Below are 72089 nucleotides of genomic sequence, written 5' to 3'. Positions count from 1 at the left end.
GGACACACGGTGAGTGTGGCAGAGTCAGGAGTCAGACCTGAGCCAACTTCCCGTGCTTACCGTGAGGAGCCGAGGATGGAACCAGAGCCAGTCGGAGGGGAATTGGAGGTGAGCAAGGGGAGTGAAACAGAGACAGTGAAGGAGTTAATGGGGAGATTGGAGGAGAGAGTTATGTGGGAGGTGCTGTGTTGGTGAATGAGGCACAACATCCGCCCGACGGAGCGTGTCGGGGATTTGATGTCACCTGAGTCAGCTCTCCATACTCGTCCTGAGGTGCGTGCTAGCCGTCTGGTGAAGACTGTGCCAGCCCCACACACCAGGCCTCCTGTGCGCCTCCCTAGCCCTGCACGTCCTGTGCCAGCTCAGCGCACTAGCTCTCCTGTGGCAGCCCCTCGCACCAGTCCTCCGGTGCCGGCACCACGTACCAGGCCTCCTGTTCCTACTCCCCGCACTCGCCCAGAGGTGCGTGTTCCCAGTCCGGTACCACCAGTTCCGGCACCACGCACCAGGCCTACTGTGCACCTCCAGAGTCCAGTATGCCCTGTTCCTGCTCCCCGCACTCGCCCAGAGGTGCGTGTTCCCAGTCCGGTACCACCAGTTCCGGCACCACGCACCAGGCCTACTGTGCGCCTCCATGGTCCAGTATGCCCTGCTGCTGCTCCCCGCACTCGCCCAGAGGTGCGTGTTCCCAGTCCGGTACCACCAGTTCCGGCACCACGCACCAGGCCTACTGTGCGCCTCCAGGGTCCAGTATGCCCTGTTCCTGCTCCCCGCACTCGCCCAGAGGTGCGTGTTCCCAGTCCGGTACCACCAGTTCCGGCACCACGCACCAGGCCTACTGTGCGCCTCAGCAGGCCAGAGCTGCCCGTCTGTCCAGCGCCGCCTGAGCCGCCCGTCTGTCCAGCGGCGCCTGAGCCGCCCGTCTGTCCAGCGCCGCCTGAGCCGCCCGCCTGTCCAGCGCCACCTGAGCCGCCCGTCTGTCCTGAGCCGCTAGAGCCGCCCGTCTGTCCTGAGCCGCCTGAGCCGCCCGTCTGTCCTGAGCCGCTAGAGCCGCTCGTCTGTCCTGAGCCGCTAGAGCCGCCCGTCTGTCCTGAGCCGCTAGAGCCGCCCGTCTGTCCTGAGCCGCTAGAGCCGCCCGTCTGTCCTGAGCCGCTAGAGCCGCCCGTCAGTCAGGAGCCGCCAGAGCCGCCCGCCAGTCAGGAGCCGCCAGAGCCGCCCGCCAGTCAGGAGCCGCCAAAGCCGCCCGCCAGTCAGGACAGAGCCGCCCGCCAGTCAGGAGCCGCAAGAGACGCCCGCCAGTCAGGAGCCGCCAGAGACGCCCGCCAGTCAGGAGCCGCCAGAGACGCCCGCCAGTCAGGAGCCGCCAGAGCCGCCCGCCAGTCAGGAGCTGCCAGAGCCGCCCGCCAGGCATGAGCTACCTCTCGGTCCAGAGCTGCCCCTCAGTCCGGAGCTGTCCCTCAGTCCGGAGTTGCCCTCAGTCCGGAGCTGCCCCTCAGTCCGGAGCTGCCCCTCAGTCCGGAGCTGCCCCTCAGGCATGAGCTACCCCTCAGTCCTGAGCTGCCCCTCAGTCCAGAGCTGTCCCTCAGTCCGGAGTTGCCCTCAGTCCGGAGCTGCCCCTCAGTCCGGAGCTGCCCCTCAGTCCGGAGCTGCCCCTCAGGCATGAGCTACCCCTCAGTCCTGAGCTGCCCCTCAGTCCAGAGCTGTCCCTCAGTCCGGAGTTGCCCTCATTCCGGAGCTGCCCCTCAGTCCGGAGCTGCCCATCAGTCCGGAGCTACCCCTCAGTCCTGAGCTACCTCTCAGTCCTGAGCTGCCCCTCAGTCCTGAGCTGCCCCTCAGTCCGGAGGAGTTTTTTCAGTCCAGAGGAGTCCTTCAGTCCAGAGGCATCCTTCAGTCCAGAGGCGTCCATCAGTCCAGAGGCGCTCCTCAGTCCAGTGGGGCCCTTTATTAGGGTTCCCAGGCCAAGGTCGGCGGCGAGGGTCGCCGCTCAAAGGACGTCACTGATGCGGACAAAGACAATGGTGGAGTGGGGTCCACGTCCAGCGCCAGAGCCGCCACCGCGGACAGATGCCCAACCAGACCCTCCCCTATAGGTTCAGGTTTTGCGGCCGGAATCCACACCTTGGGGGGTGGGGTACTGTCACGTTCTGACCTTAGTTTCTTTGTTTTGTCTTTTGTTTTAGTTGGTCAGGGCGTGAGTTGGGTGGGTAATCTATGTTTTCTATTTCTGTGTTGGTTTTCTGTGTTTGGCCTGATATGGTTCTCAATCAGAGGCAGCTGTCAATCGTTGTCCCTGATTGGGAACCATATTTAGGTAGCCTGTTTTCTGTTGGGTTTTGTGGGTGGTTGTCTTCAGTCTTTGTGTGTCTGCACCAGATAGAACTGTTTCGGTTTTCACTTTTGTTGTTTTGTATTTTGAAGTGTTCTGTTTTTTGATTTTTATTAACTTAAGATGAACACTAACCACGCTGCGCTTTGGTCCTCTCCTTCCACCGACGAAAGCAGTTACATTTATAAATTAATTTGATTGAAAATTTGATTGATATAACAATATGCCTTTTACATTAATTGCAAGACCTTTCATTTTGTACATGGTGCATTTTGTGTTCACTCCTTAAAACTAAAATGAATATCACATTTTCCTTTTGATGATTGTGGGACCTACCCACTGCAGACACTTGAATAAAGGTGTAAGGTTCTGCTTTTCTTTTCTTAGTCAACCTTGTGTTCTTTTTCTTTGTGTTCTGGAACGTAGCTCTGTCTTTCATTTGTTTTCATTGATTTCACCTGTGTTCGTTTCTCACCTGGTCTCATCAGCTCCCTATTTAGTTCAGTTCTTTCAGTTCTTTCTTTCGTATGATTGTAAGATATTGTTTGTTTTGGACTGCCTACCTGTGTTTGACCATTGCCTGCGACCACGATTCCTGCCTTCTGCGAAGGCCTAATAAACATCTGCCGTGCTCTGCGCGTGAATCTACACCTTTTCTCCCTGAGTATTCATTACAAAAGGTACATTTAAGATTTTCTGAAAAGAATAGGTGCGCAAACCTTGATGCTTTCTGAAAATTGCCCTGCAAAATCTGACAGGTAAATGATCTATAGTTGAAGTTGGAAGTTTACATACACTTATGTTGGAGTCATTAAAACTTGTTTTTCGACCACTACACACATTTCTTTTTAACTATAGTTTTGGCAAGTTGATTAGGACATCTACTTTGCTCATGACACAAGTCATTTTTCCAACAATTGTTTACAGATTATTTCACTTGTAATTCACTGTATCACAATTCCAGTGGTTCAGAAGTTTACATACACTAAGTTGACTGTGCCTTTAAACAGCTTGGAAAATTGTAGAAAATTATGTCATGGCTTTAGAAGCTTCTGATAGGCTAATTATCATCATTTGAGTCAATTGGAGGTGTACCTATGGATGTTTTTAAAGGCCTACCTTCAAACTCACTGCCTCTTTGCTTGACATCATGGGAAAATCAAAAGAAATTAGCCAAGACCTCAGGAAAAAAATTAGACCTCCATAAGTCTGGTTCATCCTTGGGAGCAATTTCCAAACGCCTAACGTGCACATGTTACAGAATGACGCCTCACCAAAGGGAAGCATCAGGGAGTGTTTTTTTGTTGTTTTTGTGTTGGAGGTGATATCGTGTCCGGGTGTCCGAACCGGAGGGGTTCCCATGCCTCAGCTGCCTCAACAGGCTGCCATGCCTCAGCGGGTTCAATAGGCTCCCATATATCAGCTGGCTCAATAGGCTCCCATGCCTCAGCTGGTGAACAGGTTCCCGTGCCTCGACCGAGGCAACCGGGGAGGTCTCAGCTGGCTCAACAGGCTCTAACGCCTCAGCTGGTTCATCAGGTTTCTGTGCCTCAGCGGAGGCGACCGGTCCGCTCCGGATCCCCGGGATTATCCATTTGGTTGGCGTCCTGCGGCTGGAACCGGACGCACCGGGGAGGGGGTAATGTCACATATGCTCTATCTCCGGCGCTCTTAGTCGCCATGCCCCCGCGCCTCAGCCAGATCGACAGGTTTCTGCGCCTTAGCAGAGATGACTGCTCTGCTCCTTTTGGTCAGCGTCCTGCGTCGGGGAGGGGGTAATGTCACGTGTGCTCCCTCTTCCGGCCTCTAGGTCACCAGGCTGCTCGATATTGGCGCACACCTGTCACAATTGTTAAGCGCATAATGACACTCACCTGGACTCCATCACCTCCTTGATTACCTATATCTGTCACTCCCTTTGGTTCCTACCCCAGGGATCATTGTTTCTGTTTCATGTCTGTGCGTTATTCGTGTTTCTTGTGATGTTTCGATGATTCATTAAATGTATTCACTACCTGAACTTGCTTCCCGACTCCCAGCGCACACACTACAATGGCCTTATTTCTATAACAGCATATGGGATGACTGTCATTCATATTCCATTCACCCAGCTCAATTTAAAATTGATAGGTTTTGGCTACTACATGATACTACATTTATTCCTATACCCATCATGAGGTTACTACAGCATAGCCAACGAATGAAAGTTTATAGCGTAGGTGCACAGATCGAGAAAGTTTATAACGTAGGTGCACAGATTGAGAGACAAATTGGAGTAATCAAAGTGACAGACAATGACAAATTCAATACCGCCTTGCAAACACTGCATCTAGCTGATCTAAAGTGTAATCATTAGTGAAATAGTTTAAAACAAGAGATCAGGTATGTTTATTCAATTTTTTTTCTCCATTTTGATTCTGTTAAAGAAATGTAGAAACAGAATTGGCAGCATGAATACACCCCTGATCACCGGCACACACAGTTCACTTTCATAGCAGCCACATACAAACAGTATCCTCAATTTGCTATTTATTAAAATATTTTTTACATTTAAATTTAAAACATACATTCTACCTGGAGACTACTATCATTGCATTCCGTCATATAGCAGACACTCCCATCCAGAGTGACCCATAGGAGCAACCAGGATCAAGCGCACGCCCAAGGGCACATCGACAGATCTCCCACCAAGTCAAATTGTGGACCCGAACTAGCGACCTCTCGGCCACCGGCCCAAAATCACAACCGTCAGGCCACCAACCATCCAACCCTCAGTTTCCCTCAACCCATCCCACCTATCTCTGCTGGCCATCCTCTTTGGATTTCTACCTGACATATACAGTATCTTTCAACTATGCTGTGATGTTTAACAAAACATTTGAATCTATCTAATCAAATATAATACACAGATTGCGAGTTGTAGATAAATACATTTACTAAGAGTATTAATATACTAGCAATTGACTGACCAGGCCTCTCCAAATCTCCCAACAATACAATTTCTAGGGTCAATTTTCAATTCATGTTTTGCTTTTTCAGCCATTGTGGACTTCAGTGCACAACACAACAGCTGTCTGTGAACAGGTGAAAATAACTTTCCAAACCTTCATACCACAACCGCTACACACATCCTACATCATTGTCACCAGATTAGCTAACGTCATAGTCAACATAGCTATTAGAACTAACGCGTTAGTAAACCTGCTACAATCACGCAGTACAGTGTACAGCAAGCAGTTCAGCATTTACATCAGTGGGCCTCGGCCAAAATAAATAAATAAAACTGAAAGCTTAACTTGACTTGGAATAGTTCCAGTGATGGATCGCTTTAGCCAGCTAGCTAACATGAACACATTCCTATCTGTTTGAACTGGGTGTTTGAGTAGGCTAAATTAAGTCAAAGTGAGAAAAAAATATATATATATAGCTCGCTCAATCTCTTTCTCTCTCTCGCTTCTCCTTAATTTTTTGAAGAAATACATTTTTCAAAACTGTTCAACTATTGTCTTTCTCTCTCCTACTCACCACATTGTATGCACTGCAGTGCTAGCTAGTAGTAGCTTATGCTTTCAAATCATAACAGATCAAATCAAATGTTATTGGTCACATACACGTGTTAAGCAGATGTTATTGTTGGTGTAGCGAAATGCTCTCAGTACTAGACTATTTCTCTGATATTTTGATTGGGTGGACAACATTTCAGCTCATGCTGCAAGAGCTCTGATAGGTTGGAAGTCATCATAATTAATTACGATATAAGTCTATGGAAGGGGATGAGAACCATGAGCCTGCTAGGTTTTGTATTGAAGTCAATGTACCCAGAGGAGGACGGAAAACAGCTGTCCTCCGACTACACCATAGTGCTATTCCAGAGAGTGCTGTTGAGGCAACTGTAGACCTTCATTGCAAAACAGTGTGTTTTAATCAGTTTTATGGTGACATTCATATATTTAGTATAGTTTTAACTAAAAAGGAAAACTTTAATGTTTTACTATTTACATTTTTAGGAAAGTCACTGAGTAGTTAATCTAACTGCATTGTTCGATTTACAATAGGCTTTATAGCGAAAGCATGCCATGCAATTGTTTGAGGATGGCACCCCACATCAAAATATTTTTCAACCAGCACAGGTTTCATAAATTCAAAAATAGCGATTAAATATTCACTTACTTTTTGAAACTCTTCCTCTGATTTGATCTCCAAAGGGTCCCAGCTACAACATGTAGTGTTGTTTTGTTAGAGAAAATCCTTCTTTATATCCCAAAAAGTCAGTTTTAGTTGGTGCCATCGATTTGAGTAATCCACTCGTTCAACATTTACATTACATTTAAGTCATTTAGCAGACGCTCTTATCCAGAGCGACTTCAACATGCAGAGAAAGGAATCCAAAAAGCTAGAGATAAACATTGTTAAAACAAGTCAAAATATGTTTCAATGTAATCCACAGGTACCCTAAAATGTAATTAAACTATAATATTTCATACAGAAATGAGTATGTTCAATTGGAAAGCGATATAAGCAGGTGCGCGTCCACTTCATCGCGTGCACAGACTGTTTTCCAACTCTGTGTATCGTATCATAACTCAGAATTCTTGCTCGTTTTGGAAGAAACAAGCCTAAAACCTTGAACAAAGACTGTTGACATCTAGTGGAAGCCATAGGAATTGCAATCAGGGAGCTGGATTTAACTTTTTCCCTATACGTTCTAATGGAAGTGCATGGGCTTTCCCCAAAAAAATTCTGGTTTGTTTTTCTTTGGATTATCTCCTACCATATCTATTGTGTTATAGTCTACTACATTATTTTAACATTTCTACAAACTTCAGAGTGTCTTCTTTCCAATGGTACCAAGTATATGCATATCTGGGCCTGAGTAACATGCAGTTTACCTTGGGCACGTCAGTCAGGCGGAAATTCAGAAAAAAGGACCCTAGCCCTAACAAGGTAGGATGGTCTTCCCTTCTGGGGAGACTCAACTGAATAGTCAACTCCAAAATAGTCAATTCCTCAACTCCTTGACTGCCGAGAGTCGGAGTCAACTCCAAAAATCCTGGAGTCGTTTAAAGAAAAATAGCCTTGGCAGCGAGGCTGACATAGGCTACTGATTAGCCTTGAATATGATGGTTAGTAGAGATTGTCAGACGGCTCCAAAGGCATTGCTAATCAATTACCCAGTTCAATAGGGTGGTGAACACACTCTGACATTGCAGCTGTAGCAAACAATTGCTCATTTTGGTCCGTTAGGTCATTTGACATGGTCATAGGTTGGTTGTTCTTTACTCAGATCACCACCTCCATACTTATAACTTTGGTGAACTGTAAACCTTAAATGGTAAATAAAAATGCTGTAAATCAATAATAACAGAACATCAGTGATAGCAGATCATGTAGCCAAAATCAACAGTCCCCGTTTAATAGATTGAAAAGATATAGCCATTGGGTTGTTATGTGATCCATTTCTCTGTTCAACTTTTTCAAACATGATTAATAGGTTTATGTTTTACCACCATCTTGTGGAGAAAGAGACAGGGGAACAATGTCAGTATTAAAAGAGCAGTATGGAACTGGTACATAGAGGTCTCCATCAAACGTTAGGAGGACCTTGAACAAGGATACACCGAGAATTAATCACTTAGCTGGGTAGTATTCATAAATCTGGTACAAAGACTATAATAGTTGAATTTAGACAGTGAATGGGTGTGTCCATAATATAATTTCTCCCTTCATTGAATACGTGGAGGCATTGGCTAGTGGCCTTTCCACCATATTCCTTTCAAATCAGTGAAGGGAAGTGAACAAGTGCACACTTTGGGAGGAAGGAGAGATAAGTATGTAATATAATTGTAACATAGCCCTTGTAAACGACCACAGGAAGTGATATCAGATTGGAGGAGCAGTTAGTGACAGTGTTTCACCTCACATCATTTCTGCTCCAACTAAACACAATTATCTTCAAGTTCAATAGAAGACATCTCAGAATCATCATAGAAATGTCTCTAGGCTCTGTGGTCATTCTTTACTCACTTTGTTGAAGTACTGTATATTTTCTTCTTACAATGCACCCTAGTCGTGGAGCAACTGGAAATGACTGGCAGAAAACAGTGTCTCTGTCTGAATTTAAGTCTATGATTGATGCATAGATTGTGGACACATGTAATTGCTTTTAAGTTTTGCTAATATATTTTTGTCTTAGTGTGTTGTTGTCAATTGTCATTGCGGTGTCAGTGGCAGATATCATGGATTAGGACAAGCTGTCTCCTTCAGCTGCAAAGACAATGATCAGTGTACAACGCATGTCTACTGGTACCAGAAGGAGGGAGAACCTTTTACCTTGATTCTTGAGCTGCGAAATAATCAAGCTGTGAATTAATGAAAAAGGTGTTTTGCACGACAGGAAGTGACATTGTCAGAGGAACTGTTTGAGACGACACACTCCAGCTGGTTTCTCACCTCTCATCTTCATAATCGACTGTATGATCCAAACCATACTTCAGTATAATCTGTTAAATCAGTCTGATGTTCAGTGTTATATGTAACGTGTAGCTTTTCATTTCCCCAATTCTTAAGCACATATTCACTGAACATGGACTGTGGTATAATAATATTCTCTCTTGTTCTGGGTAAGTGATTCATCCAACCTTCATCCAACCTGTATCCATATATTTGAATGTAGTAACTCTACTGTGAGTTATTTGGTGATCCCCTTCTGTTTTACAGTGGCTGCTTCAGGACAGCGGCTGCAACAGGACCAGATATCAAAGACTAGGAGCAAGACACAGAGTGTCTCCTTCAGCTGCAAAGTTACTGGTCGGTGTACGGGTAACACAGTCCACTGGTACCAGAAGGGAGAGGGTGAACCCTTTACTTGGATTCTATACTTTGATTTCGATGACAATTCTGTCAGCGGTGCTACCACTCATCTTCAGAGAGCAGATTTCTCCGTTTGGAGGGAGTCTGACTCCATTGAGCTGAAGATCCTGTCAGTTAAAGTGTCCCATTCTGCCACCTACTTCTGTGCCTGCTGGGACTCGTCAACCCACAGTGAGAACTGATCCACACAGCCTGTACAAAAACTCTGTGGTTTTAATCAGGCTTTGTATTCATGAAAAGGTTTCTATTCCAGAGTAAGTGACATAATAAGAGGTGAGAGTGTAGTGTCTTCTTCAAATCCAAAGTGAAATGCAATTATAAAAGGAATTATAAATAAATAATAAGCAAGATGTCTTGCCAATGAGCAAACAGTGTCTAAACTGCATCTTCTTGATGTGTCCTGTATACATACATTGTGTGCAGAGGTTGGACAGAGGTTTGTGTGCTTTTTAGGTATATATGGGTATAACGGTCTGAATAACTTGTTTACATAAATATTCAGATCGTTTGCTATGAGACTAAAAATTGAGCTCAGGTGCATCCTGTTTCCATTTATCATCCTTGAGATGCTTCTACAACTTGATTGGAGTCCACCTGTGCTAAATTCAATTGACTGGACATGATTTGGAAAGGCACACCCCTGTCTATGTAAGATCCCACAGTTGACAGTGCATGTCAGAGCAAAAAACTAAGCCATGATGTCGGAGAAATTGTCTGTAGAGCTCTGAGACAGGATTGTGTTGAGGCACAGGTCTGGGGAAGGGTACCAAAAATTGTCTGCAGATTTGAACGTCCCCAAGAACACAGTGGCCTTCATCATTCTATTGTGACATTATTTATATACATGCGGAAGCCTCTGTTGTGAAACCATTGGATTCAGTTTTCCATTCAGCAATATGTTTTATTACTGGGGAAGGTTTTAGAACTCATCATTGTATTCTTTACAAACATGTGGGATGGACCTCTCTGTCAGTAAGAAGAGAGCTGCACTCTCTTTTAATAATTTACAATGCAGTTTTGCAACCCTTTGGTCTCCACAGAATTGGGAAAATCTGCTTTTAGTTTTTTTGCTCCTTATGTCGAACAAAATGCAGAATTCCTTGCAATTAGATATTCTGTGGCCTTTCAGGCAAATAAAATGATTGATTGGAGACTTTTACGTTACAGAATGCGATTGCTTTTCTTAAATATATTTAATGTTGTGTTATGTGTTTTATTGTTGTGTTATGTATTCGGTTTTATTTGTAAAGGTATACAGGGCTCTCATGTAAAATAGTTTTACCTCAGTGTGACTCCCTGTTTAAATAAAGGTTAATTCAATTCTTAAATGGAAGAAGTTTGGAGCCATCAAGTCAATGTTCTTGAGTGGCCCAGCAAGAGCCCGGACTTGAAGCCGATCGAACATCTCTGGAGAGACCTGAAAATAGCTATGCAACGACGCTCCTCATCCAACTTCACAGTGCTTGAGAGGATCTGCAAAGAAGAAACTCCCCAAATACAGGTGTGCCAAGCTTGTAGAATCATACTCAAGAGGACTTTAAGCTGTAATCGCTCCCAATGGTGCTTCAACAAAGTACTGACTAAAGGGACTGAATACTTATGTAAATGTGATATTTTTTAAAACATTTTCAAAAATTTCTAAACTTGTTTTTGCTTTGTCATTATTGGGTATTGTGTGTAGATTGATGAGGGTAAAAACTATTTATTCAATTTTAGAATAAGAATGTAACGTAACAAAATCTGAAAAAAGTCAAGGGGTCTGAATACTTTCCGAATACACTGTATACATCTGTTGGTCACAGATACCTTTTAAAAAACTGGAGGTGCGTGGATCAGTAAACCAGTCAGTATCTGGTGTGACCACCATTTGCATCATGCAGCGTGACACATCTCCTTCGCATAGAGTTGATCAGGCTGTTAATTGTGGAATGTTGTCCCACTCCTCTTGAACGGCTGTGTTAAGTTCCTGGATATTGGAGGAACTGGAACACGCGGCCGTACAGGTCATTCCAGAGCATCCCAAACATGCTCAATGGGTGACATGTCTGGTGAGTATGCGGGCCATGGAGTAACTGAGACATTTTCAGCTTCCAGGAATTGGGTACAGATCATTGCTGCAATGTGGGGTGGCAGGTAGCCTAGTGGTTAGTGCGTTGGGCCAGTAGCCAAAAGGTTGCTAGATCGAATCTGTGAGCTGACAAGGTAAAAATCTGTCTTTCTGCACATGAACAAGGCAGTTAAGCCACTGTTCCCTGGAAGGCTGTCTTCGTAAATAAGTATGTGTTCTTAATTAACTGACTTAACCAGTTTAAAAATAAAAGAAATTGGAGAAGAAAAATAAACAGGCGGTGATGGTGGTGTATGAATGGCACGACAATGGGCATCAGGATCTTGTCATGGTATCTCTGTGCATTCAAATTGCCATCGATAAAATGCAATTATGTTGGTTGTCTGTAGCTTATGCCTGCCCATAACATAGCCTCACCGCCACCATTGGGCACTCTGTTCACAACGTTAACATCAGCAAACAACTCGCCCACAGGACACCATACACTCTGTCTAACATCTGCCCGGTAGAGTTGAAACTGGGATTCATCCGTAAAGAGCACACTTCTCCAGCCTGCCAGTGCCCATAGAAGGTTAACATTTGCCCACTGAAGTCAGTTTCGTCACCGAACTGCAGTCAGGTCATGACCCTGGTGAGGACAACGATCACGCAGATGCGATTCCCTGAGTTTCTAACAATTTTTGCAGAAATTATTCTCTTGTTATAACCCAGTTTCTTTAGCTGTCTGGGTGGCTCATTTGGTAGAGCATGTTGCTTGCAATGCCAGGGTTGTGAGTATGAGTCCCACAGGGGACAAGTACAGAAATGTATGCACAACCCTTCTGTGAGTCGCTCTGGATAAGAGTGCCTGCTAAATGACTAAAATGTAAAAAATGACAATGTCTGCAGTTGTTAGGCCGGTTGACATACCGCCAAATTCTCTAAAAGAATGTTAGATTTGGCTTATGGTAGATAAATTATCATTCAATTCTCTGGCAACAGCTCTGGTGGACAATGCTGCATTCAGCATGCCAAATGCAGGCTGCCTCAAAACTTGTGGCGTTGTGTAACAAAACTGCACATTTTAGAGTGGCATTTTATTGTCCCAAGCACAAGGTACAACTGTGTCATGATCATGCTGTTTAATTCAACTTCTTCAAATCAAATCAAATGTTATTAGTCACAAATACAACACGTGTAGACCTTACAGTGAAATGCTTACTTACAAGCCAACAATGAAGTTTTAAGAAAAAATTACAATAATTAGAAATAAAAGTAACAAGTAATTAAAGAGCAGCAGTAAAATTACAATAGTGAGACTATGTACAGAGGGCCTTCCTCTGACACCACCTGGTATAGAGGTCCTGGATGGCAGGAGGCTTGGCCCCAGTGATGTACAGGGCCGTATGCACTACCCTCTGTAGTGCCTTGCGGTCGGAGGCCGAGCAGTTGACATACCAGGCAGTGATATAACCAGTCAGGATGCACTTGATGGTGCAGCTGTAGAACCTTCTGAGGATCTGAGGACCCATGCCAAATATTTTCAGTCTCCTGAGGGAGAATAGGTTTTGTCATGCCCTCTTCACAACTGTCTTGGTGTGCTTGGAACATGTTAGTTTGATGGTGATGTGGACACCAAGGAACTTGAAGCTCTCAACCTGCTCCACTACAGCCCTGTCGAATGGGGGGCCTGCTTGGTCCTCTTTTTCCTGTAGTCCACAATCTTCTCCTTTGTATTGATCACGTTGAGGGAGAAGTTGTTGTCCTGGCACCATATGGCCAGGTCTCTGACCTCCTCCCTATAGGCTGCCTCATCGTTGTCGGTGATCAGGCCTACCACTGTTGTGTCATTGGCAAATTTAATGATAGTGTTGGAGTCGTGCCTGGCCTTGCAGTCATGAGTGAACAGGGAGAACAGGAGGGGGCTGAGCACGCAGCCCTGAGGGTTGAGGATAAGTGTTTTGGATGTGTTGTTACCTACCCTTACCACCTGGGGGCGGCCCGTCAGGAAGTCCAGGATCCAGTTACACAGGGAGGTGTTTAGTCCCAGGGTCCTTAGCTTATTGATAAGCTTTGAGGGTACTACGCTGAGCTGTAGTCAATAAATAGCATTCTCACATTGGTGTTCCTATTGTCCAGGTGGGAAAGGGCAGTGCAGAGTGCAATAGAGATTGCATGATCTGTGGATTTGTTAGGGTGGTATGTAAATTGAAGTGGGTCTAGGGTTTCTGGGATGATGGTGTTGATGTGAGCCATGACCAGCCTTTCAAAGCACTTCATGGCTACAGACGTGAGTGCTACGGGTCGGTAGTAATTTAGGCAAGTTACTTTAGTGTTCTTGGGCACAGGCACTATGGTGGTCTGCTTTAAACATGTTGGTATTACAGACTCGGACAGGAAAAGATGAAAATGTCAGTGAAGACACTTGCTAGTAGGTCAGCGCATGCTCGCAGTACACGTCCTGGTAATCCATCTGGCCCTGCAGCCTTGTGAATATTGACTTGTTTAAAGGTGTTACTCACATCGGCTGCGGAGAGAGTGATCACACAGTCTTCCGGAACAGCTGGTGCTCTTATGCATGTTTCATTGTTATTTGCCTCGAAGCAAGCATACAAGTAGTTTAGCTCGTCTGGTAGGGAGCAGCTCTCGGCTGGGCTTCTCTTTGTAGTCTGTAATGGTTTACAAGCTCTGCCACATCCAACGATTGTAAGAGCCGGTGTAGTACGATTCGATCATAGTCCTGTATTGAGGCTTTGCCTGTTTGATGGTTCATCAGAGAGCATAGCGGGATTTCATATAAGCTTCCAGGTTAGAGTCCCGCTCTTTGAAAGCGGCAGCTCTAGCCTTTAGCCCAGTGCGGATGCTGCCTGTAATCAATGGCTTCTGGTTGGGGTATGTACGTAAGGTCACTGTGGGGACAACTCCATCGATGCACTTATTGATGAAGCCAATGACTGATGTGGTGTACTGATGCCATCGGAGGAATCCCAAAACATATTCCAGTCTGTGCTAGCAAAACAGTTCTGTAGCTTAGCACCTGCTTCTTCTGAACACTTTGTTATTGATCAAGTCACTGGTGCCTCCTGCTTTCATTTTTAGCTTGAATGCAGGAATCAGGAGGATATAATTATGGTCAGATTTGCCAAATGGAGGGTGAGGGAGAGCTTTGTATGCATCTGTGTGTCGACTGTAGGTGGTCCAGAGTTATTTTCTCAGAAGGCAGCCCGCCCTTCGGCCCCTCTTTTCTGCCTCCTCTTCATGGGGATCAGGGCCTGTTCCCGAGGAAGCAGTATATCCTTTGTGTCGGGCTCGTCAGATTCGTGAAAGGAAAAAAAATATTCTGCAGGTCCATGGTGAGAAATTGCAGTCCTGATGTCTAGAAGTTATTTTCGGTCATAAGAGACGGTAGTGGAAACATTATGTACAAAATAAGTAAAAGAATAAGTTACAAACAAACACAATCGACTGGGGGCACGTAAAACGTCTGCCTTCTACTCCGGCGCCATCTTGGTGTATCAATAGTAACCCTTTGCAGGGGAGTTTTGTAGACATGTCTTTGTATTGTGTTTTGAGAATCTGAAGAGAAGAGAATGAGGTGGTTGTGTCATTACTGTTGTAGTCTTGATTTTATACCTTTCAGTGTCCCTTGCTGGTTTCTGTTCACAATCTTGTTGTGCTCCATAACTGCAAGGTGTGTCTGCTCCCTCATGCTGGTGTACAGAAAATGCCCCCACTTTGGAGTATTTTCCAGCAGGGCACTGTGGAAGGACTTTAAGGTAAAAAGAGAAGAGGGGTAGACTAAATTGATTACATGGTATGTGACGTACTCTGTGGTCCTCAGGCTACCTCTAGCCACCTCAGTCAAAGATAGAAATAGGCGAAAATGATTGACACCTTGTATACCAAAAGAAATCTATATCTTTTTTTTACCTTTATTTAACTAGGCAAGTCAGTTAAGAACAAATTCTTGCTTAGAATGACAGCCTACCAGTGACCAGTGGGTTATCTGCCTTGTTCATGGGTAGAACAACAGATGTTTACCTTGTTTGCTCAGGGATTTGATCCAGCAACCATTCGGTTACTGGCCCAACGCTCTAACCACTAGGCTAAATGCCACCCCTTAGCTGATGGCTTTCGGAGTTCAATACCGGACTGTAACGTTAACTAGCTAGCTAACTTACCCAGCTAGTCCAGCTAGGCTAGCAAGCCAGCTAATCTTAGGTTACCTCTAATTGAGAATCATTAGAGGTAAAAAAAAAAGAAGGACTGTATTGATGGTAAATTCCCTTTTTATAGTAGCTGAGCTTACGGTCTGTCATCCTTCAATAGAGCCCTAAACAGGAAAGACTAGGAAGGAAAGAGTGACTCCTTCAACTGCAAAGTTGTCAGCCAGTGTAGGGCTAAAATCTTCAACTGGTACTATAAAAGATAATGTAGGTGACAGAGATAACGGAAGAAAATTAAAGCTGTTTTTTTACACATATCCAGTTGTCTCTGATCTGCAAGGAGGAATAACAGAGCACCATCTTATTGGAATGAAATGCAGGTCAAGAATCTCTTGTTTCTGACACTGTAAAACCTTATTAGTTATCATTACTCAAAAGTTTTGTGGAATCCCGCTGCACTAGTTAGTATACTAGAGTACAGTTACTTACAACGTTAGAGCTGACTTTACTCAAACTATAAGTGTCACATGATCCCAAATAGACCACAATTTAAAGTTGATTAAACACAAAACGTTTTAGTAAGTAGAGAAACCATTTAAGTATATTGTACTCAACATTGTTTGCTAAATGAAGTAGTAGTGTACCACACCCTGGAACAATTTTTGTCCACTAATGGTAATTTCAGAGTTACATAAACATAATATTTTGAGCTAAATCTACTAAAATATTTAGAGATTGTAAAAGTATATTTTGAGTACAGAATACTTCAAAGATGTCTGTCCATTTTCTTGCTTTTTTCCCCCTACAATAACTTTAGTTGTAAGGTTCTGTTTGTACTCAAAACCTTAAAACCATGGTAACTTGACACTTAATCATGTGAAACGCGCATGACCAGGAAATGTATCTCTGCCAGTAGCATGACTCATTCCCCTCTTATTCAGTCCCACAACACAGTAGAAGCCTCATTCAAGTTTCTATAGCTGGTTTACATCTAGTGGAAGCCGTAGGAAGTGCAAACAGATCCATATCCTACTGTGTTTTCAAAAGGCGATGAGTTGAAAATCGACCAACCTTAGATTTCTCACTTCCTGTTTGGATTTCTTCTCAGGTTTTTGCCTGCCATATGAGTTCTGTTATACTCACAGACATAAGTCAAACATTTTTAGAAACTTCAGAGTGTTTTCTATCCAATACTACTAATGCATATATTAGCAACTATGACTGAGGAGCAGGCCGTTAACTCTGGGCACCTCTGTGCACCTTTCATCCAAGCTACTCAATACTGCCCCTGCAGCCATAAGAAGTTAACTTGGTTCAATCGTGACACTGTGAATTAAATTAAGAATCCAAACTGTGTAACTTTAGCACAACTTACCATCCCAAATAATATTACTATATTATACATGTTAATATCACTTGATTAATAACTTAAATCATTCATGTTGCATCACTCCAATTAATTACTTTAGTTACTCTATTCTTTGGAGTGCATTCAACAAATACAATCAATATTTTCAAGTTTGCATACAACTTCAATTGAGTAAAAGAACTTCTCTGGGATATGAGGGACGGTAGCGTCCCACTTGGCCAAAAGCCAGAAAAAATGTAGCGCGCCAAATTCAAATATATTACTATAAAAATCAATCTTTCATGAAATCACACATAAAGACACGAAATTAAAGCTACACATGTTGTGAATCCAGCCAACATGTCTGATTTAAAAAAGGATTTACGTCGAAAGCACACCAAACGATTATGTTAGCTCAGTACATAGCCACAGAAAAACACAGCCATTTTCCCAGCCAAAGATAGTAGTCACAAAAAAGCAGAAATAGAGATAAAATTAATCACTAACCTTTGATGATCTTCATCAGATGACACTCATAGGACATCATGTTACACAATACATTTATGTTTTGTTCGATAATGTGCATATTTATATCCGATAATCTCGGTTTACATTGGCGCCATGTTCAGAAATGCCTCCAAAATATCCGGAGAAATTGCAGAGAGCCACGTCAAATAACAGAAATACTCATCATAAACTTTGATGAAAGATACATGTTTAACATAGAATTAAAGATAGACTTGTTCTTAATGCAACCGCTGTGTCAGATTTCAAAAAAACTTTACGGAAAAAGCACACCGTGCAATAATCTGAGACGGCGCTCAGATATAACAACATTTCTCCGCCATGTTGGAGTCAACAGAAATACGAAATTACATCATAAATATTCCCTTAGCTTTAATGATCTTCATCAGAATGCACTCCCAGGAATCCTAGTTCCACAATAAATAATTGTTTTGTTCAATAATGTCCATTACTTATGTCTAAGTAGCTTCTTTTGCTAGCATGTTTAGTGCACATGTCCAAACGCTCTCGCAGATGCAAGCGAATTCGGACGAAAACGAAAACATTGCAACATTCCCCATCAACAACTTAACTATTAATTTAAAGATAAGCCCAGTATAATGTTCCTTCTCCAATTAACACGTTCAACTGATGTGGTAGCTTTCATTAATTTAAAAGCTGTGCTGAAGGATATAAAATCGAAATAACGAGGTCGTGATGTGCCGACATCCATTTCACAGTCTAACAACTTGACTACATTTAACTGTTTAAAACCTCTACAGGATCGGTCGGTCCCCCGCGGGATGGTTGAGCTAACGTAGGCTAATGCGATTAGCATGAGGTTGTAAGTAACAAGAAAATTTCCCAGGACATAGACATATCTGATATTGGCAGAAAGCTTAAATTCTTGTTAATCTAACTACACTGTCCAATTTACAGTAGCCATTGGCTAGTGGCCTTTTCACCATATTTCTTTCAAATCAGTGAAGGGAAGTGAACAAGTGCACACTTTGGGAGGAAGGAGAGATAAGTAGATACTATAATTGTAACATAGCCCTTGTAAACGACCAAAGGAAGTGACATCAGATTGGAGGAGCAGTTAGTGACAGTGTTTCACCTCACATCATCTCTGCTCCAACTAAACACAATTATCTTCAAGTTCAATAGAAGACATCTCAGAATCATCATAGAAATGTCTCTAGGCTCTGTGGTCATTCTTTACTCACTTTATTGAAGAACTGTATATTTTCTTCTTACAATGCACCCTAGTCGTGGAGCAACTGGAAATGACTGGCAGAAAACAGTGTCTCTGTCTGAATTTAAGTCTATGATTGATGCATAGATTGTGGACAAATGTAATAGCTTTTAAGTTTTGCTAATATATTTTTCTCTTAGTGTGTTGTTGTTGTCAATTGTCATTGCAGTGTCAGTGGCAGGGCAGAAATTGGACCAGGAGATATCATGGATTAGGACAGAGCGAGAGGCTGTCTCCTTCAGCTGCAAAGACAATGATCAGTGTACAACGTATGTCTACTGGTACCAGAAGGAGGAGGGAGAACATTTTACCTTGATTCTTGAGCTGCGGAAGAATCAAGCTGTGAATTAATGAAAAAGAAAGTGTTTTGCACGACAGGAAGTGACATTGTCAGAGGAACTGTTTGAGACGACACACTCCAGCTGGTTTCTCACCTCTCATCTTCATAATCGACTGTATGATCCAAACCATACTTCAGTAAAGATCTGTTAAATCAGTCTGATGTTCAGTGTTATATGTAACGTGTAGCTTTTCATTTCCCCAATTCTTAAGCACATATTCACTGAACATGGACTGTGGTATAATAATATTCTCTCTTGTTCTGGGTAAGTGGTTTATCCAACCGGTATCCATATATTTGAATGTAGTAACTCTTCTGTGAATTTTTTAGTGATCCACTTCTGTTTTACAGTGGCTGCTTCAGGACAGCGGCTGCAACAGAAAAAGATTTCAAAGACTATGAGAGAGAATAAGAGTGTCTCATTCGGCTGCAAAGTTACTGGTTCGTGTTATGGTAACCTGGTCCACTGGTACCAGAAGAGAGAGGGTGAACCATTTACTTGGATTCTATACTTTAATTCTGTTGACAATTCTGTCAAGCTTTCTACCACTCATCCTCAGATAGCAGATTTCTCCGTTTGGAGGGAGTCTGATTCTGACTCCATTGAGCTGAAGATCAAGTTCGTTAAAGTGTCCCATTCTGCCACCTACTTCTGTGCCTGCTGGTTCTCGGGAACCCACAGTGAGATCTGATCCACACAGCCTGTACAAAAACTCTGTGGTTTTAGTCAAGCTTTGTATTCATGAAAAGGTTTCTATACCACAGTAGGTGACATAATAAGAGGTTAGAGTGTAGTGTCAAATCCAAAGTGAAATGCAGTTATAAAAGGAATTTTAAAAAAATATACAAGATGTCTTGCCAATGAGCAAACAGTGTCTAAACTGCATATTCTTGATGTGTCCTGTATACGTACATTGTGTGCAGAGGTTGGACAGAGGTTAGTGTGCTTTTTAGGTATATATGGGTATAACGGTCAGAATAACTTATTTACATAAATATTCAGATCGTTTGCTATGAGACTCAAAATTGAGCTCAGGTGCATCCAAGTTTCCATTTATCATCCTTGAGATGATTCTACAACTTGATTGGAGTCCACCTGTGCAGAATTCAATTGAATGGACATGATATGGAAAGGCACACCCCTGTCTATATAAGATCCCACAGTTGACAGTGCATGTCAGAGCAAAAAACTAAGCCATGATGTCGGAGAAAATGTCTGTAGAGCTCTGACACAGGATTGTGTTGAGGCACAGATCTGGGGAAGGGTACCAAAAATTGTCTGCAGCATTGAACATCCCAAAGAACACAGTGGCCTTCATCAGTCTATCGTGACATTATTTATATGCATGCAGAAGCCTCTGTTTTGAAACCATTGGATTCAGTATCCATTCAGCAATACGTTTTATTACTGGGGACGGTTTTAGAACTCACCATTGTATTCTTTACAAACATGTGGGATGGACCTCTCTGTCTGTAGGAAGAGAGCTACACAACCTTTTAATGATTTACAATGCCGTTTTGCAACCCTTTGGTCTCCACAGAATTGGGAAAATCTGCTTTTAGTTTTTTTGCTCCTTGTGTCGAACAAAATGCAGAATTCCTTGCAATTAGATATTCTGGGGCCTTTCAGGCAAATAAAATGATTGATTGGAGACTTTTACGTTACAGAATGCGATTGCTTTTCTTAATAAATATATTTAATGTTGTGTTATGTGTTTTATTATAGTGTTTTGCAGGGCTGTTGTGTTATGTATTTGGTTTTATTTGTAAAGGTATACAGGGCTCTCATGTAAAATAGTTTTACCTCAGTGTGACTCCCTGTTTAAATAAAGGTTAATTCAATTCTTAAATGGAAGAAGTTTGGAGCCATCAAGTCAATGTTCTTGAGTGGCCCAGCAAGAGCCCGGACTTGAACCCGATCGAACATCTCTGGAGAGACCTGAAAGTAGCTGTGCAACGACGCTTCCCATCCAACTTCACAGTGCTTGAGAGGATCTGCAAAGAAGAAACTCCCCAAATACAGGTGTGCCAAGCTTGTAGAATCATACCCAAGAGGACTTTAAGCTGTAATCGCTGCCAATGGTGCTTCAACAAAGTACTGACTAAAGGGTCTGAATACTTATGTAAATGTGATATTTAAAAAAAAAAATGTTTTTGCCTTGTCATTATTGGGTATTGTGTGTAGATTGATGAGGGAAAAAACTATTTATTCAATTTTAGAATAAGAATGTAACGTAACAAAATCTGAAAAAGTCAAGGGGTCTGGATACTTTCCGAATACACTGTATACATCTGTTGGTCACAGATACCTTTTAAAAAACTGGAGGTGCGTGGATCAGTAAACCAGTCAGTATCTGGTATGACCACCATTTACCTCATGCAGCGTGACACATCTCACAGGTCATTCCAGAGCATCCCAAACATGCTCAATGGGTGACATGTCTGGTGAGTATGCGGGCCATGGAATAACTGAGACATTTTCAGCTTGAAGGAATTGGGTACAGATCCCTGCTGAAACGTGGGGTGGCAGGTAGCCTAGTGGTTAGTGCGTTGGGCCAGTAGCTGAATGGTTGCTGGATCAAATCCGTGAGCTGACAAGGTAAAAATCTAAAAATCTGTCTTTCTGCACATGAACAAGGCAGTTAAGCCACTGTTCCCTGGAAGGCTGTCTTCATAAATAAGTATGTGTTCTTAATTAACTGACTTGCCCAGTTAAAAAAAAAAATAATTGGAGAAAAAAAACACACAAAAAACAAACAGGTGGTGATGGTGGTGTATGAATGGCATGACAATGGGCATCAGATTCTTGTCACAGTATCTCTGTGCATTCAAATTGCCTTCGATAAATGCAATTATGTTGGCTGTCTGTAGCTTATGCCTGCCCATAACATAACCTCACCGCCACAATGGGGCACTCTGTTCAGAGCGTTGACATCAGCAAACAGCTCACCCACAGAACACCATAAACTCTGTCTGCCATCTGCCCGGTACAGTTGAAACTGGGATTAATCCGTGAAGAGCACACTTCTCTAGCCTGCCAGTGCCAGGGTTGTGAGTATGAGTCCCACGGGGGACAAGTACAGAAATGTATGCACGACCCTTCTGTGAGTCGCTCTGGATAAGAGTGCCTGCTAAATGACTAAATGTAAAAAATGACAATGTCTGCAGTTGAGAGGCCAGTTGACATACTGCCAAATTCTCTAAAAGAATGTTCTATTTGGCTTATGGTAGATAAATGATCATTCAATTCTCTGGCAACAGCTCTGGTGGACATTCCTGCAGTCAGCATGCCAAATGCAGGCTGCCTAAAAACTTGTGGAATTGTGTTGTGTGACAAAACTGCACATTTTAGAGTGGCCTTTTATTGTCCCAAGCACAGGGTACAACTGTGCCATGATCATGCTGTTTAATCAGCTTCTTCAAATCAAATGTTATTAGTCACGAATACAACATCTGTAGACCTTACAGTGAAATGCTTACCTACGAGCCCCTAACCAACAATGCAGTTAAAAAAAATAAAAGTAACAAGAAATTAACGAGCAGCAGTATAATAACAATAGCGAGAATATGTACAGAGGGGTACCAGTACAGAGTTAATGTGAGGGGGCACCAGTTAGTTGAGGTAATATGTATATGTAGGTGGAGTTGTTAAAGTGACAATGCATAGATGATAACAACAGAGAGTAGCAGCGGTGTAAAAGAGGGGGGACCTAGACTTGGCACTCCAGTACAGCTTTTCGTGCGGTAGCAGAGAGAACAGTCTATGACTATGGTGGAGAGAGTCTTTGACAATTTTTAGGGCCTTCCTCTGACACCACCTGGATGGCAGGAGGCTTGGCCACAGTGATGTACAGGGCCGTACGCGGTACCCTCTGTAGTGCCTTGCGGTCGGAGACCGAGCAGTTGACATACCAGGCAGTGATGCAACCAGTCAGGATGCTCTCGATGGTGCAGCTGTAGAACCTTCTGAGGACCCATGCCAAATCGTTTCAGTCTCCTGAGGGGGAATAGGTTTTGTCATGCCCTCTTCACAACTGTCTTGGTGTCCTTGGACCATGTTAGTTTGATGGTGATGTGGACACCAAGGAACTTGAAGCTCTTAACCTGCTCCACTACAGCCCCGTCGATGAGAATGGGGGGCCTGCGTGGTCCTCTTTTTCCTGTAGTCCACAATCTTCTCCTTTGTCTCGATCACGTTGAGGGAGAGGTTGTTGTCCTGGCACCACACGGCCAGGTCTCTGACCTTCTCCCTATAGGCTGCCTCGTCGTTGTCGGTGATCAGGCCTACCACTGTTGTTCCATAGAAAAACTTAATGATGGTGTTGGAGTTGTGCCTGGCCTTGCAGTCATGAGTGAACAGAGGGAACAGGAGGGGGCTGAGCACGCACCCCTGAGGGGCCCCTGTGTTGAGGATAAGTGTGGTGGATGTGTTGTTACCTACCCTTACTTCCTGGGGACGGCCCGTCAGGAAGTCCAGGATCCATTTGCAGAGGGAGGTGTTTAGTCCCAGTGTCCTTAGCTTATTGATAAGCTTTGAGGGCACTATGGTGTTGAACGCTGAGCTGTAGTCAATGAATAGCATTCTCACATTGGTGTTCCTTTTGTCCAGGTGGAAAAGGGCAGTGCGGAGTGCAATAGAGATTGCATCATCTGTGGATTTGTTAGGGCGGTATGCAAATTGAAGTGGGTCATGGTTTCTGGGATGATGGTGTTGATGTGAGCCATGACCAGCCTTTCAAAGCACTTCAGATGTGAGTGCTACGGGTCGGTAGTAATTTAGGCAAGTTACCTTAGTTTTCTTGTGCACAGGCACTATGGTGGTCTGCTTCAAACATGTTGGTATTACAGACTCGGACAGGGAGAGGTTGAAAATGTCAGTGAAGACACTTGCCAGTTGGTCAGCGCATGCTCGCAGTACACGTCCTGGTAATCTGTCAGGCCCTGCGGCCTTGTGAATGTTGACCTGTGTAAAGGTGTTACTCACATCGGCTGCGGAGAGAGTGATCACACAGTCTTCCGGAACAGCTGGTGCTCTTATGCATGTTTCAGTGTTATTTGCATCGAAGCATGCATAGAAGTAGTTTAACTCGTCTGGAAGGGGGCAGCTCTCGGCTGGGCTTCTCTTAGTAATCTGTAATGGTTTACCAGCCCTGCCAAATCCGACGAGTGTCAGAGCCGGTGTAGTACGATTAATGTATAGAGGCTTTGCCTGTTGGATGGTTCGTTGGAGGGCATAGAGGGATTTCATATAAGCTTCCGGGTTAGAGTCCCGCTCTTTGAAAGCGGCAGCTCTAGCCTTTAGCCCAGTGCGGATGCTGCCTGTAATCCATGGCTTCTGGTTGGGCTATGTACGTACGGTCACTGTGGGGACAACTTCATCGATGCACTTATTGATGAAGCCAATGACTGATGTGGTGTACTGATGCCATCGGAGGAATTCCGGAACATATTCCAGTCTGTGCTAGCAAAACAGTCATGTCGCTTAGCATCTGCATCTTCTGACCACGTTGTTCTTGATCTAGTCACTGGTGCTTCCTGCTTTAATTTTAGCTTGTATGCAGGAATCAGGAGGATATAATTATGGTCAGATTTGCCAAATGGAGGGTGAGGGAGAGCATTGTGTGCGTCTGTGTGTCGACTGCAGGTGGTCCAGAATTATGTTTCCTCTGGTTGCACATATAACATGTTGATAGAAATTTGGTTAAATAGATTTAGGTTTTCCTCGCATTAAAGTCCCCGGCTACTAGGAGCGCCGCCTCTGGGTGAGTGTTTTCTTGTTTTCTTATGGCGGAATATAGCTCATACAATGCTGTCTTAGTCCCAGCCTCTGACTGTGGTGGTATGTAAACATCTACGAAGAATACAGATGAAAACTCTCTCGGTAGGTAGGTCTACAGCTTATCATGAGATAATTTACCTCAGGTGAGCAATAGCTCAAGACTTCCTTAGATATCGTTTACCAGCTGTTATTTACAGCTCAGAAGGCAGCCCGCTCTTCGGCCCCTCTTTTCTTCCTCCTCTTCATGTAGATCATGGGGATCGGGGCCTGTTCCCGAGGAAGCAGTATATCCTTTGTGTCGGGCTCGTCAGATTCGTGAAAGGAAAAAAGAAATTCTGCAGGTCCATGGTGAAAAATTGCGGTCCTGATGTCTAGAAGTTATTTTCAGTCATAAGAGATGGTAGTGGAAACATTATGTACAAAATAAGTAAAAACAATAAGTTACAAACAAACACAATCGACTGGGGGCACGTAAAACGTCTGCCTTCTACTCCGGCGCCATCTTGGTGTATCAATATTAACCCTTTGCAGGGGAATTTTGTAGACATGTCTTTGTATTGTGTTTTGAGAATCTGAAGAGAAGAGAATGAGGTGGTTGTGTCATTACTGTTGTAGTCTTGATTTTATACCTTTCAGTGTCCCTTGCTGGTTTCTGTCCACAATCTTGTTGTGCTCCATAACTGCAAGGTGTGTCCGCTCCCTCATGCTGGTGTACAGAAAATGCCCCCACTTTGGGGTATTTTCCAGCAGGGCACTGTGGAAGGACTTTAACCTCTCTGCGCTACGGATCCCTTTAGCGGGATCATTTTCCTAAACAACCTCTGAATTGCAGGGCGCAAAATATTACAAAAAATATTTATAATCATGCAATCACAGGTGAAATATACCAAAACACAGCTTAGCTTGTTGTTAATCCACCTATTGTGTCAGATTTTGAAAATATGCTTTACAGCGAAAGCAATCCAAGCTTTTGTGAGTGTATCAATCAATGCTAGAACAGCTATCCCCAAATTAGCATGGTCACGAAAGTCAGAAAAGCAATAAAATGAATCGCTTACCTTTGATAATGTTCGGATGTTTGCACTCACGAGACTACCGGTTACACAATAAATGTTATTTTTGTTCGATAAATATTACTTTTATAACAAAAAAACGCCATTTGGGTTGCGCGTTATGTTCAGAAAACTACAGCCTCGTTCCGTTCGACGAAATTTCCAAAAAATATCTGTAATGTTCGTAGAAACATGTCAAATGTTTTTTATAATCAATCCTCAGGTTGTTTTTAACCTGTTTGGGATAGGGGGCAGCATTTTCACTTTTGGATGAAATGGTGCCCAAATTGAACGGCCTCCTACTCTGTCCCAGATGATACTATATGCATATTATTATTACTATTGGATATAAAACACTCTGACGTTTCTAAAACTGTTTGAATGATGTCTGTGAGTATAACAGAACTCATATGGCAGGCAAAAACCTGAGAAAAAATCCAAACAGGAAGTGAGAAATCTGAGGTTGGTCGATTTTCAACTTATCGCCTATTGAAAACACAGTAGGATATGGATCTGTTTGCACTTCCTACGGCTTCCACTAGATGTCAACCAGCTATAGAAACTTGAATGAGGCTTCTACTGTCTTGTGGGACTGAATAAGAGGGGAATGAGTCATGCTACTGGCAGAGAGACATTTCCTGGTCACGCACATTTCACATGATTAAGTGTCAAGTTACCATGGTTTTAAGGTTTTGAGTACAAACAGAACCTTACAACTAAAGTTATTGTAGGGGAAAAAAGCAAGGAAATGGACAGACATCTTTGAAGTATTCTGTACTCAAAATATACTTTTACAATCTCTAAATATTTTAGTAGATTTAGCTCAAAATATTATGTTTATGTAACTCTGAAATTACCATTAGTGGACAAAAATGATTTACGGGTGTGGTACATTACTAATCTACCTCATTTAGCAAACAATGTTGAGTACAATGTACTTAAAAGGTTTCTCTACTTACTAAAACGTTTTGTGTTTAATCAACTTTAAATTGTGGCCTGTTTGGGATCATGTGACACTTATAGTTTGAGTAAAGTCAGCTCTAACGTTGTAAGTAACTGTACTCTAGTATACTAGTGCAGCGGGATTCCACAAAACTTTTGAGTAATGACTAATAAGGTTTTACAGTGTCAGAAACAAGAGAGTCTTGACCTGCATTTCATTCCAATAAGATGGCGCTCTGTTATTCCTCCTTGCAGATCAGAGACAACTGGGTATGTGTAAAAAAACAGCTTTCATTTTCTTCCGTTGTCTCTGTCACCTACATGATCTTTTATAGTACCAGTTGAAGATTTTAGCCCTACACTGGCTGACAACTTTGCAGTTGAAAGAGTCACTCTTTCCTTCCTAGTCTTTCCTGTGTAGGGCTCTATTGAAGGATGACAGACCGTAAGCTACTATAAAAAGGGAATGTACCATCAATACAGTCCATTTATTTTTACCTCTAATGATTCTCAATTAGAAGTAACCAAAGATTAGCTAGCTTGCTAGCCTAGCTGGACTAGCTGGGTAAGTTAGCTAGCTAGTTAACATTACAGTCCAGTATTGAACTCCGAAAGCCATCAGCTAAGGGGTGGCATGTAGCCTAGTGGTTAGAGTGTTGGGCCAGTAACCGAAAGGTTGCTGGATCAAATCCCTGAGCGGACAAGGTAAACATCTGTTGTTCTACCCATGAACAAGGCAGATAACTCACTGGTAGGCTGTCATTCTAAATAAGAATTTGTTCTTAACTGACTTGCCTGGTTAAATATATAGCTTTCTTTTGGTATACACGCTGTCAATCATTTTCGCCTATTTTCTATCTTTGACTGAAATAAGCTAAGGTAATGGTAACAGTCCGTTACTTAAAATACAATTGTTGATACAACTAACTCACTCTCTGTTTGTGTGTTGGTAGCAATGATGAATGTGTAAAAATAGTCTATGGTTGGTTAGTTGTTCTCAACCAGTCTCAGTTAGCTAGCAATCTTGCTGCCAATTTAGTGACGCTAGTTAGCTAACAGCAAGCTGACAATATTGAAATGTCCATGTATGGTATGTTTAGCTAGCCAGGCTAAATTGTGTTTTGTTGTGTATTTTGTTTTGGTGGGACAGAACCTGATTCCACCAACATGCACTTCCAACCCCCTTGTTATTCTCCTACATTCAATTCACATTTCCACAAACTTCAAAGTGTTTCCTTTCAAATGGTACCAAGAATATACATATCCTTGCTTCAGGTACTGAGCTACAGGCAGTTAGATTTGGGTATGTCATTTCTGGCGAAAATTGAGGGGGCTATCCTTAAGAAAACAGAACATCAGTGATAGCAGATAGTCAAGCCAAAACCAACAGTTTCCATGCAGAAGACTGAAAAGATATAGCCACTTATGTTAACCATTTCTCTACTCAACTTTTTCAAACATGGTTTGTAGGCTTCTGTTTTAGCATAATCTTGTGGAGAAAGACACAGGGGAGCAATGTCAGTATTAAATGAGCAGTATGGGATTGGAACATAGAGGTCTACAGTACATAAAATGTTAGGAGGTCATTGAACAAGGATACACAAAGAATGTATCACTTAGCTGACTAGTATTGATAAATCTGGTACAAAGAATATAATGGTTGAATTTAGACAGTGAATGGGTGTTCACTACTTTCCACAAGCATTGAATAGTGATGAGACATGAGACACACTGGTCAAGATGAGACACCCTGGTCATGGAACAATTGGAAATGACTGGAGGAAAATAATGTCTCTGTCTGAATTTAAGTCTATGATTAATGCAAAGATTGTGGACACATAATTGCTTTCAAATTTTGCTCATGTATTTTTTTCTGAGTGTATTGTTGTTGACAATTGTCATTGCAGTCTCAGTGGCAGGGCAGATATTGTACCAGGATATATCATGGACTAGGACAGATGGAGAGGCTGTCTCCTACAGCTACAAAGACAATGATCAGTGTACAAAGTATGTCCATTGGTACCAGACGAAGGAGGGAGAATCTTTTATCCCAATTCTTGAGCTGTGAATGAATCGGCTGTGAATTAATGAAAAATATAGTGTTTTGCACCACAGGATGTGACATAATCAGAGGATCTGTTTGAGACGACACACCCCAGCTGTTTCTTCACATCTCATCTTCATAATCGACTATATGATCCAAACCATACTTCTGTAAAGATTTGTGGAATCAATTTGATTTTCAGTTCTTAATTTCTTATTCTTATTCATATTGTTCAATGTTATATAGAACACGTCACTTTTGATTTTCCCAATTCTTAAGCACATATTCACTGAACATGGACTGTGGAATAATAATATTCTCTCTTTTTCTGGGTAAGTGATTCATCCAACCTCCATCCAACTGGTATCTAATATTTGAATGGAATAATTCTACTGTGAGTTATTTGGTGATCCCCTTCTGTTTTACAGTGGCTGCTTCAGGACAACGGCTGCAACAGGACCAGATTTTAAAGACTAGGAAAGAGAAACAGACTGTCTCCTTCAGCTGCAAAGTTACTGGTTCGTGTTGGGGTAACACAGTCCACTGGTACCAGAAGGGAGAGGGTGAACCCTTCTCTCGGATTTTATACAATGTTATTAATTCCAATTCTTTCACCCGTGATAACACTCATCCTCAGACAGCAGATTTCTCTGCCGTGGGTAAGTCTGACTCCAGTGAGCTGAAGATCCAGTCAGTTAAAGTGTCCCATTCTGCCACCTACTACTGTGCCTGCTGGGACTCGTCAACCCACAGTGAGAACTGATCCACACAGCCTGTACAAAAACTCTGTGGTTTTAATGAAGCTTTGAATTCATGAAAAGGTTTCTGCACCACAGGAAGTTACATAATCAGAGGTTAGATTGTCTTCTTCTTCAAGTCCAAAGCGAAATGCTATTCTAAAAGGAATGATAAATACATAGTTGAGATGTCTTGCCAATGAGCAAACAATGTCTAAGTTGCATCTTCCTGGTGTGTCCTGTTTTCGGACGTCGTGTGCAGAGCTAGGGCAGAGGTTTGTGTGCAATTTGGGTATGTTGTGAATATAGAATGGCTAAAGGGTGTTCTTATTCATGGTGGAAGCAGAGTTGAAACGCCCAGTGATAGGTTGGCCCTGGCTGACGATACACATGGATTTGCGATATTGATTGTATTTCAGGTACTTAACACAGATACTAAGCAGAATCTATCGCTCATCAAAAACGGATTTGCTTTGATCAACCAACTGACATTAAACAAATACACATTTATCCCCCCACCCCCTCCCCTTAACACCTACACAACCTGCTTAATTAAGTACATACAGTACCAGTCAAAAGTTTGGACACCTATTCATTCAAGGGTTTTTCTTTATTTTTACTTTTTCTACATTGTAGAAAAGGAATCGCCCATGCTTAGGTATTTTCAATGCTAGTCTGACCAATCAGATTCCTCGCTTCAAGATTGCTTCGATCACGTGGACTGGGATGTGTTCCGGGTAGCCTCAGACAATAACATTTATGTATATGCTGACTCGGTGAGCGAGTTTATAAGGAAGTGTATAGGAGATGTTGTACCCACTGTGACTAAAACCTTCCCTAACCAGAAACCGTGGATTGATGGCAGCATTAACCAAAACTGAAAGCACATTCCACTGCATTTAATCATGGTAAGGCGACTGGAAACATGGCCGAATACAAACAGTGTAGTTATTCCCTCTGTAAGGTAATCAAACAAGCAAAGCTTCAGTATAGAGACAAAGTGGAGTCGCAAAACAACGGCTCAAACATGAGATGTATGTGGCAGGGTCTACAGACAATCACGGATTATAAAAGAAAACCAGCACCGTCGTGGACATCAACGTCTGCTCCCAGACAAATTAAACAACTTCTTTGCACACTTTGAGGACAATACAGTGCCACCGACACGGCCCGCTACCAAAGACTGTTGACTCTCCTTCTCCATGGCCGACGTGAGTAAAACATTTAAACGTGTTAACCCTCACAAGGCTGCCGCCCCAGACGGCATCCCTAGAGCCCTCAGCCCTCAGAGCATGCGCAGACCAACTGGCTTGTGTGTTTACGGACATATTCAATTGGAAGACACCAATCAATGACCTCATTGTGCACCAATGGTAGGACCGGTCTATCGTTGATTGACTGTATTTTGGCCCAATGACCACTGATCATCTTGAAATCTAGCTTGGAAGATAGCCAATGAGCTGAGGTAAACGGCAATATGTAATGGTTATACGTTTGAAGACCAGCCTTTGTCGTAAACTCTGGCGTAAAAGTGGTTAATTCGCCATTGCAAATCCTACTTGACGGAGCCACGAGTGTAACGCATAGCAGTACATATTCAATAGCATTTTCAACAAGTTTATATATTTAAATTATGGCAAATAAATCAGGAAAAGCTAAAACAAAGTCTAGAGTCTGTGAACACCACAACCAGTGGTGTTCACCTGCCCAGATTTCTCTCTGCAGGCATGAATGTGCCTCAGGGCAAAAAGGGCACAGTAGGGAGACGTCGTTGTGCGCTTTGTCACAGGAAATTCCCCATCACCTGCACCACCTGTTCAGTAAGCCTCTGCTTTACAGCAGAAAGAGACTGCTATGGGCCATAGCACCAGCAGCACAATATTGTGTAGAGGACTGAGGGTCTTCACAATATTCTAAATAGAAAATGTGTAAATAGTTACCCTTGTTATTTGTTTGTTTATTATTTTAAAATATATATATTTCTTTTTTTTCATACACCCCCCGGGTGTTAGAATAGCATTTATGTATTTTGTTTATAGTTCTTTCCTTCAAAATGTATCACTGTACCAATTCGGCATATAACTTAATCCGGCATAGCCAAAGACATGACACACTCTAGACCCAAACTGTTACAAACCTATATCCATCCTGCCCTGCCTTTCTAAAGTCTTTGAAAGCCAAACAACAAAGAGATCACCGACCATTTCGAATGCCACCGTACCATCTCCGCTATGCAATCCGGTTTCCGAGCTGGTCACAGTTGCACCTCAGCCACGCTCAAGGTCCTTGACAATATCACAACCGCCATCGATAAAAGACAGTACTGTGCAGCAGTCTTCATCAACCTGGCCAAGGCTTTCGACTCTGTCAATCACCGTATTCTTATCGGCAGACTCAACAACCTTGGTTTCTCTAATGACTGCCTCGCCTGGTTCACAAACTCTTTCTCAGAAATAGTTCAGTATGTCAAATCGGAGGGTTGTCCGGATCTCTGGCAGTCACCATGGGGTGCCACAGGGTTCAATTCGACACTTTTATCCGTGTATATCAATGATGTTGCTCTTGCTGCGGGTGATTCTGTGATCCACCTCTACGCAGGCAACACCATTCTGTATACATCTGGCCCTTCTTTGGACACTGTGTTAACAAACCTCCAAACGACCTTCATTGCCATACAACACTCCTTCCATGGCCTCCAACTGCTCTTGAATGCTAGTAAAACGAAATGCATGCTCTTCAACCGATCGCTGCCCGCACCCACCAGCCCGACTAGCATCACTACTCTGGACGGTTCTGACTTAGAATATGTGGACAACTACAAATACCTAGGTGTCTGGCTAGACTGTAAACTTTCCAGACTCACATTACGCATCTCCAATCCAAAATTAAATCTAGAATCGGCTTCCTATTTCGCAAAAAAAGCCTCCTTCACTCATGCTGCCAAACATACCCTCGTAAAAATGACTATCCTACCGATCCTTGACTTCGGCGATGTCATTTACAAAATAGCCTCCAACACTCTACTCAGCAAATTGGATGCAGTCTATCACAGTGCCATCTGTTTTGTCACCAAAGCACCATAATCTACCCACCACTGCGACCTGTATGCTCTCGTTGGCTGGTCGTCTCTACATATTTGTCGCCAAATCCACTTGCTCCAGGTCATCTGGAGCAAGTGGAGGTAAAGCTCTGCCTTATTTTAGCTCACTGATCTCCATAGCAACACCCACCTGTAGCAATTGCTCCAGCAGGTATATTTCACTGGTCATCCCCAAAGCCAACACCCCCTTTGGCCACCTTTTCATTCCAGTTCTCTGCTGCCAATGATTGAAACAAATTGCAAAATTCACTGAAGTTGGAGACTCATATCTTCCTCACTAACTTTAAGCATCATCTGTCAGAGCAGCTTACCGGTCGCTGCAGCTGTACACAGCCCATCTGTAAATAGCCCATCCAACCAACTACCTACCTCATCCCCATATATGTTTTTGTTTTCCTGCTCTTTTCCACACCAGTATTTCTACTTGCACATCCTCCTCTGCACATCTATCACTCCAGTGTTAATTGCAAAATTGTAAATACTTTGCCACTATGGCCTATTTATTGCCTTACCTCCTTACTTCATTTGCACACACTGTACACAGATTTTTCTATTGTGTTCTTGACTGTACGTTTGTTTATCCCATGTGTGTTGTTGTTTTTGTCACACTGCTTTGCTTTATCTTGGCCAGGTCGCAGCTGTAAATGAGAACTTGTTCTCAACTGGCCTACCTGGTTAAATAAAGTTGAAATATAAAATAATAATAATAAATAGATCTGTAAAAAAAAATATTAAAGCTCAAGAGTTATGCTTAGATATGCAGAGAAACATTTACATATTTTGTATTAACAATTAAAAATGCTAAATTATCCAATTTAAAGATGGGGGGGACTAGCTACCACAGGAAAAAAACACCAACCCCCCACCACCCCCCATCCCCCACATCCACCCCCCCAGGCTACCCTCACAGTGCAGACTACTTTTTGAGAAGGGAATTTTCACTGTGTAGGCTCGAATTTGGCTCTGGCACGACACTTTATGTGACAGGTAAGATATCCATTCCTCTGATTTTCAACAGGTAAACAAAGCAGTAGTCCTTAATAATTCATATTTAATCTATAGCTCTAATCACTATCCAAAATCATTTCGATAACATCTGCAGTATTGCTCCGCAAATATGCACTATTCATGATTAATCCATGTTAGGAACAAAATATTAAGTATTTGAAAGTTATTAGTCTGTACAATAGATAATTCTGATTTTCAAGGAAGCCATACGAACATTTTACAGTATATTGCATGTCCCTACTCTTAGAGATATACACCCTCAGTTAAATTAGTGATATAAATGTCAAGTAATTTGACATAGAGCAAAAATTTTGAACTGTTTACTTAACTAAGAGTCTTACGTTTTAAATGACATTGAAAGTTATGATTTACATTGAAATAAGATATTCCATAAAGGATAGTTGTTATGGAGAAAAATGTAATTAATTGTTCACTTGAATATAGACAGAACAGCTGGATATAGAACAAATGGTGTGGGACATCACGATTCATCTTGTGTGTGATGTCCCTTTAAAGAAGTCTGTAAATGTTATTATATCTCTTGAAAATCAGACGGCACTCAACGAAAACCCAAAGTGACGGTGTACCCAGCGTCCAACCCTGAGTCGAATGGGAAGACCACCCTGCTATGTCTGGCGAGAGACATGTTTCCAGACTTGGTCAAGATCTCATGGAAGATTGAGGATGGAATAACGGAGGTGCCCAAAGCAGAGGGGGAACAGCTGGAAAAGAGGGAGGAAGGACAGACGACCAGTATGATCATCATTGATAAAGAGAATACGTACAGGAACAAATACATCTGTTCTGTGGAGCATGAATTGGGCACTCAACATGTTGACATCCCAAAAGGTAAAGCCAGTCATTGAAATAGTTTTACATTAGTATGCAGGCCTATTATGTTTTTTTTATACATCATTATTCATTTAATATTTATGTACTATATTTATATGAGTAGGTTATCATGGATTCAACCATGTAAAAATGACATGTCCCTTTAAAGAAGTCTGTAAATGTTATTATATCTCTTGAAAATCAGACGGCACTCAACGAAAACCCAAAGTGACGGTGTACCCAGCGTCCAACCCTGAGTCGAATGGGAAGACCACCCTGCTATGTCTGGCGAGAGACATGTTAGGAAAAAAATATTAAAAAGAAAGAACATAAAAATGTGACATAAAATTGGCCATTGCATAGGAATGTTGTGTAGTTATTAGTTTTGCAAGTTAAAACAAAACACCTTAATTAGCGTAACAATTATCCCTGACAGTAGCCTACATAATATTCTGAAAGCATATTCTTTAATATAATCTTTTTCCATCTCATTCTCAAATAAACCAACAGAAGATACTCCAACCACCATGTCTTCACCAACCTGCCCGTTCAGAAATGACATGCAGGAGTATGTCGAAGGTAAAATGAATGTATATTTCATGCAGGGTTGGGGTCAATTCAAAACAAAAATAAAAAATAGGGAAAAAATAAAAATACGAGTGGTTGGATAAATGAACGGATTTAGACAGGTATTAAATCCGATTGCGTTTTGTCGACATTCCACCTTCTGACGAACGTATTCACGGTAAACGCTGTTTATGGCTGCTCAATTTGAAATTACCTTTAATTAAGGGCGCTTTCACATATCCTCTTATGATCCAGATCCAGGAGCGTTTAGTAGCCTACCCTGATCCGCGCTATAAAGCATGTGTGAAACACAAACTAACCCGGGTTGAAACGAATCCTGGACCAGCGTGAGTAGTGGGTCCAAGATCCAGGACCAGAGTACCAGGAATTGTGACGTGGCAGAGCGAGTCGAATGGAACATTATTACCTGTTGCACTCGCCAAGGTCATGTAAAATGTTCGTATTGTTAAAACTTCCTAAGTGGAGTATAGCCGACAAAACGCGATCGGATAGATAATCTGATCATGGTTTATAGGCAAAGTGCCTAGATGCCATCCAGTGCCGAGATGCCATCCACGGTAAATGTAGCATATGTCGGCTTAATAGGAACATGTGTTTTTAAACGGCAATGAATGTAACCTGCATTCAAATTGAATCCCGGCCTTACTCTTTTCTCTTCTCCAGATTCCTTCCAGTCAACGTTTAGTCTGAACCTGGCCTCTGTGGTTTACACAGTGATGATAGTGAAGAGCATGGTGTACTGCTGTGGGCTCGCTCTCCTGCTGCACAACAGGAACCTGGGAAGAGGACCCAGCACCTGAAGACCTCTATGAGGAAAATCATTTATGCGCTTTTTTACATTGATACAATGTTGTTGTTTTTTTACATTGATACAGCTTGCATGACATTTTCCTTGCCTAACACAGCCTGCTCAAATTAACCAAGTTGCTCAAAATAACCATATTATTTCAGATGCGGATGGATTTAATAATCGCTGCCTTTGTGAACAAAAAGTTGCAACAACAATGGTTCTGTAAATGATTGTAAAAAACATTTTTACAGTTCCGTGCTGTTTTCTATGAATAAAGGTTACTTAAAACCCCCAAAACATTGCATCTCTTTACTATAAAATAATCTATTCATATTTGGGAAAATGTTATTTAATTGAATCTCATCAGAAGCGGAAAAATAAGATCATAAATTCACCAATTATCTGTTTTCAACTTGTTTGCGTCAGTGTGCATGTTCCCGGCGCAGATGTTGAGCCTAGACTTAATAGTGGTGGGATAATATGGTTAATGTTTCTTTGGTTTTCTAAGTACATGTGAAACGGTAGTTACTGGAAACAAGATATAGCTAACTGCATAACCACAGCTCGAGTGTGTGATGAGTTGGTTATCCAAAGCTGCTGGATGATTCATTTTGCCTTGATCTGTTTTTACCTCTAGTTGTGGGTTCGGCTCCTGCCATCAAATTGAAGAATATGACAGCGATGGCAGACGAGTCCGTAATGGTAGTTTATGGTTCTTGCATTTGTAGAATTAGAGATCTATGGCAAAACGAACGTTTTATACTTTTGTTTATGTGTACGTTTTACCTTGAAACAATCAAATTAAATTAAATCAAGGTTGGAGTGTTTCATTTGTTTTTAACATATATTTTGCAAGGAAATTAACATTGTTATCAAGAGAAGTATTTTCAATGTTATTGTCATGTTATTACCATGTATTCTGTGCTTCAATGTAAAGTGCTACCGAAATGTCTTATTAATTGTTATATTTTCTCTACATCGAAACTATGAAATAACACATATGGAATCATGTAGTAACCAAAAAAGTGTTAAATAAATCTAAATATATTTTATATTTGAGATTCTTCAAAGTAGCCACCCTTTGCTTTGATGAATTCATTGCACGCACTTGGCATTCTCTCAACCAGCTTCATGAGGTAGTCACCTGGAATGCATTACAGTTAACAGGTGTGCCATGTTAAAAGTTAATTTGTGGAATTTCTTTCCTTAATGCATTTGAGCCAATCAATTGTTTTGTGACAAGGTAGGGGTGATATACAGAAGATGGCCTTTTTTGGTAAAAGACAAATCCATATTATGGCTAGAACATCTCCAATAAGCAGAGAAAAACGACAGTCCATCGTTACTTATTAAGGGAAAGGGGGATACCTCGTCATTTGTACAACTGAAATGTGTCTTCCGCAACACTCTGACCTTTAAGACATGAAGGTCAGTCAATACAGTTTCTTCAAGTGCAGTCGCAAAAACCATCAAGCGCTATGATGAAACTGGCTCTCATGAGGGCCGCCACAGGAAAGGAAGACACAGGGTTAACTCTGCTGCAGAGGATCAGTTCATTAGAGTTAACTGCACCTCAGATTGCAGCACAAATAAATGCTTCAGTAACAGACACATCTCAACATCAACCGTTCCGAGGCGACTGCGTGAATCAGGCTATTCATGTTCGAATCATATTAAACACTATTGTTGCACACAGAGTGAGTCCATGTAACTTATTATGTGACTTGTTAAGCACGTCTTTACTCCTGAACTTATTTATTTATAATCCATTTCAAAATTCAGGCTGTAACACAACAAAATGTGGAAAAAGTCAAGGGGTCTGAATACTTCCCAAAGGCACTGCGCGTTTTGAAACCTTTCCTCATCCTCATTACTTGCATTAAATGCCTCCCTCAAGTGTCACTAAATGTACAGAGTGGTTCAAAATGATTGACACCCTTGATAAGGGGGCCGCAGGTAGCCTAGTGGTTAGAGCGTTGGGCCAGTAACCGTGGAGAGACTATATGGACACCCCTGGCCTGCAAAGCTAGGATTTATGTCACACAGCCAAGTGAACATATCACACAGGGTTGTGACAGCTAAGGAGTGTCGGTATTTTTGTATTGCTGTGTGCTCGATTTTATACCTGTCAGCAATGGGTGTGGCTGAAAAAGCCAAATCCACTCATACTTTTGTATATATATATGTAGTTTTAACCTTTATTTACAATGACGGCCTAGGAACAGTGGATTAACTGCCTTGTTCAGGAGCAGAATGACAGATGTTTACCTTGTCAGCTCGGGGGTTGGATCTAGCTACCTTTCAGGTTACTGTCCCAACGCTCTAACCACTAGGCTACCTGCCGCCCTATCGTATATGTATAAACAAGGATAGGTACCTCCCCAGCAGCTAACGAAACGATTATTCTACTTCACAGCAGCTTCAAGAAGATAGTTAGCCTACTAAAATAGTCTGAGCTTCATGCGTCTTACCCGACAGCATGAGGTTGGTGCCTGAAACGGATCATTGTAATCTACAGTAGGCATAAACCATTACTGTAAAGAAATACAGCATGTTAGAATAATTTTTACAGGAGGCTTCCAATTACAGTTAATAACAGTATGTTTTCATAATGCAGTGCAATCTACAGCCTTAATTCTGTACAACACATGTATGGTATTATACTGTGCACTCTACAGTGTTTTACTGTTGAAATTGCAGAAAAGTATTCAATAAATAAAATGACTGGCTAAAATCCCAGCCTATAAACTTTTATTTTCTCCAGATTCCTTCCAGTCCATGTGCAATCTGAACCTGGGCTCTCTGGCTTACACAGTGATGACAGTGAAGAGCATGGAGTACTGCTGTGGGCTCGCTCTCCTGCTGCACCACAGGAACCTGGGAAGTAGACCCAGCACCAGTGGACACATTCATTGAAAGGGAAAACCACAAGTATGGATATAGTTGTAGTGGGCTGGTAACAACAAGGATTTTAGATCCCATTGAGATCGAAAAATCTTTTTGTCCTACTTTATTTTAGGATGCTAAAGTATTGTGAGCCATATCTTTCCATGTCTTCCATTAACTTCAACTGCCAATTATGACATGAATTGCGGAACTTTAAATTGTGTATATTGTGTTTCCCTCCTTAAAATGTACAATCACATTTTACTTTTGATGATTGTGGGAGCCACTCGCTGCAGACACTTGAAAGAAGGTTCAGTTAAGGTTTTTGTACGTTTGTAAGTCGCTCTCGATAAGAGCGTCTGCTAAATGACTTAAATGTAAATGTAAATGTTTTCTGAAAAATAAGGAGAGCAAATATTGAAGGTAGATCCTTATGATTTAAATTTAGACTGTTTTATGAAAGCTGCCCTGCAATAGGCCTATCTGTCACAGCGGTAGATCATTTTCACTAAATCCGTCTTTGATTTACACAAAAATATTTTCAAAATATTAATGTGACCTATAACTTATTAAATATGTAGTCTCATTATTTCTAAATATGCATCATTATCCAAAATAATATTTAGTAACTTGTCATGTGTGTAATGAAGTGTAATTTATTTAAAGAAATTTGAATTCGTTTTCGAACATAGTATTTAATATCTTAATTCAATTTTTGTATTAATTTACCATGAATAATTGAAAATTCAGATGTTATTTTTGTTATAATTAACTAAATGCTGAGTGCTTATTGAGCAGACGAATGATTGAAATCACGAATTTGTGCTTTTTACATTGATACAATGTTTTTCCTTGCGTAACACAGCCTATGTATTTTCCTTGCTAAAATTAACACAGCCTATGTATTTTCCTTGCTAAAATTAACACAGCCTATGTATTTTCCTTGGTAAAATTAACACAGCCTATGCAGTGTGCAAAGTTTCTCAAATAACCAAATCCTTTCAGATGGGGATCGGTTTAATAATCGCTGCATTCGTGAAAGAAATGTTACAGCAAACTAGGTTCTGCAAAGCAGCATATTGTAAATGTTGTACTGTTCCGTGCTGTTGTTTTACGAGGAAACTGTCACCTTAATAGAAAATAAAGGCTACTTAAACCCCCCCCCCCCCCCACAACGTTGTATTTATTATCTATAAAATAATCTATTGTTATTTTTGAAATTTTTATTTTCAGAAGCGGAACAAGATCATAAGATCCCCCTTTCTCTGTTTTGAAGCTGTTTGCTTCCATTTGTGTTTCGAAGCAGGTGTTGAGCCTACTCACCCAATAGCAGTGCGAAAATGTGGTTAATATGTTTCTTTGGTTTTCTAATGGAAGGTGTAACGTAGTTACTGGAAACAAGACGTAGCTGCATAACCGCAGCTCGATCGTGTGATGAGTTGTTGGTTATTCAAAGGATGATGGATGTTACAATTTATTGTGGGTTAATTTCGACATTTGCATTTGAGTCATTTAGCAGACGCTCTTATCCAGAGCGACTTACAGGAGCAATTGGCGTTAAGTGCCTTGCTCAAGGGCAAATTTATAGATTTTTCACCTAGGGGTGTGTTCGTAAATTCGCTCTGGCTATCTACTCCGATTTCAGAGCATTCTCGTCTGAGTGTGTCAGAGCGCAGAAAACCTGATGCATTTAGGAACGCTCAACACCTGTTGAATATGGCCGGAGTCGGTAAAGATCGACAAAAAAACGTATTTCAATTGTTACCAGCAGCATAGTTAGAGTGGATAACATGAAAACAGCCTAACCAGCTCTGCTAGGGCGAGTACAATGGTCAGAGAGGTATTCTCTCATTAGTGTCTGGAAGTAGCTAGCTAGCAAGCTAGCCAACGTTAGCCAGTTAGCTTGGGTGCTTGACTGCCATTGTGTGGTCAGAACGCTCGGTTCAACTTTACTCTTCGGCCAGAGCGTCTGAACGCTCCGAGAGCGAAACGCTCTGAATTTACGAACGGACAATCTGACAACGCTCTGAATTTACGAACACCCAGTGCGCACACAGAGTGAATTTACGAACGCACCCCTAGTCGGCTCGTGGACATGAATAAGTGACATTTCGGTTACTGGCGCAACACTCTTTTATTCAATCAAATCAGATGTTATTTGTCACATGCGCCGAATACAACAAGTGTAGACTTTACCGTAGCGTGAAATGCTTATTTTCTAGCCCTTTCCCAACAATGCAGTTAAAAAGTAAGATAATTAGCAAATAGATAAAAAGAAAATAGCAGCATTTAGGCATAAGGGATAATCAATGAGGGGGCTATAGCTAGGTTCCCTGGTAAATAATGAATAACCTGGAAGGTATCTTTCACGCCATGCTAACGGAGTGGAACTAACCTTCCACAGAGTTGCCTTATTTTCCAGAGAACGCCTAAATCCCCGAGTTCATAATCCTGTTCATATCATGGCTATAATGTACACATTTGCCGGTAGAAATGTGTTTAAAATCCACTGAAATAGCTAGAAAGTGTAATAGATAGCTACAGTATTTACCTTGGTAACCAAACAAACTTGCTAGTTTAGCTAACCAAACTTTTATGAAAATCCAATTCAAGAATTACAATGTTTTCAATTCGACTTTTGCATTCAAAAGCAGCTCAAACATAGAATATGTAAGAAATAACTATAGCCATTTAATTCTACCATGTGGAAATACCATATTTTGTTAAGCAATAAGGCCTGAGGGTGTATGGTATATGGCAAATAATACCAAGCTAAGGGCTGTTCTTAACCACGACACAACGCAGAGTGCCTGGATACAACCCGTAGCCATGGTATTTTGGCAATATACAACAAACACCCGAGGTGCCTTATTGCTATTATAAACTGGATACCAATGTAATTAGAGCAGTACAAATACATGTTTTGTCATACCTGTGGTATACGGTCTGATATACCATGGCTTTCAGCCAATCAGCATTCAGGGCTTGAACCACCCAGTTTATAAAGGGATATAATGCACGCTCTAGAATGCCCTTTAAGTCAATCAGGTACAAGTATGCAACAATGACATGGTATGAAATAAAATAAAACAACAAAATAACAAAAAAAATTAAAAAATAATAATATATATATATATATATATACACACAAGGAGTAGCCTACTGTACAGAGTCAGTGTACTGGGATAAGAGGTAGTTGGTGTGATTGAGGTCATATGTACATGTAGGTTTGGTTAGGCGATTGATTGATGTACTAATACACTGTAGGCCTACATGTAAGCAGGGGTGAAAAGCAGAAAGTCCAGGTAGCCATTTGATTAACTGTTCAGCAGTCTCATGGCTTTGGGGTAGAAGCTGTTAACGAGCCTTCTGGACCTAGCCATCAAATTTGAGAATATGACAGTGATGGGCAGACAAGACAATTCCATAATGGTAGCTTATTGTTTTTGCATTTGTAGAATTGTAGGCCTATTGCAAAACAAGCTCTTCATACTTCTGTTTATGTATAGGCTACTTTTTTACCTTGAAACATTCAAATTACACAGAAATTAAATGAAGTCAGGGATGGAGTGTTTAATTTGTTTTTTAACTTAGACTAACTTTTACCAGGAAATAAATATGGTTATGAAATACAGTAGAATTAAAGTCAGTTTCCAGGTTATTATCATAATTATCACCCACATATTATCACCTATTTATTTTGTGCTGTAATGTAAAGTGCTACCGAAATGTCTTATTAATTAATTGTATTTTTTTATCTTCACTTCCCAATGAAGGCCCTTTAACAGTATGTTCAAATGTTACATTTTATTTAATTATATTGAAATACAAATAACATCTATAATACTATAATTAACAGAAATTACTGATACAATTTTCACTTTCATCCCAAATACTAAATACAAAGACGAGTAAAACTAATGACAAACTAATAAAAAGCTAGATAGCCTGCACGGTATTGTTTCACTGAATTAACAAGCAAGTAATGTAATTATTCATCAAATGTGGTAACATGCACATAGGCTTTCCACTGTGAAAATGAACTTGGTGCCTTGAACAGTGAACCTTATTATTTTACTCTATTGAAAAAGAGAAGAGAATGCTCTCTTTAGTGGGTATTCAATATGAAACAACATGGCCGGATTTCAATCTGATTAACTTTGTCGGCTACAGTATTGACAGTTAACTACATGCAGCAGGATGTTTTTCTCACACATCAACACTTGTTAATGGTGATGATGGTTGTGGCATTTATGTCGTTTATTAATCAGTGAGAGATACAAGTTTCCGGTAAAGTGGGCGACCTAATCTAATCTTCAACATGAGTGTCTTGGTAGGCTATATTTTTCCAATGCCTTTGAATTGTTGATTATTATGTAAACATGCTCTGACAATCTCCAATTCAACCTCTGATGCTACTTTACAAAGCATAGTAGTATGGTCCCGTGTAGCTCAGTTGGTTTTGTGTTTGATTCCCAATGGGGACCAGTAAGCTCTTAACCGCTAGGCTACATGCCACCATATTTCTTTCAAATCAGTGAAGGGAAGTTCACACTTTGGGAGGAAGGACAGATATGTAGATAATACAATTGGAACATAGCCCTTGTCAACAACAACAGGAAGTGGCATCAGATTGGGGGAGCAGTTAGAAACCACAAGGCCCAAGTGACAGTGTTTCACCTCACATCTTTGTCTCTGCACCAACTGAACATAAGTATCAGGTTCAGGTTCAATAGAGGACACATCATAATCATCATAGAAATGTCTCTCGGATCTGTTGTCATTCTTTACTCACTTTATTTAACTAAGTGTGTCCCAAACAATCTTTTTTTCTGAACAATGCACCCCAGTCATTGATGCAAAGTTTGTGGTCATGTAATTTATTCACATTTCTGCTAATATATTTTAATTTCAGTGTGTTGTAGATGAGTTTTTGTTGTTGTCGTATTCTCCTGCGGAATCTTGTCAGGTCACAAAAGGCAACGTGTGGCTTGAAGCAATGCGTGAAGGGATGTATTTAAAGGTCAGTGGCCATGCTGACAGCATTCCCCAACACAAAAACAATTACATTATGCCCACAACCCCTATCCAACCCTTTCCCGTTTTTCAACTGGTCATTCAGTACATCACCGTTTCCGTTCAATTGAACTCGTATTTTTTGATTTTCCCAATTCTTAACAACATAATCACTGAACATGGACTGTCATATAGTCATATTACATTAACTGCAGGACATACACATTTGTATATGGTGTGTATTGTTTCCCTCCTTACAATTAAAATGAATATCACATTTTACTTTGGGACTTACCCATTGCAGACACTTAAACAAAGGTTAAGTTAAGGTTTTCTGCTCTCCTTAAAATAAGGAGAGCAAATCTTTCAGGTAGATCAATTATGATTTAATTTTAGACTGTTTTATGAAAGTTGTCCTGCAAAATATGTCATAGTTAAATTATTTTCACAAAATCTGTATTTGATTTCTATAAAAAAAATATATATATATATATATATTTATCTAAATATTATGTTTACTTAAATATTTCATTCGTAAATATATAGGCCCTTGACCTCTAAGTATGTATCATTTTCTAATAAAATATTTTGTAACTTGTCATGTTTTCTAATGTAGTATTTCATATCTTAATTAATTCAATTATTTAATTAATTTACCATGAATAACTGAACATCCAGCTTTTATTTTTGCTTTAAATAACTAAATGCTGAATGCTTATTGAGCAGGTATATTTGTCTATGAGGGAAATCATGTATTTGTGCTTTTTTACATTGATACAATGCTGCTGTTGTTGTTTTACAGTGATACGGCTTGTATGAAGAGTGACATTTTCCTGGCGTAACACAGCCTGCTCAAAATAATTAAGTTTCCCAAAGTAACCATGTCCTTTCAGATGGGGATGGGTTTAATAATCGCTGCCTTTGTGAAAGAAAACACAAATGGTTCTGCAAAGTATTGGTGCTGTTTTGGGTTAGGAAAATGTCACCATAATAGAAGATAAAGGCTACTTGAAACCATCAAAACATTTGATTTCTTTACTATAAGATAACCTATTCTTAGTTGTGAAATGTGTATTTTATTATATCTCTTCAGAAGCGGAACAATAAGATCATAAGATCCCTTATTCTCTGTTTTCAACCTGTTTCCTTGAATCTGCATCTTCCGACGCAGATGTTGAGCCTGGACTAAATAGTGGTGGGAAAATGTGGTTAATATGTTTTTTTGGTTTTCTGATGAAATGTGAAACGGTAGCTACTTGAAACAATATATAGCGGTGGCAGGTAGACAAGCTGTTAAGCGCGTTGGGCCAGTATCCGAAAGGTCGCTGGTTCGAATCCCTAAACTGACTAAACTGACTTGAGGAAGGCACTTAACCGTAATTGCTCGTGATAAAAGCATCTGGTAAATGACAACTTGAGCATGTAATGAATCCCTTGTTTTATTTATTCTTTTTCGTCTCTATTTGTGGGTTCGTGTCTTGCCATCAATTTCAACAATATGACAGCGATATGGCAGACAATACGATTGCATAATGGTACCTGATGGTTCTTGCATGTGTAGAAGTGTAGGGTTATGTCAAAACAAGCTCTTACATTTGTAAGAGCTTGTAATATGGTTATCAGGAGAAGTAGAAAATCAGGTAGCTCTGTTTCAACGTTATTAGCATGTTATTACCATTTATTCTGTGCTGTGTCTTATCAATTGCTTTCTTTTCTCTATAAGGTACTAGTGGGTAACTAGCCCCCCCTTAGAACAATGTTGAATTGCTGACACAAAAAAAGCAACGTTTGGAGAAAAAAAAAATGGGTATGTGGATGATGGTCATGCTTAGGCGAATGAACTATAAAGGGAAATAAATTGCTACAGTTTACACTTTTTTAGTTATTTCATGAAATTCCATTTTTAGAAAAGTGCGTTTTTTAAGAGTACTGGGATAACTGAATGAAAACGGGGAGAGAAGCCAATTGAAATGCGCTCTCTTAAAAATGTAGCTAGCTATCTAGCTATATGACAAAAAAATGCTGTGTAAAGACTATGAAGTAACATTAACGGTAAATCTATCAGTCACTAGTTGTAACATTTACAACTGCAATTAAGTTACGTTGTCTTTTAATGTATTTGACATCAGACGATCTGGTAGTAAGGTTGATAGCTAGCACTCCTAGCAGCCTATTCTAACTAGCTTAGCTGGCTAGCATTTACTGCTAGTTAAGTTGCTTGTTAGCAAGTTAGCATAAATTATTGATAACTGGGCTATTCATTGTCTTAATGACAAGTACCAACACACTTCAACATATTACTAATTTAAATAATAATTATCTACATTTTTCTCTCTAAACAAGTGGAATATTTATCTTAAGGCTTTCTTACGTGTGTATTTAATTCTAGATCTAGCTTTATTGGAATATATAATCAACTGTTTCAAAATGTAAAAAAATTGATAAACTTACAACAAAATAATTTTTTATTTTTTTTGTATCTCCAAAAGATGTGATGACACAGAGGAAATGTTTTTTGGAGCAAGAGCAGTGGCAGCCAGGGAAAGTGTTGGGGGAAAAATGTGGTGACATCTTGTGGTCTTAATTTGAATTACAGGCAGGGGGCAGTTACCCCAAGGGGCTTGTTAACCTCTAGTACCCTACTTCCCGAAGAAGGCCCTTTAACCCTAGGAGGCATAGTAAACATGGTGCCCCAAGAATGCATATGCCGGGTAAAAATGACCCGATAATGTAATATCTGTGTTTTATTTATATGGGTCTAAAATATTATCCATTTGTGGAACATAATTATTTTGAGTAATGATAACAAATTATGAAAATTCATAACCGCTATTGAAAATATTAGCATATTTTTCTTACAATCCTCTTCTGACCCTGGCTGCTCTGAGTGGTGGTGGCAGGGTTCTCCTTCATCACCCCACATCTTTCCATTACCTCAGTTCTTCTGTGGAGATGGGAGAACCTTCCAGAAGGACAACCATCTCTGCAGCACTCCAACAATCAGGCCTTTATGGTAGAGTGGCCAGACAGAAGCCACTCCTCAGTAAAAGGCACATGACAGCCCAATTGGAGTTTGCCAAAAGGCACCTAAAGGACTCTCAGACCATGATTAACAAGATTTTCTGATCAATCAATCAATCAAATGCATTTATAAAGCCCTTCGTACATCAGCTGATGTCACAAAGTGCTGTACAGATACCCAGCCTAAAACCCCAAACAGCAAGCAATGCAGGTGTAGAAGCACGGTGGCTAGGAAAAACTCCCTAGAAAGGCCAGAACCTAGGAAGAAACCTAGAGAGGATCCAGGCTATGAGGGGTGGCCAGTCCTATTCTGGCTGTGCCGGGTGGAGATTATAACAGAACATGGCCAAGATGTTCAAATGTTCATAGATGACCAGCAGGGTCAAATAATAATAATCACAGTGGTTGTCGAGGGTGCAACAGGTCAGCACCTCAGGAGTAAATGTCAGTTAGCTTTTCATAGCCGATCATTCAGAGTATCTCTTCCGCTCCTCCTGTCTCTAGAGAGTTGAAAACAGCATGTCTGGGACAGGTAGCACATCCGGTGAACAGGTCAGGTTTCCATAGCCGCAGGCAGAACAGTTGAAACTGGAGCAGCAGCACACCAGGTGGACTGGGGACAGCAAGGAGTTATCAGGTCAGGTAGTCCTGAGGCATGGTCCTAGGGCTCAGGCCCTCCGAGAGAGAGAAAGATGGATAGAAAAAGAGAGAGAGAATTAGAGAAATAAGTGGAATGTTGTCCCACTCATCTTTAATGGCTATGCGATGTTGCTGGATATTGGCAGGAACTGGAACACGCTGTCGTACAAGTCAATCCAGAGCATCCCAAACCTGCTCAATGGGTGACATGTATGGTGAATATGCAGGCCATGGAAGAACTGGGCCATTTTCAGATTCCAGGAATTGTGACATGGGGCCGTGCGTTAACATGCTGAAACATGAGATGATGGCAGCAGTTGAATTGCACGACAATTGGCCTCAGGATCTTGTCACGGTATCTTTGTGCATTCAAATTGCCATCGATAAAATGTCCGTAGCTTATTTCTGTTATACTCACAGACATAATTCAAACAGTTTTAGAAACTTCAGAGTGTTTTCTATCCAATACTAATAATAATATGCATATATTAGTAAGTGGGACTGAGGAGCAGGCCATTTACTCTGGGCACCTTTCATCCAAGCTACTCAGTACTGCCCCTGCAGCCATTTATTTTTTATTTTTCTTTCTTCTTTATTTTACCAGGTAAGTTGACTGAGAACACATTCTCATTTGCAGCAACGACCTGGGGAATAGTTACAGGGGAGAGGAGGGGGATGAAAGAGCCAATTGTAAACTGGGGATTATTAGGTGACCGTAATGGTTTGAGGGCCAGATTGGGAATTTAGCCAGGACACCAGGGTTAACACCCCTACTCTTACGATAAGTGCCATGGGATCTTTAATGACCTCAGAGAGTCAGGACACCCGTTTAACGTCCCATCTGAAAGACAGCACCCTACAGAGGGCAGTGTCCCCAATCACTGCCCTGGGGCATTGGGATATTTTTTTTAGACCAGAGGAAAGAGTGCCTCCTACTGGCCCTCCAACACCACTTCCAGCAGCATCTAGTCTCCCATCCAGGGACTGACCAGGACCAACCCTGCTTAGCTTCAGAAGCTAGCCAGCAGTGGTATGCAGGGTGGTATGCTGCTGGCTATAAGCCATAAGAAGTTATGCCCCCTACCCCTTCTTTGGGGTAGGGGGCAGTATTTTCACGTCCGGATGAAAAGCATGCCCAGAGTAAACGGCCTGCTACAAAGCCATAAAAGCTAGAATATGCAGATTTTTTGCAGATTTGGATAGAAAACACTCTAAAACTGTTTGAATGATGTCTGTGAGTATAACAGAACTCATATGGCAGGCAAAAACCTGAGAAAAAAGTGGGAAATCTGAGGTTGGTCGATTTTCAACTCATTCCCTATTGAAGATGCAGTGGGATATGGGTCATGTTGCACTTCCTAAGGCTTCCACTAAATGTCAACAGTCTTTAGAACATTGTCTGATGCTTCTACTGTGAAGTGGGGCCGAATGAGAGGGGATTGAGTAAGGTCTACCATGACCTGAACATGCGCTGACCATGCGCGTTCATGTGAGAGCGAGCTCTGTTCCATCGCACTTCTGAAGACAAAGGAATTCTCCGGTTGGAACATTATTGAAGAATTATGTTAAAAACATCCTAAATATTGATTCAATACTTCGTTTGTCATGTTTTTACGTACTGTAATATAACTTTTTTAACTTTTCGTCCGTACTTTCCACTGGACTTGCCCGCGCGTCGTGAGTTTGGAAAGTGTACTGAACGCTAGAACATCAAGGAGGAATTTGGACATAAATGATGGACTTTATGGAACAAATCAAATATTTATTGTGGAACTGGGATTCCTGGGAGTGCATTCTGATGACTTTTTCCATTAACCTTTCTCTTTTCCTTTTTCCTTTTTCCATATGTAGAATGGTGGGGTGCCTTCCATTACAGCTTAGGCAGGTCATTATTTTCTTGCAGTCTCTGCTCATGTGCTCCTGCAGCAATCTCTTAGCCTCAGTAAAGCCCCTTCGCACATCCATATGAATACAGCTTCTGACCAGATCCCTAGGCTGACCGGAAGTGAATTGCTCGAGGTAGTAGAGCCTGTCCTCCCTGCTACTTGTCTTGGCCTCTATGCAATGCTCAAATGCCTGCATGAAGGACTTGTAATCCAGAGGATGACCCTCAAATGTTGGTATCTCCCTAGCTGTAAGTGTACTTATTGTACTATGAGCAGGTCAGATATCTCATTCTGTCTTTGCATGACAGTGGTTAGGTTGTCATGGTTACCATAGCTTAGTTGACAAGGCCATTGTTGATTGGACCTTTGTGCTGGTAGGGGTGAACCTCTTCCTATTGCTGGTTACAAAATGGACTCTGGTAATGTTGATGGTGTGTGTGTAGTAAAGGTGGTCTAGAGTTTTTTTTCCTGTGGTTGCACATGTGACATGCTGGTAGAAATTTGGTAAAACGGATTTAAGTTTCCCTGCATTAAAATCCCCGGCCACTAGGAGCACCGCTTCTGGATGAGCATTTTCTTGTTTGCTCATGGCCTTATACAGCTGGTTGAGTGCGGTCTTAGTGCCAGCATCGGTTTGTGGTGGTAAGTAGACGGCTGCAAATAATATAGATGAGAACTCTCTTGGTAGATACTGTGGTCTACAGCTTATCATGAGGTACTCTACCTCAAGTGAGCAATACCTCGAGACTTCTTTAATATTAAACATTGTGCACCAGCTGTTATTAACAAATAGACACACAACCCCACCCCTCGTCTTACCAGACATAGCTGCTCTGTCCCGCTGATGCATGGAAAACCCAGCCAGCTCTTTAATATCCTTGTCGTCGTTCAGCCACGACTCAGTGAAACATAAGATATTACAGTTTATAACGTCCCGTTAATAGGATAGTCTTAATCGTAGATAATCCAGTTTATTTTCTAATGATTATACATTGGCCAATAGTACTGATGGTAGTGGTGCTTTACACACTCGCCTATGAATTCTCACAAGGCACCCGGATCTCCACACACGTTTTCTCTGTCTTTTCTTCACATGAATGATGGAGATTTGGGCCTGGTCATTGAGAAAGCAGTATTTCCTTTTCGTCGGACTCATTAAAGAAAATGTATGTAGCGTATATAGCTGTATATGTATATTATGTATATAGCGTAGTTATATACAGGATCCCACAGGATCATATCAAGGATAGCGTCACAAATTAATACATAAATACCACTTGAAGCTTGATGATGAGGATCATTTGAGTCAGCTGTGTATTGCTAAGGCAAAAACAAAAATCATGGTCCTGCTCTCCAGGACCAGGACTGAGAACCACTGCTCTTCATTGGGACCTCTTCATCTGCAGACAGGCTTCCACAGCTCTCTGTATCTGAGGACAGAAAATAACACAAGAAACAGACATCATTATACTCAAATTAGACAGCACTGAATATTATGTTACTATCATCTCTGTCCTCACTTCTAGGGACTGGAACTACACAAAGTACCTGCCCTATCCAGAATAGCCTACTCTCTCACTTAGACAGTTGGGGCTGCTATCCTTTCACCCTCCTCCATGGCTGTTAGTTAGCTACCTACAAATGCATTTGGAGTTTGTTTTTTACAATGACAAATACATCAAGATAGCTAGCTAATATGAAGTTAGGTAGCTGTTCATATTTAATTCACTTAGCTAGCTAGCTATACAGTATCTACAGTTGGCTAGATAGCTAGCTAGCTACATTAGCAGGTCATTTGAGTTAGCCTGCACTTGTAATGAATACTCAGGGAGAAAAAGGTGTAGATTCAGGCTCAGAGCGCGGCAGGTGTTTATTTTGCCTTCGCAGAAGGCAGGAATCGTGGTCGCAGGCAGGCAATGTCCATACATAGGTAGGCAAACAGGCAGGTAAATCAAAACTAGGACTGAAGGCTATAACTGGTTCTCACAAACGAGCTAGGAAAAGGCTTAGTAGAGTCAAAATGAACACAGGTGAAATCTATGAACAAAAATGAAAGACAGGGCTACGTTCCAGAACACAAAGAAACAGGGCCACGTTAAATAACACAAAGGAAAAGAACAAGGTTGACTAAGAAAAGAAAAGCAGAACCTTACAGCACTGTAGCTAGTTCGCTAATAATACAACGTTTTTTAAAACATTTTCGAAATTTATTTACTTACTTGAATAGGTTCTCCCAGCCATGTAAACGATTGGAAACAGGGGAGCAAAGTTTTTTTGTCACCAGAGCATTTTAGAGCATATTACTATTTACCTGTGAATATATTCATGGATTAATGGATTAAACTCTTTACTCATTTAATAACCAAACCTTCATACAAACTTGCTATGCTGAATTCTTGATGCACAGTCAAACTTGCTGTTATATGCTGCCAGCACACCCACAAGCAAGCCACTCTGGGTGCCATAAGGCAAATTACTGCGTATGAATGTACACGTACGGTTACGCAGCACATTAGGAGAATTAGGTTAAGGTTAGGGAAAGAGTTGGGGTTAGCTCAAATGCAAAATAAAATACTTTTGATGTTAATTTGATAAAGCTGGTTCACTTTTAGCCAGGACTCCTTTTTGGCCTAGATTACATGGTTGCATTCAAGACAAGGTCGTTTTTATTGATCTGTTGTCAGTGTCAGTAGAGTAGGCTTAGGCCACCATCGTATTAAAAAGGATTCTGCTAATGTCTCCAGTCATATACCCTGTCTAGGACAGGGGTTCCTCTAGCGCCACTCCTCCCACATTCCACTGAAAAGGCAGAGTGCGAAATTCATTTATTTTTTATTTTTTTATATTTAACTTTCACACATTAACAAGTCCAATACAGCTAATGAAAGATAAACATCTTGTGAATCCAGCCAACATGTCCAATTTTTTAAATGTTTTACAGCGAAAACACCACGTATATTTATGTTAGCTCACCACCAAATACAAAAAAGCACAGACATTTTTCACAGCACAGGTAGCATGCACAAAACCAACCAAACTAACCAAGAAACAACTTCATCAGATGACAGTCTTATAACATGTTATTCAATAAATCTATGTTTTGTTCGAAAAATGTGCATATTTGAGGTATAAATCATAGTTTTACATTGCAGCTACAATCGGAAATAGCACCGAAGCAGCTAGAACAATTACAGAGACCAAATTGAAATACCTAAATACTCATCATAAAACATTTATGAAAAATACATGGTGTACAGCAAATTAAAGACAAACATCTTGTGAATCCAGCCAATATTTCCGATTCTTTAAGTGTTTTACAGCGAAAACACAATATAGCATTATATTAGCTTACTACAATAGCCAACCACACAACAGCATTGATTCGTTAGGCACGTTAGCATAGCGAATAAACCAGCAAAAGATATTCATTTTTTCACTAACCTTCTCAAACTCCATCAGATGACAGTCCTATAACATCATATTACACAATACATATATGGTTTGTTAGAAAATTTGCATATTTAGAGCTGAATTCCGTGGTTAGACATTGTGAACATGTAGCATCTTTTTCCCAGAATGTCCGGATCTATTTCTGACACTCACCTATTCTGACCAATTAACTATTCATAAACTTTACTAAAAAATACATGTTGTATAGGAAATGATAGATACACTAGTTCTTAATGCAATCGCCGTGTTAGAATTCTAAAAATAACTTCAGTACGATATCCAGCTTACGTTATGGCGAGAGAGCGCCCAAAATCTGGGCGCAAACTAATAGTATACAATTTTCGACAGATATATGAAATAACATCATAAATGGGTCCTACTTTTGATGATCTTCCATCAGAATGTTGTACAAGTGGTCCTTTGTCCAGAACAATCGTTGTTTGGTTTTAGAATGGTCTTTTTCCCTCGCGAATTAGCAAGCAAAACTAGCCAAGTGGCGCTAAGCTCTCCTTCGTGAACAAACGCAGCGAACGGAACACGCCAAAACTCCCGAAAAAATTCAATAATCTGATTAAACTATATTGAAAAAACATACTTTACGATGATATTGTCACATTTATCAAATAAAATCAAAGCCGGAGATATTACACGTCTATAGGGAAAGCTTTTCAGAAGCCAAAGCTGATGTCCATCCCGCGTCATCCTGAACAGAGGAAATTTGGGTCCTGTCATTCCAAGAGGCCTCTTTTCACCATAGAAATACCTATACACTCAATTTCACCTCTCACAGCCTATTGACATCTAGTGGAAGGCGTATGAAGTGCATGTATAGTCATAAATCTCAAGCAAAATGATAGGGAGGGCCTGGAACAGAGCCTCGATTTGAGATTTTTCACTTTCTGACAGGAAGTTTGCTGCAAAATGAGTTCTGTTTTACTCACAGATATAATTCAAAGGGTTTTAGAAAGTTGAGAGTGTTTTCTATCCAATAGTAATAATAATACGCATATTGTACAAGCAAGAATAGAGTACGAGGCCGTTTAAATTGGGCACGATTTTTCCCCAAAGTGAAAATAGCGCCCTCTATCCTCAACAGGTCATATAAACTGTATTAATGTTTATCAAATGTTTATCAAAGGCCGTGGTGATGAATAAATTCATTTTAGGGACTGTTATCATGTAGTTTGGGGTAGCCACTCGACTGTTGTTGTTGAAATAATTAATGTGGTGGTCTTCCAACATGCCAGCCAGGAGGCATTGTACGTCAACTGCAAGCCCTCTATTATAGCTGTTATTTGGGCAGATACAGCTTACTAGTCCATTCTACAAGCTAACTAGCCAGATTTATGCAAAGCGACTTACCGATGATAAGGTGCTTGAACACACATAAATGTATCGAGGAAGCGGAGCCCACAGCTTTCCATCATCATCGCAGCGTAATAGCCGGAAACCAGTGGAGGCTGCTTAGGGGAGGACGGCTCATTATAATGGCTGAAACGGAGCACCTAGAATGGCATCAAACACATGGAAACTATATGTTTGATGTATTTAATACCATTCCAATGATTCCGCTCCAGGCATTACCACAAGCCCATCCTCCCCAATTACGGTCCCACCAACCTCCCCTGTGCCTGAAACCATAAGGTTCGTCTAAACTGGTCCATGGGCAGTTGATGAAACTTAATTTGTTGATCTTTTCTCCTACTATTATTCAAACAAAATGGTATGCAACAGGTTTTACGGCATCTTTAAAGCAGGGTTAGTTAGCTAATTGAAGTAAGTCCGTTGGAATCGACTCTTTGGCTGATAATCGTGATGTACATTCCATTCTATCTGTTCATACAAAAAATGTACGAGCATGAAAGTGTTTTCAGGTATGTAGTTTGTTGATTAAGACGACATAGAAGTATGTTAAAAATGACCAACCAAGCATATCTAAAATGTTTATAGAATTTTAAAAAAAATACAGCCATTGTCGAGTTCATGCGTGAAGTAGGCAATTTAACATGGGAGTAAAGAGAGTATCCTACGGCTGTAACCTACTTGGGGGTGAAGGTGTTGCCCTCTACTGGACATACAGAATAGGACCCCAAAGGCCTTGCTGACTGACTGACCAGAAGATTTCTGTGTCACCAAAGGAGTTTAGCTCCACAGATAAATTATTAGACTGTCGAAGAATACAGAACGCTGCAGCGTGGGTACTGACCAAGACCAGATGGAGAGCACACATCACACCGGTTTAAAGGTTTTCTCTTGGTTTTCAAATCAATTCACGATTGTGCACCCCAGTACATGTCAGACATGGTTTTAAGTTAGGTACCCAATAGGTCCCTTTGTAGGCACTGGCCTTTTGACTATCCCCCAGCCTCTGGAAAAGCCTGCCGGAGAACCTGAGGGGCGGCAAAATTGTGGACATATTTAAAAGATCTTAAAACACATATTTTTAGTTCAGTTTGTCATTCTTTTGTTTTGTAACTTATGTTTGTGTAGTAAATATTTCAGCTTTCATTATCATTTTTTATTTCGATTTTTCCTGTAAAGCGCATTGCGTTGCATTCCATGTCTGAAATGTGCTGTATAAATAAAGCTTGATTTGATTTAATCTCACCAAATAGGTAAATTAAATTGAACAATGCCATTTAAGAAAGCATGTATTTTGTGCCGAGAGAAACGCCTATTTAGCCATTTAAACTAAATGTATCTCCAAAACATCACCCAATCTCTGTTCCACTCTGTCTCCCCCCACAACCCCAACATATGACCCTATTGAAATATACTGTATCAACACTTAACAACGTTATTGGCACCAATATATTAGCAACATAAACGCTTCTTGGACCAACTACCTTCATAATCTCATTGTGGCCTCGTAAAGAATATGATGCACATGGAAAATGAAAATAACAATATTCACAGGCTAGCCAATGCATAAAGATTGTATTCTCATCCACTACGTATCCATGCAGGTGCATGCCTCTTATTGAGCAACCTCCTCCAATGACTTTGGTCTAGGACACAACCACAGGATTGGCCAGTAGGGCTGAAAGTGGGGGTTAGTCAGTGTTCCTTTGCTCAAAAATTCTCTCTCACACTTGCAGCCACAGTATGAACAGCAGGGTAGCCAAAGAGCACAGCCAGTGTAAGGACGTTCTGCGCCAGTGGGGGGTGCTGTTGCAAAGGTCTGAAATACAGCAGTGGATCCACACCCCGGGTAGCTCCTGTTGGCAGTGCTGAGACGTGGCGCAACCGCTGGTCAGAATGATTCCCATGGCACCTGCAGGGGTTGGACGCACACACACACACAGAGATAATAAAGATGCATAGACAGTGAGAGATACATCTGCTGAGAGATACATTTGAAAAAGACAGGTATTTGAGACAAGCATGGGACACACTGAGCTGAGGACTGGGGGCTGAGGAGGAGAGATAGATGGGAGGGATGCTGTAAGCATGTTATGAGTGAGAAGCTGCCTTGACAGGGATGAGAGTGACTGTGCAGGATTAGACCAGGGACTCTGATCGTTCCAGAAATTCCCCCTGCCTAACACAGCACATGACTCATCATATCACAGCCCCTTACTTATCCATGACCCCAGATCTTCCTGGAGCAATCTCAATCAGATTGGGGTCTTTCTTTGTCACTGCAATCAGGTTATCACTGTCTCTATTATTGTCGTTGACATTGACGGGACAGTTACAGAATGTGTTTGCATACACTAGGTAAGAGAATACCTTTGAGAAAATAGACATTCTTCTACTATTTCAACCCAGGTCTGGCACTCACGTAACGAGTAGCTTTAGATAAGGAGTGACCGTGGGATAAAGCATGCAAGGGTGAGGGTGAAGGAGAGGGTGAGGAGGACTGTACTCACTGCTCTCTGTCTTAATGCAGAAGCGGTGCTTGAAGCCTTTGTGTGAGTGGGAGCAAGTGATGACCTTGGGGCTGGAGCAGCCCACGTCCACGTACATCTGCCCCTGGAGGATGTTACAGCCATAGCACTGCAGCGCCTCACCTTCCACAACACACAGGGAACATTAGGACAACATTAGAACAACACTTTGCCACTGTACATTGCCCTGGTGCCATTTTCAAAGGTTAAATTTGAGTCAGTGGCACAGTTTACATAAGCACCACACTAGAATATCATTAACATTAAGGCTGGACCAAAATGTTACAAATGACATACAGTTTAAAGTTCAGTGGAAGGTTTTTGAACTCAGCAAGCCTGAGGATGGCTGTGAGAAATCGCTGAAAATAAAAATAGGATATATATTACAGGGCCAAAAGTATGTGGACACCCCTTCAAATTAGTGGATTTGGCTATTTCAGCCACACCTGTTACTGACAAGTGTAAAAAAAATCAGGCATGCAATCTCCATAGACAATCATTGGCAGCAGAATGGCCCGTACTGAAGCGCTCAGTGGCTTTCAACGTGGCACCGTCATAGGATGTCACCTTTCCAACAAGTCAATTCGTCAAATTTCTGCCCTGCTAGAGCTTCTCCAGTCAACCGTAAGTGATGTTATTGTGAAGTGGAAACGTCTAAGAGCAATAATGGCTCAGGCGCAAAGTGATAGTCCACACAAGCTCACAGAATGGGACTGCCTAGTGCTGAAGCGTGTTCCAACACTCACTACCGAGTTCCAAACTGCCTCTGGAAGCAATGTCAGTACAATAACTGTTCATCAGGAGCTTCATCATGAAATGGGTTTCCATGGCCGAGCAGCCGCACACAAGCCTAAGATCACCATGAGCAATGCCAAGCGTCGGCTGGAGTGGTGTAAAGCCCGCCGGCCATTGGACTCTGGAGCAGTGGAAACTGGAGTGATGAATCATGCTTCACCATCTGGCAGTCCGACGGACGAATCTGGGATTGGCGGATGCTACCTGCCCCAATGCATAGTGCCAACTGTAAAGTGTGGTGGAGGAAGAATAATGTTCTGGGGCTGTTTTTCATGGTTCATGCTAGGCCCCTTAGTTCCAGTGAAGGGAAATCTTAACACTACAGCATAAACTACATTCTAGACGAGTGCTAGTGCTAGTGCTTCCCACTTTGTGGCAACAGTTTGGGGAAGGCCCTTTTCTGTTTCAGCATGACTATGCCCCTTTGCACAAAGCGAGGTCCATACAGAAATGGTTTGTTGAGATCGGTGTGGAAGAACTTGACTGGCCTGAACAGAGCCCTGACCTCAACCCCACAACTGTGAGTCAGGCCTAATTGCCCAACATCAGTGCCCGACATCACTAATGCTCTTGTGGCTGAATGGAAGCAAGTCCCCGCAGCAATGTCCCAACATTGGAAAGCCTTCCCAGAAGAGTGGAGGCTGTTATAGCAGCAAAGAAGGTACCAACTCCATATAAATACCCATATTTTAGAATTAGATGTACGACGAGCAGGTGTTCACATACTCTTGGCCATGTAGTGTAGATATGTTTAAAATACTGTATTCACAACCACCAACTGTAGTATTCTTGAAAAATGTATGATTTTCCATGTTCAGTCATAGACACTTTGCCATGTAAGATCAATGCAGCATTGTTGCTCACTGACACACCTGCAACACATGGGTGGCAGGTAGCCTAGTGGTTAGGGCGGTGGGCCAGTAACCGAAAGGTTGCTATATCGAATACCCAAGCTGACAAGGTAAAAATCTGTTGCTCTGAGCAAGGCAGTTAACCAACAAGGCGGTTAAGGCACCTCACTGATTCAGAGGGGTTGGGTTAAATGTGGAAGACTCATTTCAGTTGATGGAATTCAGTTGTACAGCTGACTAGGTATCCCTTTTCCCTCCTACACTCTCATATACACATGCCCACACACACACACACACACACAGCAACACATGCTCTCAAATAGACACGCAAACACGTTCTGTCTCGCTTTCTCTCTCCTTTCTCTATATACACTTTCTCATGTACTTACCATGTGAAAATAGGAGAGTTAAAAAACAGTACAGTCCAAATCCATGCATTAGCCCGGTGTGTGGAGTAATGGGTGATGTCTTGTCAGTGGTCAGACAGAACTGTGAGCTGTGTGGAGTGAGAGAGAGGCACTCCTCTCCCGTTATACTCTGGTGGAGAGTAGGGTGTCCACCCCCCTCTGCGCAGAATGGGTAAAAATGTGCTTTGGTGCGGATATTTCAATTTATTATGTGATGAAATACATTTTACAAAGACAAATATGATTCTTCGTGGTCTGAATCATTCAGTGGGGTCTTTCTCTAATATATCATTAATATTATATCCTAAAAGTAGTATTTCATCCGACAATAAACATTCCCGAGACCAACATATTTTGGGGGGTGACAATAAACATTACCATGATATTTTTTCTTTATTAATCTTTTATTGTAAGTGCAAAATTGTCCTCTGTAGTGGTCATTAGGATGTAAGTATAAAAACATTTACATTACAGTCGTCAATGGGTACAGTAGCTGAAAAACAGTTGTGGCATCCAGGTATCCATTACAGAGGACATTTCTTGATAAGCTCTAATTTAGCTCTTATTTAATGTGAAAAAATGATTTCCCAGTCCTGGCAACTCACTAAATAGTCCTGAGATATTCACTTATTAGAAATCATTTGAATGTCAAACTCATAAAAGTATATTTAATAATTACATACACCTAGTCAAAGTTTCATTAAATGTGCTAATTTTGCAGACACATCTTTTAAAGAGGCAGGAAGATAAAGTTATCAAGTTCACACCACCACACATGTGATATCATTGAAAAGCCCAGAATATCCTCTCAAAGGGACAACCGTACTTAATACAGTGGTGTGTATGTCGTCAGAGATACGGACCAAGAACTCATGTCCACTAGGGAAGACAAAAATGAAATGCTGAGTCTCAGGAGGATAAGCACCGAGCTCTGTTGGCAGAGTGGTGCTGCTTCTCAAATAAAAGGACATTTTACTTGTTACATGCGCCGAATACAACAGGTGAAATGCTTACTTACAAGCCAACAATGAAGTTAAGAAAAAATAATAATAATTAGAAATAAAAGTAACAAGTAATTAAAGAGCAGCAGTAATATAACATTAGCAAGACTATGTACAAGGGATACCGGTACAGAGTCAAAGTGCGGGGGCACCAGTTAGTCAAGGTAATTGAGGTAATATGTGCATGTAGGTAGAGTTATTAAAGTGACTATGCATAGATAATAAACAGAGAGTAGCAGCAGCGTAAAAGAAGGTGGGGGGGGGGCAATGCAAATAGTCTCGGTAGCCATTTGATTAGATGTTCAGGAGTCTTACGGCTTGGGGGTAGAAGCTGTTTAGGAGGCTCTTGGACCTAGACTTGTTACTCCGGTACCGCTTGCCGTGCGGTTGCAGAGGGAACAGTCGATGACTAGGGTGGCTGGAGTCTTTGACAATTTTTAGGGCATTTCTCTGACACCGCCTGGTATAGAGGTCCTGGATGGCAGGAAGCTCTGCACCAGCGATGAGCTTTGAGGGCACTATGGTGAATGACATTCTCACATAGGTGTTCCTTTTTTCCAGGTGGGAAAGGGCAGTGTGGAGTGCAATAGATATTACATCATCTGTAGATCTGTTTGGGCAGTATGCAAATTGGAGTGGGTCTAGTGTTTCCAGAATAATGGTGTTGATGTGAGCCATGACAAAGCACTTCATGGCTACAGACTTGACTGCTACGGGTCGGCAGTCATTTAGGGAGGTTACCTTAGTGTTCTTGGGCACAGGGACTATGGTGGTCTGCTTGACACTTGTTGGTATTAGACTCAGACAGGGAGAGGTTGAAAATGTCAGTGAAAACACTTGTCAGTTGGTCAACGTATGCTCGCAGCACACGTCCTGGTAATCCATCTGCTCGCTGCTGTGTTTCCCATTGTAGTCTGTAATAGTTTGCAAGCCCTGCCACATACGACGAGCGTCGGAGCCGGTGTATTACAATTCAATCTTAGTCCTGTATTGAGCCTTTACCTTTTTGATGGTTCGTCGGAGGGCATTGCGGGATGTCTTATAAGCGTCCGGGTTAGAGTCCCACTCCTTGAAAGAGGCAGCTCTACCCTTTAGCTCAGTGCAAATGTTGCCTGTAATCCATGGCTTCTGTTTGGGGTATGTACGTACAGTCACTGTGTGGACGACGTCATCGATGTACTTATTGATGAAGCCAGTGACTCATGTGGTTTACTCCTCAATGCCATCGGAAGAATCCAGAATTCCAGTCTGTGCTAGCAAAACAGTCCAGTAGCTTAGCGTCTGTGTCACGTTCCTGACCTGTTTTCTGTTGTTTTTGTATGTGTTTAGTTGGTCAGGGCGTGAGTTGGGGTGTGCATTCTATGTTATGTGTTTCTATGTTGGTTAATGGGTTGCCTGATATGGTTCTCAATTAGAGGCAGGTGTTTTACGTCTCCTCTGATTGAGAACCATATTAAGGTAGGTTGTTTCACATTGTTTGTTGTGGGTGGTTGTCTTCCGTGTCTGTATTTGTTTGCACCACACGGGTCTGTTTCGTTTGTTCGTTCGTTTGTGTAGTCTTTTCCTGTTCATGCGTTCTTCGTGTTATGTAAGTTCGTTTGTTCAGGTCTGTTGACTTCGTTTATTATTTTGTAAATTCTCAAGTGTGTTTAGTTTTCGTCTTGTTTAATAAATCATTATGTCCTATAACAATGCTGCGCTTTGGTCCAATCCCTACTCTTCCTCTTCAGACGAAGAGGGGGAGAACACCCGTTACAGAACCACCCACCAAACCCGGACCAAGCAGCGTGAGTACGAGCAGTGGCCCACTACACAGGAATCCTGGACATGGGAGGAAATACTGGAGGGAAAAGGACACTGGGCTCACATTGGGGAATATCGCCGCGCTTGTGAGGAGATGGAGGCAGCGAGAGCCCAAGATCGGTGGTATGAGGAGGCAGCACGGAGGCGTGGCTGGAAGCCCGTGAAGAAACCCCAAAAATGTCTTGGGGGGGGGAGGCTAAAGGGTAGTGTGGCGAGGGCAGGTAGGAGACCTGCGCCCACTTCCCATGCTTACCGTGGAGAGCGGGAGTACGGGCAGACACCGTGTTACGCAGTAGAGCGCACGGTGTCTCCTGTACGTGTGCATAGCCCGGTGCGGTACATACCAGCTCCTCGTATCGGCCGGGCTAGATTGAGGATTGAGCAGGATGTCATGAAGCCGGCCCAACGCATCTGGCCACCAGTGCGTCTCCTCGGGCCGGCTTACATGGCACCAGCCTTACGCATGGTGTCCCCGGTTCGCCTACATAGCCCGGTGCGGGTTATTCCACCTCCCCGCACTGGTCGGGCGATGGGGAGCATACAACCAGGTAAGGTTGGGCAGGCTCAGTGCTCAAGGGAGCCAGTATGCATGCACGGTCCGGTATTTCCGGCGCCACTTTCCCGCCCCAGCCCATTACCACCAGTGCCTACACCGCGCACAAGGTTTCCTGTGCGTCTCCAGAGCCCTGTTCCTCCTCCACGCACTAGCCCTGCGGGGCGTGTCTCCAGCCCATTACCACCAGTGCCTACACCACGCACCAAGCCTCCTGTGCGTCTCCAGAGCCCTGTACACACTGTTCCTTCTCCCCGCACTCGCCCTGATGTACGTGCCCTCAGCCCGGTACCACCAGTGCCGGTACCACGCACCAGGCCTATAGTGCGCCTTGAGAGTCCAGTGTTCCCTGTTGCTGTCCCCCGCACTAGCCTGATGGTGCGTGTCCTTAGCCCGGTACCTCCAGTTCCGGCACCACGCACCAGACCTACAGTGCGCCTCAGCCGGCCAGAGTCTGCCGTCTGCCAAGCATCGTCAGAGCTGCCAGTCTGCCAAGCACCGTCAGAGCTGCCCGTCTGCCAAGCACCGTCAGAGCTGCCCGTCTGTCCCGAGCCGTCAGAGCTGCCCGTCTGTCCCGAGCCGCTAGAGCCGTCCGCCAGACAGGATCAGCCAGAGCCGTCCGCCAGACAGGATCAGTCAGAGCCGTCCGCCAGACAGGATCAGCCAGAGCCGTCCGCCAGACAGGATCAGCCAGAGCCGTCCGCCAGACAGGATCAGCCAGAGCCGTCCGCCAGACAGGATCAGCCAGAGCCGTCCGCCAGACAGGATCAGCCAGAGCCGTCCGCCAGACAGGATCAGCCAGAGCCGTCCGCCAGACAGGATCTGCTAGAGCCGCCAGTCAGCCAGGATCTGCCAGAGCCGTCAGCGAGCCATGAGCAGCCAGAGCCGTCCTTCAGTCCGGAGCTGCCGTCCTTCAGTCCGGAGCTGCCGTCCTTCAGTCCGGAGCTGCCGTCCTTCAGTCCGGAGCTGCCGTCCTTCAGTCCGGAGCTGCCGTCCTTCAGTCCGGAGCTGCCGTCCTTCAGTTCGGAGCTGCCGTCCTTCAGTCCGTAGCTGCCGTCCTTCAGTCCGTAGCTGCCGTCCTTCAGTCCGGAGCTGCCGTCCCTCAGTCCGGAGCTGCCCCTTATCCCGGTGCTGCCCCTTATCCCGGTGTTGCTCCTTAAATTAGGTGGGTTTATTTGGAGGGTGGTCATTGGGAGGGGGAGACGGAAGCGGGGATTGACTATGGTGGGGTGGGGACCACGCCCAGAGCCTGAGCACCACCGTGGTCAGATGCCCACCCGACCCTCCCCTAGACTTTTGGAGGTGCGTCCGGAGTGCGCACCTTGAGGGAGGGGTTATGTCACGTTCCTGACCTGTTTTCTGTTGTTTTTGTATGTGTTTAGTTGGTCAGGGCGTGAGTTGGGGTGGGCATTCTATGTTATGTGTTTCTATGTTAGTTAATGGGTTGCCTGATATGGTTCTCAATTAGAGGCAGGTGTTTTACGTCTCCTCTGATTGAGAACCATATTAAGGTAGGTTGTTTCACATTGTTTGTTGTGGGTGGTTGTCTTCCGTGTCTGTGTTTGTTTGCACCACACGGGACTGTTTCGTTTGTTCGTTCGTTTGTGTAGTCTTTTCCTGTTCATGCGTTCTTCGTGTTATGTAAGTTCGTTTGTTCAGGTCTGTTGACTTCGTTTATTATTTTGTAAATTCTCAAGTGTGTTTAGTTTTCGTCTTGTTTAATAAATCATTATGTCCTATAACAACGCTGCGCTTTGGTCCAATCCCTACTCCTCCTCTTCAGACGAAGAGGGGGAGAACACCCGTTACAGTCTGCTTCATCTGACCACTTTTTTATTGACTTAGTCACAGGTGCTTCCTCCTTTTGTTTTTGTTTGTCAGCAGGAATCAGGAGGATACAATTATGGTCAGATTTGCCAAATGGAGGGCGAGGGAGAGCTTTGTACGTGTCTCTCTGTGTGGAGTAAAGGTGGTCTAGAGTTTTTCCCCTCTGGTTACACATTTAACATGCTGGTAGAAATGAAGAAAAACGGATATAAGTTTCCCTGCATTAAAGTCTCCGGCCACTAGGAGCGCCGCCTCTGGATGAGCGTTTTCCTGTTTGCTGATGGGTGTATACAGCTCATTGATAGCGGTCCTAGTGCCAGCATCGGTTTGTGGTGGTAAATGGACAGCTACAAAGAATATAGATGAAAACTCTCTTGGCAGATAGTGTGGTCTACAGCTTATCATGATATACTTTACCTCAGGCGAGCAAAACCTTGAGACTTCCTTAGATATCGTGCACCAGCTGTTGTTTACAAATATACATAGACCGCCACCCCTTGTCTTACCAGAGGCTGCTGTTCTATCCTGCCGATACAAGGTGTAACACGCCAGCTGTATGTTATTCATGTCGTCGTACGGACATTGCAGAACAGACATTGCAATTAAAATGTTTGCCCTGGCCACATCTGCAGTCCTCAAGCCTCCTTGCAGCATGCTTAAGGCACGTTCACGCAGACGAGCAGGGACCCTGGACATCTTTCCTTTTTGTTTTTCAGAGTAGGTAGAAAGGCCTCTTTAGTGTCCTAAGTTGTCATAACTGTGACCTTTATTGCCTACCGTCTGTAAGCTGCTAGTGTCTTAACAACCATTCCACAAGCAATGGAAACAGTGTTTAACTTCTCTAGGGTATGTGGGACGGTAGCGTCCCACCTCGTCAACAGCCAGTGAAACTGCAGGGCGCCAAATTCAAAACAACAGAAATCCCATAATTTAAATTCCTCAAACATACAAGTATTTTACACAATTTTTTGGTCCAGTCTGCATACTTGCTTTCATCTCTGATGATGAAGATGCAGTCTCCCTTCAGCCACACCAAGTCTCCATCCTCCTCGAAGATAGAGTGGTGATGCACAGCTTCCAATCTTGGCCAGATGCTTTTCTCGCTCTTTTTGGCCTGGTTTATGCTCTACATCTGGATTACCCAAAACTCATGTCCAGCTCATTTCTATTCATTCAGCAAGTGTTCCTTAACTTCTCTAGGGTATGTGGGACGGTAGCGTCCCACCTCGTCAACAGCCAGTGAAACTGCAGGGCGCCAAATTCAAAACAACAGAAATCCCATAATTTAAATTCCTCAAACATACAAGTATTTTACACCATTTTAAAGATACACTTGTTGTAAATCCAGCCAAAGTGTCCGATTTCAAAAAGGTTTTACGACGAAAGCACACCAAACGATTATGTTAGGTATGAGCCAAGTCACATAAAAAGACAGACATTTTTCCAGCCAAAGAGAGCAGTAACAAAAAGCAGAAATAGAGATAAAATGAACCACTAGCCTTTGATGATCTTCATCAGATGACACTCATAGGACTTCATGTTACACAATACATGTATGTTTTGTTTGGTAAAGTTCATATTTATATCCAAAAATCTGAGTTTAGGCAAGACGCTACTGTCTCACTTGGCACCATATTCAAATGAATTACTATGAAAATTACTATAAAATCAAACTTTCATTAAATCACACATGAAAGATACCAAATTAAAGCTACACTGGTTGTGAATCCAGCCAACATGTCAGAATTCAAATAGGCTTTTCGGCGAAAGCAAACGATGCTATTATCTGAGTATAGCAACATTGTAAACAAAGAGAGATACGCATATATCAACCCTGCAGGCGTGACACAAAAAGCAAAAATAAAAATATAATTCATGCCTTACCTTTGACGAGCTTCTGTTGTTGGCACTCCAATATGTCCCATAAACATCACAAATGGTCCTTTTGTTCGATTAATTCCGTTGATATATATCCAAAATGTCCATTTATTTGGCGCGTTTGATCCAGAAAAACACAGGTTCCAACTTGCTCAAACGTGACGACAAAATATCTCAAAGGTTACCTGTAAACTTTTCCAGAAAATTTCAAACTACTTTTGTAATACAACTTTAGGTATTTTTTAACGTCAATAACCGATAAAATTGAAGACGGGTTGATCTGTGTTCAATACAGGATTAAAACCAAATGTAGCATGCCTTCTGGTCATGCGCTTCAATCAAACAGGACACCTAGAGTGACTCAACTTCAAGATGGCCGTATTTCTTCATTACACAAAGGAATAACCTCAACCAATTTCTCAGGACTGTTGACATCCAGTGGAAGCCGTAGGAACTGCAAGCAGTTCGCTCAGAAATCTGGTTTCCCAATGAAACTCATTGAAAAGAGAGTGACCTCAAAAAAAAAAGAATCTGAATGGTTTGTCCTCTGGGTTTTGCCTGCTAAATAAGTTCTGTTATACTCACAGACATAATTCAAACAGTTTTAGAAACTTCAGAGTGTTTTCTATCCAATACGAATAATAATATGCATATATTAGCAACTGGGAATGAGGAGCAGGCTGTTTAATATGGGCACCTCTGTGCACCTTTCATCCAAGCTACTCAATACTGCCCCTTCAGCCATAAGAAGTTAAATGACGAGACAGAGGCATTGATGCGAGTAACCAGTCTTGTTCAGTACATTACAATACATCCGGGTATCTCAAGCACACCAGTAAAACACTGGAGTTGCAGTAATTAACATTTACCAACAGATGGCATCACTGTGCCATCTTACACCCATAACAACTCGCTCTGAGACCTTGAAGTAGTTGTTCCCCTAGCTCTGCAAGGGCCGCGGCTTTTGTTGAGCGATGGGTAACGATACTTTGAGGGTGGCTGTGTATTTCGCCAAATATCTCGCAATGTGTATTTTTTAATTTTTTTCAAGTCAGATGCCAATTTAAACATAATAATCTCCTCTTTCTAATTATGTAAGCCTGGGTAGCTAGCTCGGTTGTCATCAAATGCTACCCCCAAAATACTTTTGCCCTTGGAACGCTGAGCTCCCCCCATTGTTTTCCTAATTGAGAGGCATGCCGGTCTATTTCGCCAAATATCTCACTGTGCATATTTAGTTTTTTTCAAGTCGGGTGTAACCGGTGTGAAATGGCTAGCTAGTTAGCGGATGCGCACTAATTGTGTTGCAATCGGTGACGTCACTCGCTCTGAGACCTTCAAGTAGTTGTTCGCCTTGCTCTGCAAGAGCCGTGGCTTTCCTGGAGCGATGGGTAATAATACTTTGAGGGTGGCTGTTGTCTGTGTGCAGAGGGTCCCTGGTTTGAGGCGAGGAGAGGGACGGATGCAAAACTGTAACACTATTTTCCCTCTTGAGACTGTCCAGCCTGTCTTTATGTACATTACAGACAACTACACCGTTCAGTCTCTCTTGGCCCATGCTAGCCCGTAGCCAAGTCTTTAACCTGCGGAGTGCACTGAAACTCCTCTCAGCCTCACATGAAGACACTGGCACCACAAACAAAATTCTGAACAGCACCTCAACTTGGTCAAACAACCCCCGCACCTCCACTGGAATCCTCCTGAGGACCTTTGCTGCCTCTCCACTGCTGCTACAGGGGTATTTGTTGTGAAAGAGAGGGATCTGCACTGAAAGAGAATCTATGTTCAGCTCTTGGTACTGATCTAGAGACTCATCCAACTCTCCCGTGAGAAGCGCTCTTTCCAACTTTTGCAGGACGTTTAGACTGTCCTGGTCAAAACGATCGCCAACCTGAACCTCCACACCATCCAACATCTAAAAAAATTCTGCCCTATAGTGATCCACTGCTTTGCCAGAAAATCATCTTGAGTGCGTCTCAATGGATTCAAGAGTCAATCAATGTTGTTGCTTTCTCATACAGTCAAAGGTAGCTTTCGTCATTTCTCTTGCCCCTAAGAGATGACCGCACACACTCGCCTGCAGTCTGCATACCAGAGACAGTCTGAGTTTTCTTCTGCAGTGAAATGTTTAGACATTCAAGCTCTCCAAGAACAGCAGAGGCAAGTGTGAGGCCCAACACAGTCTTGCCTTTGCTGAAGTGCTCGAATAAGCCACTGGCAGTTGAAGCTGTCTTGGATGCAGTTCTTGCCATCTCCTCTAGGCTGCTTTGTACCCGCTCATACTGCCCTAGCACAGCTCTAATAGCAGTATTCCGCACAGTCCACCTTGTTGTACATAGGGGTTTCAGGGTGGTCAGATTTGTATCTTTGGGCGTGGCAATTGATTCAAACATGCTCTTAAACTTTCCTGACTGGCCATAGAGGACACCTAACTGATGGACCCAGGAAAGGGAATCCCGGATCAGTGGGGAGGCTGAGCAGCCAGCCTGTGTAATCAGATTTACACAGTGTGCTCCACAGTGGACATAGAGGGCTAATGGCTGCTGCCTCATCACAATTGCCTGTGCACCTGTGTATTTTCCTGCCATATTTGAGGCACCATCGTAACTCTGCCCACGTAAGCCAGACATGGGCAAATTGAGCCTCAACAACACATCAGTTGCCACTTTTGCAATGCCATTGCCTGTTGTTTCAGACACCCTGTATAGCCCAATAAACTCCTCGTGAGGAACAAGGTCATGGTCAACATAACACAGTCAGACACTCTCCTGTTCAGCACCAGAGACATCTTGAGTACCATCAACAATTACTGAAAATTGTACAATCGGAAGAGACCTAATCTCAGCTGCAATGCCTCGAATGACTGTATTGGCAATGATGTTCAGAATTTCATTCTGTGCTTTGGGGCCTGTGTACATTGTGGTACGCTTTGTTAACCACTTCAGTAAAATGGGATCATCCTCTTCTGCCCTAAGTTTCAACAGCTAGTATAAATTCCCACTGTCATCCGTGTGGCCTCTAAAGGCTTGCCCCTGTCTTACTACATGCCGCACCGAACTAACAATTTTCATCAAGCAATGCCTTGCGTCCTCCTGCTGTTTACCCCACGCGCTGGATAACTGGACACTGATTGGATTTAGCTGGTGTGCTGTTACAGTTACAAAGTGGTGGTGGGTTTGGCAGTTTTCAATGGCTTTTCTCCAGTTCCTAAATCCTGCACTAATGAAGGCAGCATCTGCTCTTTGGCCAAAAGATGGCTGGCTTGAAAACCCTTGGCTCCAGTGAAAACACAACACTCCTTTTATTGATGGATTATAATGTAGCCAGGGGAAATCGTCAACACTCTGTTGGCAAGAGTTTGCGGTTCTATAAATTGTGTGTGTGGCTGATATGGTTTTGTGCCATCACTGAGGTAGCTGGACAATGCTGTGCCACTGTCCCCTATACTGGTGCTGCTGGCAACAAGGGTAACACCTGGTCCTGCCGTGGCTGTGACACTGTCCTCTGAAGTCTCTCTCCTTGGCTCTTTCCCTTTCACTACCCTCACTGACTTAGACTGTCTCCTAGAAAAGAAATAAGGTGTTTGCCGTACTCCTAACTACCGGTACCCAAACTACACAATTAATCACAACAGCAATACCATTGCCTTAAACAAATCTTAGTTCAGTCACCAGTTTAAGTTGAGAGTGGGGGTATCCATGGCATTTTCCAATTATGTCCCTATTTTACAAGTTTAAAAAAATTGAGAACCTTTCATAATGTTGCCAAACAAAGACTCAACAAACTTACCTGAGACTCCCTGTCTCTGCCAGTCTGTCCCTGCATATCTGTCCCCAGCTCTGCTGTCTTTGTGCCATCTGTTGCCTGCTCTGCCTAATGACATCATTGTGAAACATTTCCATTAGCATTTCACTTCTTTCTTATGAACATTTTATCAACTAGTCTTTGAGATATTAGGCTACTAGGGTTCTTACTTGCGTTTTGGTGTACTGAAAAATACTCTGATGTCCGTCTTTTTACTTTTTTCTGCCATTTTTCTACCTGGCTGGCTGGCTGGCTAGCTGCACACACACACATTTACACAACATATCCTGCAACCTTTTGTAATTTTAATATAATTTCTTTCATATTGGCTGGCTTCCAACAATAGCTGAATTTGCAAAGCTAGCGAGCACCAATTCCGTTTCTGTGGTTTTTGCTATAATCTTTGCTATCTGGTTAAATAACATTTTAAAAAGTACCCTAGCGATAATTTGTCTTTTGCATCGAGACCATTAAATATATTTAAGACAATGGTAGAAGAGAGTGTAGTTCTGTTCAGTTTGGAGTTGAGTTTATCGCGAACCTTATCACAGGGACTTCGAAGCACTACAGCTGCATGCTAATCTTGGAATAAACTGACGATAGCAAAGATTCCATCTTTGACGACGCCACATAAATGGAATAGGTACTAGCGAGCTCGATAGTTAATGTTTGCGCGCTAGCTCTGCAAATTCAGCCAGTGTGTGTGTGAACCCTGCCAATGTAACGGTCGTTCTCCTCCTCGTCTGAGGAGGAGCAAGGATCGGACCAATATGCAGCGAGGTATGAAGACATAAATGATTTATTTAAAGAAAGACGAACCACACTTAATAAATGACAAAACAACAAAACGACGTAAACAGACCTGAACTTGAGACCATATAACAATGAACGCATGAACAGGAAAGAACGAACGAAACAGTACCGTGTGGTGAACAAACACAGACACAGCAACAATCACCCACAAACAAACAGTGTGAACAGCCTACCTTAATATGGTTCTCAATCAGAGGAAACGTAAAACACCTGCCCCTGATTGAGAACCATATCAGGCTAATTGAAAAGAAACCAACATAGAAACACATAACATAGAATGCCCACCCAGCTCACGTCCTGACCATACTAAACAAAGACAAAATAAAGGAAATAAGGTCAGGAACGTGACAGCCAACATAAAAAAAACATTGCTATGGCGTGATTGACTGGATTAACCTCACGTCAGTTACGTGCATTGAGTGCCTTTCAGACAGTAGATACGAACCCTCTGTTACCTGGCCAGCTAAAGAACTAACAGTGGATCAAACCATTGTGAGGCAAAGGGCGGAGGGGTCGCAATCTTTTGAAACTTAAAAACGCGCTATTAAGTGTATAATCAGCACAAGTGCTTTCATTGCGTATTATTAATATTATTGAAATTACATAGTTATGTTTACAGTGATATATTGGGGGGGAATAATCATATTTTTCCCAGCATAGGGGGGTCGTGTGTCCCCCGTCCCCCCTGGGATTTCCGCCTATGTCTTACATTAACTAACATATTCCTCTCAAATTGTAAATGTTTTGCTTGACTCGTTATGACGTTATAACATCTTACCATTTGGTTCCACCGTAATGTTTTGTCAGCCATCTTTCTTGAAAAACTCCACCAGGCAAGGGTGGATCGCGTCAAAATTCAAATCAAAGTTTATTTGTCACATGCTCCGAATACAACAGGTGTAGGTAGACCTGACAGTGAAATGCTTACTTACAGGCGCTAACCAATAGTGCAAAAAATATATTAGGTGAACAATAGGTAAGTAAAGAAAATAAAAACAACAGTAAAAAGCGAGGCTATATAAGTAGCGAGGCTACATACAGACACCGGTTAGTCAGGCTGATTGAAGTAGTATGTACATGAATGTATAGTTAAAGTGACTATGCATATATGATAAACAGAGAGTTGCAGCAACGGAAAAAGAGGGGTTGGGTGGCCACACAATGCAAATAGTCCAGGTAGCCATTTGATTACCTGTTCAGGAGACGTATGGCTTGGGGGCAAAAACTGTTGAGAATCCTTTTTGTCCTAGACTTGGCACTCTGGTACCGCTTACCTTGCGGTAGCAGAGAGAACAGTCTATGACTAGGGCGGCTGGAGTCTTTGACAATTTTTAGGGCCTTCCTCTGACACCACCTGGTATAGAGGTCCTGGATGGCAGGAGGCTTGGCCCCAGTGATGTACAGGGCCGTATGCACTACCCTCTGTAGTGCCTTGCGGTCGGAGGCCGAGCAGTTGACATACCAGGCAGTGATGATACCAGTCAGGATGCACTTGATGGTGCAGCTGTAGAACCTTCTGAGGATCTGAGGACCCATGCCAAATATTTTCAGTCTCCTGAGGGAGAATAGGTTTTGTCATGCCCTCTTCACAACTGTCTTGGTGTGCTTGGACCATGTTAGTTTGATGGTGATGTGGACACCAAGGAACTTGAAGCTCTCAACCTGCTCCACTACAGCCCTGTCGATGAGAATGGGGGGCCTGCGTGGTTCTCTTTTTCCTGTAGTCCACAATCTTCTCCTTTGTCTTGATCACGTTGAGGGAGAGGTTGTTGTCCTGGCACCACATGGCCAGGTCTCGGACCTCCTCCCTATAGGCTGCCTCATCTTTGTCGGTGATCAGGC

At 42.3% G+C, this 72089-nt stretch overlaps 1 long non-coding RNA gene and 1 gene segment (V, D, J or C); one reads left to right on the top strand and one right to left on the bottom strand.

The window, feature by feature from the left end:
* The first annotated feature begins 33425 nt into the window (after positions 1-33425).
* Positions 33426-36024, top strand: LOC139545725 (T-cell receptor gamma chain C region C7.5-like). The segment is given in 4 exon segments: positions 33426-33497; positions 34071-34367; positions 34860-34928; positions 35601-36024. Coding segments are annotated over 3 exon segments (411 nt in total).
* Positions 36025-54555: 18531 nt separating this feature from the next.
* LOC139545975 (uncharacterized) lies at positions 54556-56633 on the bottom strand. The gene is made up of 2 exons (XR_011669168.1): positions 56498-56633; positions 54556-55899 (listed from the first exon to the last, which is right to left on the bottom strand). It is a non-coding gene; the product is annotated as an uncharacterized lncRNA (long non-coding RNA).
* Positions 56634-72089: the final 15456 nt, after the last annotated feature.

This window comes from Salvelinus alpinus, chromosome 19 (assembly GCF_045679555.1).
Source record: "Salvelinus alpinus chromosome 19, SLU_Salpinus.1, whole genome shotgun sequence".
NCBI classification, from domain to species: domain Eukaryota; kingdom Metazoa; phylum Chordata; class Actinopteri; order Salmoniformes; family Salmonidae; genus Salvelinus; species Salvelinus alpinus.
Note: the sequence above shows the minus strand (reverse complement) of the source record. Positions and strands in the feature narration are given on the sequence as shown.